Source organism: Diceros bicornis, chromosome 9 (assembly GCF_020826845.1).
Source record: "Diceros bicornis minor isolate mBicDic1 chromosome 9, mDicBic1.mat.cur, whole genome shotgun sequence".
Classification (NCBI taxonomy): Eukaryota; Metazoa; Chordata; class Mammalia; order Perissodactyla; family Rhinocerotidae; genus Diceros; species Diceros bicornis.
The window spans coordinates 4,826,773-4,884,263 of record NC_080748.1 but is presented as its reverse complement, the minus strand read 5'-3'; the positions used below and the strand labels follow the sequence as shown (position 1 = coordinate 4,884,263).

The following is a 57,491-nucleotide window of genomic DNA, read 5'->3' as shown; positions in this document are numbered from 1 at the left end:
ATGATGGGAGAGTCACCCAACCTGGGGAAATCAGGAAAGATTTCCCTGAAGAAGTGAATTTGAACAGAGTTCTTACAAATAAGGAAGCTGTGTGACCGGATGGGAAGGGGAAGAATGGCCCAGGCATAGAAACAGCATTAGTGATGGCTCTGGGGGGAGGAAATAAGGGAGGGGAGGGTGGAGGTGGATATAAGACAGAAGAGCTAGGCAGGTGGAGTGCAGGTATGGCTTTGCGGCCATGCTAAGGATCAAGACTTCAACCTAAGGACCATGGAAGTGGTTGACAGGCTATAAGCAAGGTCAGATTTTCATTTTTAAAAGTTCGCTTTGTCTGCTGGGGTCAAGAAGAGATTGGTGTGGGTGAGAATTATGGAAATAGGGAGCCTAGGAAGGGTTCTAATGCAGTGGTCAGGAGAGAGCAGATGGTGGCTTGGACTTAGGGTGGTGGTGGAGATGGAGAGAAGTGGAAAGATTAGAAAGATACTTAGAAGAATAATTAATAGGACTTGTGGATTAGATGGAAAGCGAGATGTCAAAGATGATGTCCAGGTGTCTGCTGAGAGTTGTTCTCAATCTTCTTGTATAGTAGAATCATTGGGAGATATTTTTTTAAATGCATTTGGAACCAAACAGAAGTGGGTTCAAATTTCTGTTCTGCCACTGATCAGAGGTGTGGTCTTGGTTAAGTAACATTTTTTTCTGAGTTAGTTTAGGTATCTATAAGGTAGAGATATTAACCCCTACTTCTTTTATTTTCTATTTATAATTGAGGTATATTTTATATACATACAGTAAAAGGCACACATCTTAAGTGTTCAGTTAGGTGAGTTTTGAAAAATGTGTGCAGCCTTCTAACTAAAACCCAAATCAATGTAGAACATTTATATCACCCCTGAAAGTTCCCTTGAGACCCTTCCCAGTCAATGCCATGCTCTCACCAGAGGCAACCATTGTTTTGATTTCTGTCACTATAGATTAATTTTATTTGTTCTTGAACTTCATATAAATGTAATTGTACATTATACATTCTTTTGTATCTGGCTTCTTTCTCTCAACACAATGTCTCAGAGACTTATCCCTATTGTTGCATGTATCAGTAGTTTGTTTCTTTTATTGTGAGTAGTATTCTATTATATGAATATATTATAAGGTATCCATTCAACTGTTGATGCATTTGGATTGTTTCCACTTTTAAGAATAAAGCTGCTGGACCGGCCCCGTGGCTTAGCGGTTAAAGTGCGCGCGCTCTGCTGCTGGCGGCCCGGGTTCGGATCCCGGGCGCGCACCGACACACTGCTTCTCTGGCCATGCTGAGGCCGCATCCCACATACAGCAACTAGAAGGATGTGCAGCTATGACATACAACTGTCTACTGGGGCTTTGGGGGGAAATAAATAAATAAATAAAATCTTTAAAAAAAAAAAAGAATAAAGCTGCTATGAGTATTCTTGTATAATTTTTTTATGGACAAATATTTTCATTTTGCTTGAGTAAATACCTAGGAGTAGGATTTTTGGGTCATATGGCAAGTGTATGCTTAACTTTTTAAGATACCACAAAACCGTTTTCCAAAGTAGCTGCATCAGTTTGCATTCCTACCAGTAACGTCTGAAAGTGCCACTTGCTTTACCTCCTCAGCCACACTTGGTATTGACAGTCTTTAAGTTTAGCCATTCTACTGAGTATGTAGTGGTAATTCATTATGGTTTGAATTTCCATTTCTCTGATGACTAATGATCTTATGCCTTTTCAGGTGCTTATTGGCCACCTTCTCTGTGAAATGTCTGTTTTTAATGTGATTTTACAAAATTGGTTTGTAGAAGTTCTTTGCATATTCTGGACAAGTGTTTTTGTTTTCTTTTTTGGTCAAATACATGTATTGTGAATATTTTCTCCTAATCTGTGGCTTGCGTTTTCATTCTCTTAACAGAGTCTCTTCTACATTTACAAACTGTTGTCTCTGAATAAAGACTGTTTTGCTTCTCTCTTTCCAATCTGGATGCCTTTTTTTTCTTTTTCTTTTTCCTGCCTTATTGCACAGGCTAGAACCTCCATAAAATGTTGAATAGCAGTGGTGAGAGCAGATATCCTTGTCTTGTTCCTGACTTTAGAAGGAAAGCATCTAATCTCTCACCATTGAATGTGACGTTAACTCTAGGGTTTGATAGATCTCTTTTACAAGGTTGTGAAAGATCTCTTGTATTTCTAGTTTGCTGAGAGTTTTTATCAAAAATGGATGTTGGATTTTGTCAAATGCTTTTTCTATGGTTATCTGTTGTTTTTAAAAATTCTGGTTATATGGGGGTTTTTTGGGTAATATGTTGCTAATATGGTGAATTACATTGCATTCCTGGGGAAAAATCTATGATATATTACCATGGGTAATGAAATATTATCATTTTTATATATTATTGGATTTAATTTACTAAAATTTTTTTTTAGAATTATTGCTTCTATGTCCATGAGGCATACTGGTATGTAGTGGGGTTTTTTTTGTTGTTGCTGTTGTTTTCCTTTCTTGCAATGTCTTCATCTGCTTTTGGTATCAGGGTAATGCTGACCTCATAGAAGGATTTGGGAAATAGACCTTCCTCTTAAATGTTCTGCAAGAGTTTTCATAGAATTAGCATTATTTCTTCCATAAACTGAGAATTCACTAGTGAAGCCACAGATGCCTGGAGTTTTTTTTGTGGGAAGGTTTTTAATGAAAAGTTCAATTTCTTTAATAGGAAAATGGCTATTCATGCTATTCATTTCTTCTTGAGTCAGCTTTAATAGTTTGTGTCTTTTAAGAGATTTACCCATTTCAACTAAGTTCTCTAATTTATCAACATAAAATTGTTCATAATATTTTCTTATAATCTTAGAAAGATCTTTAGAAGCTATAGTAATATCACCTAATTCTTGCTACTATAATTCATATCTTCTCTTTTTTCTAGATTATTCTAGCCACAGATTTATTGATTTTATTAAATAACCAACTTTTTGTTTCACTGATTTTTCTCTATAATTTTTCTGTTTTTTTTGTGTCATTGATTTCCAGTCTGAGTTCTTTTTAATTCCTTTCTCCCACTTACTTTGGGTTTAACTTGTTTTTCTTTTTTAGTTTTCCAAGGTGGAAGTCATTTTTAAAGACTGTATTCACTATAGGAGGGTCTCTCCCCAGGTGGTCAGAACTAGAATATCTCCTAACCCTGAGTGAGGTCTGAGAATTGTTTAGGTTACAGCTCCCTGTTAGTCCTTTCTCTGGTAACTTTTCTCTGCCTGGCCTTGTGGAGTCTCACTCTATCGTGTTCAGTTTAGCATTCAGCCCAGTACCTAAGGTCTCCTCTACCAAGGTGTCTAGACCTTTTTCTCTGAGTGCCTTCCTCATCTGCCATGTGCCGCCCTGCAATGCACCTCTGAACTCCAGTCTCTGTCTTCTCACGTCAGAAGATCACCACAGTCCACTCGGCCCTCGCTGTCCGCACTCTGAAGTGTGCTTTCAGGCAGAAAGCTGCAGCAATTGCATTTGTTTCTTTTCTCCTGGAGATCACATTTTTGTGTTCTCTGTCATTCCATGTATAAAAACAGTTGTATATGATTTGTCCAGTTTTATCATTGTTTGTGCCAGAAAGGCAAGTTGGAAAAGTTGCTCCATCATAGCTGGAAGCAGAAGTTCAGATCATTTACATTTGATATAATTAGGGTTGAATTTAAGTCTACTTTCCTTCTATTTGTTCCCTATTTGACTTACCTGTTTGTTCCTCCCTTTCTGCCTTCTTTTGGTTTACTTGAAAAGTAATTTTTAGTATTCTATTTTATCTCCTTAACTGACTTTAAAGCTAATCTCTTTGTTTAACATATTTTAGTGGTTGCTCTAGAGATTGCACTATACATTCTCAATTTATCACAAACTTTAAATTAACATTATGCCACTTCACATACAATGCAAGAACCTTATCACATTATAATTCCATGTACACCCCTAACTTTTTATGCTATATCGTCATACATTTTACTTCTACTTACATACAAATCATACAATCAACACATTCTTATTATTTTTGCATTTGACAGACAATACACTTTTAAAGAACTTAAGAAAAATAGCCTTTTATATGTACCTATAGACTTACCATTTGTGGTGATTTTCATTGTTTCTTGCAGGTTCAGGGTTATATCTGGGATCGTTCCCTTCAGCCTGAAGAACTTCCTTTAGCACTGTGTGTGACAAGGATTTGCTAGCAATTAATTCTCTCAGCTTTTGTTTGTCTGAAAATGTCTTTATTTTGCCTACATTTTCAAGGAAGATTTTTGCTTTACACAATTTCTGGGTCGGCATTTTTTTCTTTCAGCACTTTGAAGATGTTTTTCAATTGTCTTCTAACTTCTGTTCCTTTTGTTGAGATGTCAGCCATCATTATTTTTGTCATCCACCTGAATGTAATGTATCTTTTTTTCTGGTTAGTTTTTTCCCAAAGATTTTTTCTTTATTTTCCTTTTTCAAAAGTTTGATATGTCCTTTGTATTTATCATACTTGGGGGTTGCTAAATTTCTTGTATCTGTGGGTTGTCTTATATCAGTTTTGGAAAAAAAATGGCCAATATCTCATTAAATATTTCTTCTGCCCCATTCTCTCTGTGCTCTTCTTCTGGGCTCCAATAGCATATATGTTTGGCCAATCATTTGCTGTTCTTCTGCAGGATTCTTTCTCTTTGTGCTTCAGAAAGTGAATAATTTCTACTGACTTGTTTTCAAGTTCATGATCCTTTCTTCAGCTGTGTAGAGTTTTTAGTGAAGCCTATCCAATGAATTTTTAATTTCAGCACTGTATTTTTTAATTCTAGAACTTCTATTTGTTTTATTTTTAAAGTTTCTATTTCTCTGCCGAGATTCTCTCTTTGCCCCTTCTTTCCATCTTTCTTGTAAATCTTTTAACATACTTATGATAGCTGTTTTAAATTGTTCATCTGCTAAATTCAACATGTAAGTTATCTGTAAGTCTATTTCTATTATCTTGATTATGGATCACATTTTCTGTTTTTGTTCTTTTGCTTTTCTCGTGTCTTTTAAAAAAATTGTTATTGTGTTGGGTACTGTGGATGATATGTTGTAGAGACTGAATTATATCACATTCCTGTAAGATGTGTTGAGTTTTGTTCTGGAAGTCATTTAAATTACTGGCGGGTCACCTCGATCCTGTGAAAGCTTGGTTTCTGTCCTTCTCATTATCCTAGGGCATAGCCTTTAGTCTTGGGATGTGGTTCTTACTCTAAGGTGTGATCTTTCTAGTTTTTCAGGGAAAGCCTGTAGGGTTTACTGACCCCCATTTGACTAAGCGGGACTTGAACTTAGACTCCGAGCACTCAGCGCCTGCTCAATGCAACTCTTTGACCTCCAACTTGCGGCTTTCTGTTGGGCTCCCAGGCATCTCCTCACGCACGTGCTCAGTTTATAAGTAACTACGGACTTGAGGGGAACTTCATACTGATTTTGTGGCCCCTCCCCATTCATCCTGCTTTCTGGGACATTTCTCTTAGTTTCCAGCTGCCGTGGCAGCTCCGAGCTTCCACCTCTCTCTCTTTAGCCCAACGCTATTGCCACTCTCTGCTGACTGCCCATTTTACGGTCATCTAGGCAACTGGATAGTGTCCTCGAGGAAAAAGCTAGCGACATGTGGGGCTTACTCATGTCCTTCTCTTCTTTCAAGGAAGAAGTTCCTGGCTGCTCTTGGTTGGCTCTTTCTCCTCTGCCTTCAAACTGTCGGTGTTTATATTCTGACCAGAGTTTGTAATTGTTATTAGCAGACAGTCAGTCCAATACAAGCTGTTCTCCCATGACTGGAGTCAGAACCCACCTGAGGAGCTTTGAAAAATCTGGATCTACATCCCAGACCAATTACATCGGAATTTCTGTGTGTGGAACCCAAGCATCAGTACTATCTAAGGTACCCCAGGTGATTTCTCTGTGTAACCAAACTTACCAAAGTACATACAAAGTTACCATAAACATTTATTGAACCCTTGTTATGTATCAGCACTTTTCATTAATTATGTTTCTTAATTCTATTAAGAATTAATAGAATTAATTCTTTAATTAATGGTAGCCTTATTATTTACATACAAGAAAACTGAGGCTTAGGTCAGTAAATGTTCCAAGGGCACACAGAATGTTCCAAAGCCAGGACTGGAATGTAGCCAGTCTGACTCCAGACCTATGGCTTAAACACAGTGCCTCGGGGAGGACGGGTGTAGCGGGGAAGACCAGAAGTTTAGTTTTGAGTGAATAACATTCCATCATATTGCCGTAATTTATTTTAGAATTTCTCCTGTTGTAGGATAGTTGTCAATATTTTTGCTATTATAAATTATTCCACATAGACTATTTTGTACATAAAGCTAAGTCAGTTCTCTAATTGTTTACTTAGAATAAATTATTAGAAGAGGAATTAGGTGGTCAGCAAATAGGAACTTTAAAAAATCTTGGCACATATTGCCAAAGACCTCCAACAAGGTACAGGAGTGCTAGGGATACCATAGCTGTGGGTAAATTTTTCACTGGGAAATAAATTATGGGATTGTTTTTATTTTAACTTGGCCATCTGGACCCGGAAATTTGATTTCTATTATAACTTTCTTGTGACTGTCTATCAGAATGTGCGTGGTCCATTTGCCTGATGGGCTTCCTGGTGAGATGGCAGTGGCTGGAAGAGAGCAGAAAGAGGGTGTTCCTGTCTACGGAGCACAAACACATCTGTCATGGAGTCAAGCAGGTACTTCAACAACTGAGGCTGAGTCACAGTGGCTGTGGCTGTAAGAATTGTCCCTTAAGCCACCTAAGAATTTCCTTGCCATGGTTACCCTTTCATAATTAACCTGTCCATAATTCCCAGCCTCATTTATCTTTGGAGTGATTTGTGAGACTTGATGAAGTAATCAAATGAAATTAAAAAAAAATGTTACACCCTTTCTGGATTGACTACCTTCTTGTTTGATGATAAAAGGGCAGGAGAAGAAAGGAGCACAGATGGCAGGATGTGCCTGAGTCTGATTTGATGAGGGCATGATCAAGAGAATTGACGGATATTCTTAGTTCTTTCTTTTTTAAAAAACATGTTTATGACAGACTGTTAACAGGCACTTGTAGGCATTTTCAAAGCATTGTTTCAAATAGAAAGTACAAGGTAAATTGAGGCAAAAGTTACAATGCACACAAACTCTAGAATGCAATGTCTCAAATTTTTCTTCTTTTTTTTTCCTTTTTAAAATGCCCTTTTCTGGAGAATAGTAGTGCAGAATCAGCAGTTCCTCTAAGGGATAGCTGCATGGAAAATTTAAAATCATGCTTAAAAGTGCTTTTAAGGTTAAATCTGGAATCTGTTGAAAAATCAAAGTAAGTTCCTGACTTGCAATATGAGTATACTAAAACCAGGTAAAAATGAGTCCTGCTCGATATTTTTATGATGGTTACTAAATCTCAGAGCCAACTTCTGTCATGTCCACATGAAAATCTGCCAACTTGAAAGAGAGGTAGAGCATTTCACAGGCGACCAATTTTGAAGAAGTCTTTTTTGTTGCTGTTAATCAACTTTGTGGAAGTATAATCTATACACAGAAAAATGCACACATTTTACATCCACAATTTGGTGAGTCTTGAGAAATGTGTGCTCCCCTGTAGCCACATCCCAGTCAACATGTAGAACATAGCCCCGTCACAGAAAGGTCCCTGTGCCCTTTGCAGTTGATTCTCCTGCTAACCTCCTGTCCTGGGCAACTGCTCATGGGATATCTGTCATTAGAGGTTGGTTCTGCCAGTTCTAGAACTTTCCATAAGTGCACTCAGATGGTGTGAGCTCTTTGCGTCCTGCTTCTTTTGCTCTCAGCATAATGTTTTGAGAGTCATCCCTGCTTCTGTGGGTGTCAGGAGTTCATTCTTTTTATTGCTGAGCAGTAGATAAAGTTTCCATCATATGGACACTTGGTTGTGCATCAACAAAAACAAAAAATATTTCTTTTTTTTCCTGCCATGTTTCAGCTTTTTTGAATAAAGCTTCTATGAACATTTGTGTGCAAGTCTTTTTGTGAAAATGTGTTTTTATTTCTATTTCTAGAAATGGAATTGATGAGTCACATTGTAAGTCTATATTTAACTTTATAAGAAACAGCCAATCTGTTTTTCAATGTGGCTGTACCAGTTGATATTTCTACCAGCAATGTACAAGAGTTTCAGTTGCTCTACGTCTTTGCCAATACTTCACATAGTTGGTCTTTTAATTTTAGCCATTCTAGTGGATGTGAAGGTACCTTAACATGGTTTCATTTCAATGTCTCTGATGATGATGTCGAGGATCTGTTCATGTGCTTTTTGGCGATACGTGTATCTTCTGTGAAATGCTGTTCAAGTCATTCATTCTATTTTTAATGGCTGTTCAAGTCATTCATTCTATTTTTAATGGATTGCTTGTTATCATGGATTTATAGGAGTTTCTTATGTATTTTGAATAGACGTCCTTTGGAAGATAATGTGTACTGAAAAATAATTTCTCCCAGTCTGTGGCTAATCTCATCATTTTCTTAACAGTTCCTGGAAGAGCCTTTCCCCTTCTTGTTCATACAAATTTATACTTGGATTTCATTTTTCCTACACTTGTCAACTATGCAACTTTAGCACTTTTAGGAAGTATTACTCTTTCTACAAGAGATGTACTGTTCAGGAAATCTTGGCCTTTTTTTCCATCACATCTTGTCATTTAAAATAAGTCAGTAGGGCTTCAGTTGTTCAACACTGGGCTGTGGATCATCTATTTCATTATGTGCAGGTCAGGGAAACAACTCCTTTCATGCCTCAAAGGCAGCTGAAGATGTATACCAAATCTATGCCTTAAGGCTTGTGTCTTATCTGTAGCTGCTTTGCAAGGACCAACACTGAAAAGTGTAAAAACTATCATGGTGGTGAGGGTTCAATTGGGGAGGCAAAAAAGGATACGACCCAGAAGAAAAATGAAAATGCACTTCAACGGAGAGCCGTCCACTTTCTCCTTCATACCATCTCGCAAGCAGCAGAGAAGGCTGGAACTGCCACGCGGTTGTTTCCTGACTCGGTGGTGAGCCCTCCTAGTGCACAAGTGCCTGCACGGGCACCGCGTGTCCTACAGCTCCATGAGCATCCACAGGCCAAAATTTTTGATATGGAATATTTTTTATGTTCTTTTTTTTTTGTGTGTGTGAGGAAGATCAACCCTGAGCTAACATCCGTGCTAATCCTCCTCTTTTTGCCGAGGAAGACCGGCTCTGAGCTAACATCTATTGCCAATCCTCCTCCATTTTTTTTTCCCCAAAGCCCCAGTAGATAGTTGTATGTCATAGTTGCACATCCTTCTAGTTGCTGTATGTGGGATGCTGCCACAGCATGGCCTGACAAGTGGTGCGTCAGTGTGCGCCAGGGATCCGAACTGGGGCCGCCAGCAGCAGAGCACGTGCACTTAACCACTAAGCCATGGGGCCGGCCCTGGAATATTTTTTAAAACCACCAAACCCTATGTAGCCTCAAGGATCACTCTTCTACCCTAAACACTAGAGCTGAGTGGACCATCAAGCCTTCCTTATCATTTCTGTAAAAAATGTCACCTCCCAAGCCAGAGTTGTTTCCTGGGATAGCTGCTCAAAAATTGTTGACAACTGCCTGTCCTTTGGACTTTAATATTCAGAGCCACTAATATGGTCTTTCATAACATTTTGCTGCAATTAATCACACATGGGGCAGGGAAAATAGCGGTGATATTTACTACAAATAAGAATTTGCATAGAAAAGGCAAGAATGACCAATAAATAGAAAGATTTAAGAAAGGTTGGCTGTTTTAGCTCAAATTCATGAGAAATCACAATTTTGTCCTAATAAATATGAATCAGTGATGAGAGAAATGGAAGAAGGGCTTGTGGCTGGGATACCTCACAGTACTTGGAGTCTGTACTAAGAAGCCAGACTGGGGTGCAAAGTCATCCCAGAGTTCAGCTGTCTCATCAGACATGCTCTCAATGTATCTGTGAATTTTTATTCTGTGTATTTCAGTTGTACTTCTCAAGCAACACCACATCAACTTCTCTGGGGAAAATATTTTCTGTTGAAAATGCAGAACAGATTTAAAATATTTTGAGTGAATTTGGGTTTATGTTGGAGATAGATATACAAAAGTCATCAAAAATCCATTTGCCTTCCTTTTCTTTTCTCAGGGTGAAGAGAGGGATCTAGGGGAAACACTGAACACCCCCTAATGTTTCCTCTTCTCTCCTGCCTGAACCCACCACTCAGCCCCTCACACGCGGCTGAACCGTCTGCACAACGAGCCTGGAGAGGAACCGAGAGGACCAGAGCCCATGGGGGCTTTTTGCTTTTGTGAGCAGTCAGAACCATTTCCACCAAGACTGACCACCTCTGTGGCTGCCATACAGACCTCCTTGGAAGGGAAAAAAAGGAGAACTTGGCTTCAAAGTGTTGAGGGATAGCCTTCTTACCCAACTCTATTTGTTTTGGAGAAGGGTGGAAACGAGAAGTTTGCGTTTGAGCCAACTATAATTAATTCCTGCAGTAAAGCCCAAACCACATGTTAGTTGTCTCATCTTCTGTCTTCTGTTTTCATGTTTCACTTGCTTCACTTTAGCTCTTTGCCTGAGACAGGCAGACTATTCGTGTCTCCACAGGGCAGAGGAGCCCTGAAAGGAAGACCCAGGGCCCAAGCTTCGTGGGCCAAGTTCTCAGGCTCGTTTGCAGGGTGACTTGGTAATAAGAGCAGATTCTGTTCAGCAGCAGTAACAGTAAAGACCACAGTGCCTTTTCTGTACGTTAACTCTTTCGAAACCCCACGCACACAGAGAAGCAGGGCTGCATCGTTATCCCCTTTTATGATGCAGGAAACAGACTTTTCTGAGTGGGGGATTGAGTGGCTTTTCTGTTTTCAGCACTGAGCTATAAAACTGTTAGGAATACAAGAAGAGCAAGAGACCTGGTCCCAGTTATTTCTACAGGAGTTCTCCATCTAATTGGAGAGTCAAGATTATTATAGAGGAAGCACTTATTGGGCAGTCAACGGCCTCACACACGAGGTTACATAGGTGCTAAGTGGTTTGGAGATACTCTAATGGATAGTACCCAGGGAGAGACTGCACGAGGACAGAGTAGTTGAGGTCTTCACTGAAGACTTGAACTGTATTTTGAAGGCTGGGTAAGACTTTTACAAGCAGAGGAAGTGGGAGGGGATGCATCCAGGGCACATGATATGACAGAACACAGATGTCCATTACACACCTCATATGAGATGGAGAGAAGCCCAGCTTACTCAGACCAAACGCTGGGGAAGGAATCATGGCGAGACAGGATTTCCTTGGTTCCTAAGTCTGGGAATGGGTCTGAGAGTTTCTATCCTCTCCCTGCCTCACAAGAGACTCTGTGTGGAGACACGGCCTAGTGTGTGGCATTCTTTCCACTGTCCTTCCAGCACTGCAGAAACAGAATGTGAGAGTCTCCATTTGCAGCCTCGTTGCAGTTAGGGACCTGAGTCTGGTTTGTGTTCAGCAGATTAGACACCCTCGAGTGGGCTCTGGGGCCTAAGTGAGGCGTGGGCCCCAGCTGGCTGCTCTGGCAGGCGCAGTTGTGGGGGTGTCTGTCGGGTGGAGGGCCCAGGACAAGCCAATGGCTGGGAGGAAGTCGAGCACTGGGCTCCACGCCATCCATTTGCTGCTGCAGATTGCAACAGTGTGATTTGGGTCTGGAACCAGGAGAGAAGTTGTGGCCTCTGGGCCGATGGAGGCAGAAGAGAGGTTCAGAGCTGGAAGCTTCCAAATCTGAGGAGAGGCAGCAGCTTCCTTGGTGGCCTGGTTCTGAAGAGTGGCTTTGGGAGTCATTTGTGAACCTTGTGTCTGTTTCCTCAACTCTTACATCATACTGTAAGCTGTTGAAAATCCTGTAATAAATCTCTTCCTGCTAATACTAAGCTACAGTGGATTTGTTCTCTGCAGCAGAACCCTGCTGATACAGCCTAACCCTTGTCTGACACGTCATGAGCAGTAGTGCATATTTTCAGCAACTGAGGATAAACAGAGTCGTACATGAAGCATGTTGCTCCCCTTGGAAAAGAGAAGCCAGTTTTATTATGAGACCTCCTAACTAAATTCATCACGGGAGCTGAGACCTACCGATGCTTGGCCAGACACAGCTTCCCAGATGGCCTCTGAGGTGTGCAACCAGAACTTCTGTAGAATCAACACAATAATCATCCCACTCTTGGTTTCTCATAGTTGGTTTGGTGCCAGGATAATTATATACTTCCCAGAAGGCAACCTCTTAGGAGAGAGGGAAAATGAATCTCCAACTGATAATTAATCTTGTCTTTTGCATCTAATTTAATCACTAAAGAAGTAAAGTTCTCCCACTCTTTCATTACCAAAGCATAGGTTGATCTGTCTGGGATTCTGTGGGCTACAGTCAAATTCTGGACAGAAGTGGGGTGTCTGGTGTCCTTCCTCCATGTTGCGCAGCAAGCGAGACTCTAGCCCTGTGAAGGAAAAGAGAGGAGAACCCCAGGGCAGGGAAGTGCGTCCTCCCCGGTTCCCGCCGGCCTTGGGTGTGTGCACGCTGTGTTGGCACACATGCCCTGGCGCATGGTGCTACTAAATGTGTGAGCAACGGGTCTGGTGAGGAAAGCACGCCACTCAATGGTCCACAGCATGGGGAACACTATCGCTGTCTTCCAGCGTTCGCTGGGCTGCCTGCATGATGTCTCTCCCTTTATGCCTAGTGGGTTCTCAGCTTTTGCTGAACTGTATTGCGTGTTCAACTCTCCTTGCCACAAACACTGCCCTAGTTGGGACCTCATTAGCTCTCCTGGCCCGGACTATTGCCGTGGTCCCTCACTCTCTCCAGCCTCCGGGTGCTTTGAAGAATTATTCATTGTTCAGGTTCTGTCTCTACCCTTAGGCTGTAAGCTCCCTGGAGTCAAGGACCATGTTTTTTTTTTTTTTTTTTGAATTTTTTTTAATTTTTTAAAATTTTTTGTTTATTGTAGTAACATTGGTTTATAACATTGTATAAATTTCAGGTGTACATCATTATACTTCTATTTCTGCATAGATTACATCATGTTCACCACCAAAATACTAATTACAACCCATCACCACACACATGCACCGAATTATCCCTTTCGCCCTCCTCCCTCCCCCCTTCCCCTCTGGTAACCACCAATCCAATCTCTGTCTCTACGTGTTTGTTTATTGTTGTTATTATCTACTACTTAATGAAGGAAATCATATGGTATTTGACCTTCTCCCTCTGACTTATTTCACTTTGCATAATACCCTCAATGTCCATCCATGTTGTCTTCCTTGGGATCTCTTGCAAAGTGCATCCCATGAAATAGGAGTGTTGATAGAAGAGAAGTGAGCTGCAAAAGAGAAAAACTCCAAAAAGCAAAACAAAGCAAAATAGTTAGCAGTTAGGAGCAAGGAGAGAAAGTTGGGGGAAAATTTCATCTTAATTTTTTAAAACTCACTTTTTGTCTTGTTTTTGTTTGTTTGTTTTTCAAACAGTGGCATTCCATAATGGAAAAATCTACCTCACCTCACCAAATAGTAATTTCTTTGTTTAAGAGTTTGAGCAGTGGCTGCGGCCCACCTGTCCTGGGTGTTATGACAGGAGCCTCAGCTGTGATGTCACAGTCGCTCCGTGGTCTTTCTGGCCCATACACCCAGAGGTGGGCACCTCTAGAGCCACTCTTTGCTGTGTGAGCTTAGCCCCCAGGGTTTCCAATCTTTGCTAAGCATTTAAAAAAACCCTGTGGAGCTTTAGAAATCCTTGAACTCCCGGGGTGGGAGCCAGGCATCAGTATTTTTCAAGACCTCCAGGTAATTCTGTTGTGCAGCAAAGCTTGAGGACCACTGGGGCCTCGGCCTGATGGTAGAAGCTTCACTGAGGTCGCCTGTAGGAAATCAGAAGTATGAACAGTGGACTCGGACCCAGGATCCCCCATCTTGGGAACCTGCATATTCAAGAGGTCAGATGGCCATGCAGAGGGCGCTGGCGCCCATTGCCGTAACGGACAAGCTGGCCCGTATGCACTCTGGTCAGTTCAGGGAGGAGGTTCCAAGGCTCACTGGGGGGAGAGGAGACCACCGTGAAAACAGACCTGTTGTGGGGGGAGGGACACTGACTGTCACACCACAGGCGTCCGAGTGTGGGCCATCTGTCAGTCACTCAGATTCCTTCTTTTGCTGGGATCATCCTACTTGCTACTAGGAAAGCACCGAGCTGCCCAGTGTCATGGGATTCCCACATCTTTGCCTCTTGAGTAATTAAGATAATAAGCAGAAGGCAAACCCACGAATTATTCTCAAGTAATGTGCCAAGAATGAGGGATTCCAAGGTTAATAATAGTTACTGTCCTTGAGAGTCTCTTAGATTAGTAGGGGAGTAGGAATATGTAAATAAATGCAGTACAATGTGATAATTCCATTGGAAAAGTTAGTATGTTACATGCTCAAGTAGTGGTAAAAATAAGTGCTAGCTTATCTTCCCGAGATGAACCCAGAAGTGTGCTGCGCACCTTATGTGGTCTTCTTTTTCCTGTCCCACGCCCCTTGCGCATCCTGCAGATGAGGGAGTTGCAGTTCAAAGGTTACATGACTTGCCGAAGTCTCGCAGTTAGTGAGAGGCCGAGCTCCACGTGCTTCCAGAATACAAGGACCCATCCACTGCTCTCCTGCCTCCCGCTGCAACGGCACAGGCAGCAAGTCAGTGGAGGGTTCATGGAAAGTTCCAGAAGGGAGAGGAGCCTGGATGGATTAATAGGAGCCCCTGGGAGAAGGATGATCTTAGGAAGAAAGCCAGTGAGGGTGGGGATTGCATCTGTCTTGTGCACTGCTGAGTGCCAGTGTCTGGCTCGTCGTAGGCAATGGATGTGCAGCGGGATGATTAAATGGAGAGGATTCCACGGGGGCATGAGCGCGAGGAGGTGTCGAAGAACTGCAAGCAGCTCTGTGTAGGTGCGGTTCAAGCTCCAGGGAGGCCGGGCTCCTGATGCAGCTGGAGAAGCAGGTGAAGGCCATGTCATTGCTGGCTTGTGTGGGCCTTAAAGAGTGCTGGCTTTATCCTGTAGGTGATCGACTCCACCGAGGGGTTTAAAGCAGAGGCGTGACATGGCCATATTGGCTAGCTTTGTAGATGGATCACCTTGATATCTGGATGGACTTAAGGGAAGCAGAATAGGGGACGGGGATTAGCAGGAAGACTCTTGCACTGCTGTGGGCCTGAATAGAGACAGGGACAGGGGCATGAATTGGGGGGAACACAGATGTGAGCTAGGGAAGGGGCTTTGTATTGTCCATTAATATGCTCCTAATCTGGTACATAGAAGGGGCTGGATGACAGTGCACAACTGTCACTCCATTCAGACCACGGAAGAGATCAGGATACATTTCCAGAATATTTGGCTCTAACCATACATGTGACAAGAGGGTGGCATGTCCATTGCAGTGCTCCACTCACTTAAAAAGAAGGTGACCTGCACTTCCACTCCTAGGTACACTTAAGAGAACTGAGAACACACATCCACCCAAAAACTTGTACACATATGTTTGTAGCAGCATTATCCAAAATAGACAAAAGATGGAAACAACCTAAATGTCCGTCAATGGACAAATGGATAAACAAATTGTGGTATATCCATATAATGGAATAGTATTCAGCGTTAAAAAGGAAGGCAGTACTGATATATGTTGTACATGAACAAGGATGAACCTTGGAAATGTATATACTAAGTGAAAGAAGACAGACACAAAAGGACACAGAATATGTGATTCCATTTATATGAAATATCCAGAAGAGGTAAATCCATAGATAATAGAAAGTAGATTTGTGGTTGCTGGGGGTTGGGAGGAGGGAGAAACAATGTGTGCAGGGTTTCTTTTTGGAGAGATGAAAATGTTCTGAAATTAGATGGTGGTGCTGGTTGCACAACTCTGTGAATATACTAGAAACACTGAATTATATACTTTAACAGGGTGAGTTTTATGGTATGTGATGTATATCTCAATAAAGCTGTTATTTGACAAAAAGAAAGTGAAAGCCTTGTTTATGGTCAAAATAACATGAGGTGATTTTCTTTGATGGCAAGTTGGGGAGATGTATTCTCAGCGATATTTTATGTTGCTTTTGGGGCTTGTTTTCTGGAGGTCTGTAAGCACAGGCAGATGGTACCACAGGCCAGTGCACTGTCTGCCTCTTCCCTCTGTCCAGAGTCTCCCCAGAGAGTGAGTCACAGGGCTGGGACAGGAGCAGGTTGGGGAAATAGAGGGTCCGACGGCAAACTTCATTCCTGCCTGGCGCCCCTCTCTCGCAGCAGAGAAGCACCCACTAATCACCTCGTGCCCAAGGCCTCAGACCTTTTCACGTCCTTATCCTCGGGGGGCTTCACTGCAATGTGACATAAAGGATAAGGGGTTTCCAAGCAAATGTGGCGACCACAATCCTCTGAATTGTCCTCTTCCCATCGTGAAATGAGAGATCCCATAAGATGCTCCTCAGCTCCTGCCGAGCTACCTAAGACTGAAAGTCTGTGACTCCTGGGCCTAAGACGACTCAGGAGTGGGGGATGCAGCTGTGATGGCAGGAGGGCAGACTGTAGGAGGCCCCCAACACTGGCCGACAGAGTTGATTCAGGTTCGCTGCCCCCTGAAAGGCAGAAGAATTCCTTCCTGGAAGGCCCATCTCACCTCCTTCTTCTGGGAGACCTGAGCCACTGTCTGAACCAAAGGGTGTGATTGGAGTCAGTAGATGCCCCCTGCTCTCTTTGTTGTGTTCAGGAAATGGCCACCAGAGACTGAAGCCACATCAGCTGGGCCAGAGCCTGAATGGTGCCCAGGTGGGAGTCTGTGGAATCTGGCCCTGGGAGCGCATTCCCACTGGGAAGCCTTGTCAGTGTCTTGGTGTTGGCAGGGCAGTGTATAAGGGCAGGCTGCCTCTCAGCAGGGAGGTAGAGAGTACACACTGACGGGTGGAGAATCATTTAGGTATTGGTAGAGAGCACAGATAGAATGAAGTAGACACTAAGCTCTATTATTGTGAAGAAATTATCCACTCCCTCCGGTTAATTTAGTATTCTTTATGCAGCCTTTCCATGTTAAAAAAATTAAATGTACACACAAGTTTCAAAATATCTGTGAGAATAGAAATTTTATAGTCACACCTTCTTTTACTCCTTGCTGATAGTTAATATCCACAATGACCTTACAACCAAATCTAGTCATTTTCTTCATCCAGAAGCATAGAAAACGGATACGTTGTAGTTTTGAATATAAAAATGGGTAAGAGGAGGCAGAAGGACAGGGACCCTGAAAATTACCTTTTGGGGACACTCAGAAGCAGAGATCAATAACACATGTAGTGAATCAGCAGATGAGATAAAGCTACCTGCAAGATCTTTTCTAGAGTATGTCTGTTACTGCCTCTCGAGGGCCTTCTAGAGGACCCCCCAGCCACACCCGCTCAGGCTGGGACCTTCTCCCCGTGGACTTGCAGCCAGGTGTTTGGAGAAGTTTTAGCTACCCCCTCAACTCGGACCCTAGACCATAGCTGGTTATACAATTCTTTGAGAATGTGACTCTGCAAATAAGACTCAGCCCAGCCAAAACGAATTTTAACAAAACCCCAGCACCAGGGACCCTTCTCCTTCCTGGAGCCTCACTATGATGGGTGTGTGAGGACAGGAGGCAGCTCAAGGAAGACACACAGGGCAAAGCAGCTCTGGCATGTGGCTGAGACCACAGCCAACGGCCGAGTGAAACAGACCTCTGTGGCAGTGGTAGCCATCCAACAAGAAGCAAATTGTATCAAGTTCAAAGACTAATGCAAATTCATACTTTGAGACTAAAGATATTTATGAAAATAAGCAAATAAATGATGAAGCTAGACTTGATCCTTTAAAGGCATCTGTTAAAATTAAAAATACTCTTTCAGGGGAGGGAGGGAGGGATATATAGTGGAGCACAGAGGATTTTTAGGGCAGGGAAGCTCCTCTGTATGACACAGTAATGGCGGCTACAGTCATTATACATTTGTCCAAACCCACAGAATGTACACCAGCAAGAGTGAACCTTAACGTAAACTATGGATTTTAGCGAATAAGAACATCTCAATATTGGCTCACCAATTGTAACAATGTCAACCACACTAAGCAAGATGTCAAGGGGGAACTGTGTGCAGGAGGGGAGGGGGCATAGGGGAGCTCTCTGTATTTTCTGTTCAGTTCTCCTGTAAATCTAAAACTGCTCAAAAAAGAAGTCTATAAACTAAAAAAAAATACTCTTTGGCAAGATACAGCAATTTAATTTTTTTAGAAATAATTGGCTTTGTAGAGTGGAATCCTTTTGTAAACAATGATGCTAGGAATAGAGAACTGATGCCCACCATGTTGGCAAACTGGGAGAACAGGTCTTTTTTTTCTTTGATGGTGGTGATGGGCACATGTATAGGACACTAGAGTAAGATGCTGTATTTCCCACACACTTTAACACCAGCAAATTCCCCTTGGGTATTTGTCTGAGTATAGTTGGCAGACCCATGCATTAGATGTAATATGAATTAAGAAGTGCAAATCCTGGCCCTACCTGAAACTTGCCAGACTGGGGCTGGATCTCAGAAGCCTGCATTTGTAACCAACACTACAGGTAACTGTTACCCACACTACAGTCTGAGACCCACTGCAGCGTTATTTCCAGCACACAGCCCAGTGTCTGCATTTGGTAGGTGCTCAATACAGAAGTGAATTTATGGAAGAGGCATGGAACCCCAGGCCGTTGAACAGGATCATTACAAGAAGTTGGGTAAGGGGCTGCCCGATGGCGTAGTGGTTAAGTGCGTGCACTCTGCTGCGGTGGCCTGGGGTTCGCAGGTTCGGATCCTGGGTGTGCACAGATGCACTGCTTGTCAAAGCCATGCCGTGGCGGTGTCCCATATAAAGTAGAGGAAGATGGGCACGGATGTTAGCCCAGGACCAAGCTTCCTGAGCAAAAAAAGAGGAAGATTGGCGTCAGATGTTAGCTCAGGGCTCGTCTTCCTTACAAAAAAAAAAAAAAAAAAAAAGAAGTGGTTGGGCAATGTGAGATTCCTTCATGATCTAAAACTACCTATAGTTTATGCAAGCATGGGAGTAGAAAGGCGATATGTGCTTTATTGATAACCCACAGGAAAGCACACGAAATGATCTAGAGTTTTATAATCTGGCTGAATTCATGAGAGGAATCAGGGAAAATACTCGGGACTGGCCCACCTTTCCAGCAGTCACTTACTAAAGAGACTATGGTCCCTCCAGAGTGAGGCTGTTAGGTTCCAGTTGCAAACCTGAAGTTGTCTCCAGTGCTCTAAACCAAACTAGATTGAGGGATGCTGGAATAATATACTGGCTACAAGGTTTTCAAAGTTTCTAGGGTCACTCACTGTGATGAACTATTCATAAGAAGATAAGGTGGACTTGACAACAAAGAGCTCAAAGAGAAATCTAACAAGGGACTGTTCACCACAATTGATAACTGACAGCTTACTTCAGATGTGTTTGTTTGCTTATTTACTCACCAAATGTTTATTGAGCACCTACTGTGTCCCAGGCACTAGGGATACACCTGGGAATAACAAGACAAACAAGGTCTCTGTTCTCATGGAGCTTATAGAGGGAGACAGAGAATAAACAGCAAAATGAATTAATACCTTTGGATAGTGATAAGAGCTGAAGAAAGTGAAACAGGAGTCATGGCAGCAAGTGGAAATGCTATTTAGATAATGTGGTCAGAGCAGGGCCTCTGGGGAGGTAATATTTAAACTGACATCTGAAGGACATAAAGAGCCAACCCTCGGAAGATTTAGAGCAGCAGCAGCAGCAACAGCAAGTGCAAAGGCCCTGGGGCATATTCTGGGAACAGAAAGAAGGTCAAGGTGATTGGAACATGGTCAGTCAGGGAGAGTAGAGTATAAAAGGAATTTGGAGAAGAAAGGAGTCAGGATTGTGTTGCAAGTATAATGGGAAACCATTAGAGGTTTTAAGCAGGGGAGTAATACATTCAGATTTAATTTTTGCAAGAACATTCTGCTAATTCTTCAGGTGGGTAGTAGGTTCACAAGTGTTATTTTATTATTGTACTTTGTAAACTATAAAATATAATGTTATAATATTGACAACATAGAGTGTTTTACAAGTGAAAACACTCTGTCTTCCGTATAGAGAATAGTTTGTATAGGGGTAAGAGAAACATCAGGAGACCTGTGGAGGGATCAGTTAGAGAAGTTACGGAGGGCTCAGACTTGGATGGCAGCGACGGAGATGGAAAGAAGCAGACAGATTCACAAGATGTTTTGGAGACAAAAAGACAGGACTGACTTACTGATGAACTAGATGTGGAGGAATGATGAAAAAATGAGAAGAATCAAGGATAACTCAGATTTTTGTCTTGAACAACTAGGTGGATGGTGAAGGTATTTACTCAGATGAGGAAGACTGAGGTGAAGGAAAATTAGGGAACATGTTTAGGGGAAAGACTTCAAACTTCTGTTTTGACCATGCTAAGTTTGAGATGCCTATTCTTTTTCTAAAGGAGATGTGAAGTAGGAAGCTAGACACAGAAATCTGTTACACAGCATTGAGATCAGGGCTAGAGACATAAATGATAAAGTGATTGGAATAGGTATGGTAAGTGTACAGACTCAGAATCTCAGTTTCTAACTGGTGATTGTAGTCCATTTATATTTATTGCCATTTCTGATACATTTGGATTTATTTGTACCTTCTTATTTTCAGCTATTTTTACCATGTCATTTCTTTACTCCTTTTTTCTTTATTCTGTAGGGTTCATTTTATTCCCCTTTGTCCTCTTTACTGGTTTGAAAGTCATAGTTTTATTATATTTTATTTTTATGCTTTTAATGTTTACCTTTAAATTTTTATGGTGGCAAAATATACAAAACATAAATTTACCATTTTAACCATTTTTAAGTGTACAGTTCAGCAGCATTAAGTACATTCACATTGTTGTGAATGGTTATCACTTCTGTCTACTTCCAGAAATTCTTCATTATCCCAAATGGAAACTGCAGCCATTAAACAATAACTCCCCACTCCCTCCACCCCCCAGCCCCTGGTAACCACTATTCTATTTTCTGTCTTTATGAATTTGATGATTCTAGGTACCTCATATAAGTGGAATCACACAATACTTGTCTTTTTCTATCTGGCATATTTAACATAGTGTTTTCAAGGTTTATCCACATTGGAGTATATATCAGAATTTTATTCTTTTTTTATAGCTGAAGATGTACATACCACATTTTGTTTATCCATTCATCTGTTGATGGAAACTTGTGTTATTTCCACCTTTTGACTATTATGAATAGTGCTGCAGTGAACACTGGCATACAAGTATCTGTTCAAGTCTCTGCTTTCAATTCTTTTGAGTATATACCTAGAGTGGAATTGCTAGATCATATGGTAATTCTATTTTTAATTTTCTGAGGAATCATCAAACTGTTTTTTTGCAGTAGATGCACCACATTACATTCTTAACAGCAATGCACAAAGGTTCCAATTTTTCCACATTCTCACCAACACTTATAATTTTGTTTTTTTGACAGTAGCCAGCCTGATGGGTGTGAAGTGGTATCTCATTGCATTTTGATTTGCATTTCCCTAATGGCTAGTGATATTGAACATCTTTTCGTGTGTTCCTTGGCCATTTATGTATCTTCTTTGGAGAAATATCTGTTCAAGTTCTTTGTCCATTTTTGAATTAGGTTGTTTGGTTTTTTATTGTTGAGTTGTATGTGTTCTTTATATATCCTGGATATTAATCCCTTATCAGATAAATGATGTGAAAATATTTTCTCCCATTCTGTGGGTTTTCTTTTCGCTCTCTTGCTAGTGTTCTTTAATGTACAAAAGTTTTTAATTTTGATGAAATACAATTTATCCATTTTTTCTTTTGTTGCCTGTGCTTTTGGTGTCATATCCAAGAAATCATTGCTAAATCCAATGTCATGAAGATTTTACCCTATGTTTTCTTCTAAGAATTTTTTAGGTTTAGCTTTTACATTTAGATCTCTGATCCACTTTGAGTTAATTTTTTATATGTGGTACAAGGTAAGTGGTTACCCTTAAATTTTAACATGAATTTTTGACCAACCAAAATCTAAACTTAACCAATATTTCTAAAGAAATTAAATTGCTACTTAGCATACTTTAATCAGGGCCAGCCCCGTGGCTTAGTGGTTGGGTGCGCGTGCTCTGCTGCCGGCGGCCCGGGGTTTGGATCCCGGGTGTGCACCGACGCACTGCTCCTCCGGCCATGCTGAGGCTGCGTCCCATATACAGCAACTAGAAGGATGTGCAGCTATGACAGACAACTGTCTACTGGGGCTTTGGGGGAAAAATAAATAAATAAAATCTTTAAAAAAAAAAAAGAATACTTTAATCATCTCTTTTTTTTATTGATGTTTTAATGGTTTTTAACATTGTGAAATTTTGGGTTGTGCATTTTTGTTTGTCCATCACCATATATATGACTTCCTTCACCTCTTGTGCCCACCCCCCACCCCCACTGCCCCTGGTAACCACAGTCCAGTTTTCTCTGTCCATGTGTTGGTTTATATTCCACATATGAGTGAGATCATACAGTGTTTGTCTTTCTCTTTCTGGCTTATTTCACTTAACATAATACGCTCCAGGCCCATCCATGTTGTTGCAAATGGGAGGATTTTGTCTTTTTTTTATGGCTGAGTAGTATTCCATTGTATATATATATACCACATTTTCTTAATCCAGTTGTCAGTCGAGGGACACTTAGGTTGCTTCCACTTCTTGGCTATGATGAATAATGCTGCAATGAACATAGGGGTGCATAAACCTCTTTGGATTGTTGATTTCAGGTGCGTTGGATAGATTCCCAGTAATGGGATGGCTGGGTCGTAGGGCATCTCTATTTTTAAGTCTTTGAGGAATCTCCATACCGTTTTCCATAGAGGCTACACCAGTTTGCATTCCCACCAGCTGTGTATGAGGGTTCCTGTTTCTCCACATCCTCTCCAACACTTGTTGTTTTTTGTCTTGGTGATTATAGCCATTCTAACGGGCGTGAGGTGGTATCTTAGTGTTGTTTTGATTTGCATTTCCCTGATGATTAGTGATGTTGAACATCTTTTCATGTGCCTATTGGCCATCTGTATATCTTCTTTGGAGAAGTGTCTGTTCATTTCCTTTGCCCATTTTTTGATTGGGTTGTTTGTTTTTTTGTTGTTCAGTTGTGTGATGGAGTGTATTATGGAGATCAACCCCTTGTCAGATGTATGTTTTGCAAATATTCTCTCCCAGCTGGTGGGTTGTCTGTTCATCTTGATTCTGGTTTCATTTGTCTTATAGAAGCTCTTTAATCTGATAAAGTCCCACTTGTTTATTTTTTCTTTAGTTTCCCTAGTCTGGGTAGGCGTGTCATCCAAAAAGATTCCTTTATAATCAATGTCAAATAGTGTGTTGTCTATATTTTCTTCCATGAGTTTTACAGTTTCAGGTCTCACCTTCAGGTCTTTGATCCATTTTGAGTTAATTTTTGTGAGTGGCGATAGCACATGGTCCACTTTCATTCTTTTGCATGTGGCTGTCCAGTTTTCCCAACACTGTTTATTGAAGAGACTTTCCTTTCTCCATTGTATGTTCTTAGCACCTTTGTCGAAAATTAGCTGTCCGTATATGTGTGGTTTTATTTCTGGGCTTTCAATTCTGTTCCATTGATCTGTGTGTCTGTTTTTGTGCCAGTACCATGCTGTTTTGATTACTATTGCTTTGTAGTATGTTTTGAAGTCAGGGATTGTGATGCTTCCTGCTTTGTTCTTTTTTCTTAGGATTTCTTTATCTATTCGGGGTCTTTTGTTGCCCCATATAAATTTTAGTATTCTTTTTTTCTGTTTCTGTGAAGAATGTCATTGGGATTCTGATTGGGATTGCATTGAATCTGTAGATTGCTTTAGGTAATATAGACATTTTAACTATGTTTATTCTTCCAATCCATGTGCATGCGATATCTTTCCATTTCTTTATGTCATCATGGATTTCTTTCAATAATGTCTTGTAGTTCTCATTGTATAGGTCCTTCACCTCCTTGGTAAGATTTATTCCTAGGTATTTTATTCTTTTTGATGCAATTGTAAATGGTATTATCTTTTTGAGCTCTCTTTCTATTAGTTCATTATTAGCATACAGAAATGCAACCGATTTATGTAGATTGATTTTGTACCCTGCAACTTTGCTGTAGTTGTTGATTGTTTCTAATAGTTTTCCAACAGATTCTTTAGGGTTTTCTATATATACAATCATGTCATCTGCAAATAGTGAGAGTTTCACTTCTTTGTTACCTATATGGATTCCTTTTATTCCTTTTTCTTGCCTAATTGCTCTGGCCAAAACCTCCAGTACTATGTTGAACAGGAGTGGTGAGAGTGGGCAGCCCTGCCTTGTTCCTGTTCTCAGAGAAATGGCTTTCAGTCTTTCCCCGTTGAGTATGATGTTGGCTGTGGGTTTGTCATATATGGCCTTTATTATGTTGAGGTATTTTCCTTCTATTCCCATTTTATTGAGAGTTTTTATCATAAATGGATGTTGTATCTTGTCAAATGCCTTCTCTGCGTCTATTGAGATGATCATGTGGTTTTTATTCTTTGTTTTGTTGATGTGATGTATCACGTTGATTGATTTGTGGATGTTGAACCATCCCTGCGTCCCTGCTATAAATCCCACTTGATCATGGTGTATGATCTTTTTAATGTATTGTTGTATTCGGTTTGCCAATATTTTGTTGAGGATTTTTGCATCAATGTTCATCAGCGATATTGGCCTGTAATTTTCTTTCTTTGTATTGTCTTTGTCTGGCTTTGGTATCAGGGTGATGTTGGCCTCGTGGAATGATTTAGGAAGTGTTCCATCTTCCTCTATTTTTTGGAATAGTTTGAGAAGGATGGGTATTAAATCTTCTTTGAATGTTTGGTAAAATTCACCAGAGAAGCCATTTGGTCCTGGACTTTTATTTTTTGGGAGGTTTTTGATTACTATTTCAATCTCTTTACTTGTTATTGGTCTATTCAGATTCTTCGTTCCTTCCTGGTTCAGTTTTGGGAGGTTGTATGAGTCTAAGAATTTATCCATTTCTTCTAGATTGTCCAATTTGTTGGCATATAATTTCTCATAGTATTCTCTTATAATCCTCTGTATTTCCATGGTATCCGTTGTAATTTCCCCTCTTTCAGTTCTTATTTTATTTACTTGAGACTTTTCTCTTTTTTTTCTTAGTAAGCCTGGCTAAGGGTTTGTTGATTTTGTTTATCTTCTCAAAACAACAAACTCTTTGTTTCATTAATCCTTTCTACTGTTTTTTTGTTCTCAATTTCATGTATTTCTGCTCTGATTTTTATTATTTCTCTCCTTCTGCTGACTTTGGGCTTTGTTTGTTCTTCTTTTTCTAGTTCTGTTGGGTGTAATTTAAGGTTGCCTATTTGGGCTTTTTCTTGTTTGTTAAGGTGGGCTTGTATCGCTATGAGTTTCCCTCTCAGGACTGCTTTTGCTGCATCCCATATGGTTTGATATGCCATATTATCATTTTCGTTTGTTTCCAGATAGTTTTTTATTTCTCCTTTAATTTCATCAATGATCCATTGGTTGTTCAGTAGCATGTTGTTTAATCTCCACATTTTTGTCACTTTCCCAGTTTTTTTTTCATGGTTCATTTCCAGTTTCATAGCATTATGGTCTGAAAAAATGCTTGTTATGATTTCAATCTTCTTAAATTTATTGAGGCTTGCTTTGTTTCCCAACATATGGTCTATCCTAGAGAATGTTCCATGCGCACTTGAGAACAATGTGTAGTTAGCTGTTTTTGGATGGAGTGCTCTATATATGTCTACTAGGTCCATCTCGTCCAGTTTTTCATTTAAGTCTACTATTTCTTTATTGACTTTTTGTCTGGATGATCTATCCATTGGTGTAAGTGGGGTGTTAAGATCCCCTACTATTATTGTGTTGTTGTTAATGTCTCCTTTTAGGTTTGTTAATAGTTGTTTTATGTACTTGGTGCTCCTATGTTGGGTGCATATATATTTATAAGTGATATGTCTTCTTGGTGGAGTGTCCCTTTTATCATTATATATTTCCCTTCTTTGTCTTTCTTAACCTGTTTTATCTTGAAGTCTACTTTGTCTGATATGAGTATGGCAACACCTGCTTTCTTTTGTTTGCCATTAGCTTGGAGTATTGTCTTCCATCCTTTCACTCTGAGCCTGTGCTTGTCTTTAGTGCTAAGATGTGTTTCCTGAAGGCAGCATATTGTTGGGTCTTGCTTTTTAATCCACCCTGCCACTCTGTATCTTTTGATTGGAGAGTTCAATCCATTTACATTTAGGGTAATTATTGATATATGAGGGCTTAATGTTGCTGTTTTGTCACTTATTTTCTGGTTCTTTTGCGTTTCCTTTGTTTCTTGTCCCATTTGTTTCGGACTGCCAATTCAGTTTGGTTGTTCTGTCTTATGACTCTTCTAGTTTTCTCTCTTTTTTTTTTTTTTAATTTTTTGTTTATTGCAATAACATTGGTTTATAACATTGTAAAAATTTCAGGTGTACATCATTGTACTTCTATTTCTGCATAGATTACATCATGTTCACCACCAAAATACTAATTACAACCCATCACCACACACATGTACCCAATTATCCCTTTCACCCTCCTCCCTCCCCCCTTCCCCTCTGGTAACCACCAATCCAATCTCTGTCCCTGTGTGTTTGTCTATTGTTGTTATTATCTACTACTTAATGAAGGAAATCATGCAGTATTTGACCTTCTCCCTCTGACTTATTTCACTTTGCATTATACCCTCAATGTCCATCCATGATGTCACAAATGGCTGGATTTCATCGTTTATTATGGCTGAGTAGTATTCCATTGTGTATATATACCACAGCTTCTTTATCCATTCGTCCCTTGATGGGCACTTAGGTTGCTTCCAAGTCTTGGCTATTGTGAATAACGCTGCAATGAACACATGGGTGCATGCACCTTTACAAATTGGTGTTTTCAAGTTCTTTGGATAAATACCCAGCAGTGGGATGGCTGGATCATATGGTAGTTCTATCCTTGATTTTTTGAGGAATCTCCATACTGTTTTCCATAGTGGCTGCACCAGTTTGCACTCCCGCCAGCAGTGTATGAGAGTTCCCTTCTCTCCACATCCTCTCCAACACATGTTGTTTCCTGTCTTGTTAATTATAGCCATTCTGACGGGCGTCAGGTGATATCTCATTGTAGTTTTGATTTGCATTTCCCTGATAGTTAGTGATTTTGAACATCTTTTCATGTGTCTGTTGGCCATCTGTATATCTTCTTTGGAGAAATGTCTGTTCAGGTCCTTTGCCCATTTTTTAATTGGGTTGGTAGTTTTTTTGTTGGTAAGATGCATGAGTTCTTTATATATTTTGGAGATTAAGCCCTTATCAGATGTATGGTTTGCAAATATCTTCTCCCAATTGTTAGGTTGTCTTTTCGTTTTGTTGATGGTTTCCTTTGCTGTGCAGAAGCTTTTTAGTTTGATGTAGTCCCATTTGTTTATTTTTTCTATTGTTTCTCTTGCCCGGTCAGACGTGGTGTTTGAGAAGATGTTGCTAAGACTGATGTCGGAGAGCGTACTGCCTATGTTTTCTTCTAGAAGTTTCACAGTTTCAGGTCTTACATTCAAGTCTTTAATCCATTTGGAGTTAATTTTTGTGTATGGTGTAAGGTAAGGGTCTACTTTCATTTTTTTGCATATGGCTATCCAGTTTTCCCAACACCATTTGTTGAAGAGACTTTCTTTTCCCCATTGTATGTTCTTGGCTCCTTTGTCAAAGATTAGCTGTCCATAGATGTGTGGGTTTATTTCTGGGCTTTCGATTCTATTCCATTGATCTGTGTGTCTGTTTTTGTGCCAGTACCATGCTGTTTTGGTTACTATAGCTTTGTAGTATATTTTGAAATCAGGGAGTGTGATACCTCCAGCTTTGTACTTTTTTCTCAGGATTCCTTTAGCTATTCGGGGTCTTTTGTTGTTCCATATAAATTTTAGGATTCTTCTATTTCTATGAAAAATGTTGTTGGAACTTTGATAGGGATTGCATTGAATCTGTAGATTGCTTTAGGAAGTATGGACATCTTAACTATGTTAATTCACATTTAGGGTAATTATTGATATATGAGGGCTTAATGTTGCTGTTTTGTCACTTATTTTCTGGTTATTTTGCGTTTCATTTGTTTCTTGTCCCATTTGTTTCGGACTGCCAATTCAGTTTGGTTGTTCTGTCTTATGACTCTTCTAGTTTTCTCTTTGTTTATCTTATGTGGTTTTGTTTTTAATCATCTCATTTTATCTTATTTTTGTCCAGTATGTTAGCTCCACCTTGGTTTGACACCTCTGAATTAAAAATTGTTATCATCGTTTTCTATATTGTCATAATTTCTTTACATTTACTCAACTTTATCAACTTCTTTGATCACTATTGCTTGCTGAAGCCTATTACTCTTTCCTTTTGAGTCAAATTAATTATAATTCCAGAATTATAATTTTAAATAGTTCTCTCAGAGAGGCTTGTTAATGGTAAACTCTCCTAGTTTCTATCTAATAATTTACTTTGTGCTTACTGCTGAATGATATTTAAGCTAGATATACAATTATAGATTGATATTTTTCCTCAGCTCGTTAAAACTATTTTTCTATTTTCTTCTGGCTTCTATTATTGCATTTGAGAAGTCATTCTAATTAACATGCCTTTGTAGATGATGCATCTTTTTTTTCCTTTTTTAAATGGGAATTATAGTTTTGTTTTTTTTTTTTGAGGATGATTGGCCCTGAGCTAACATCTGTTGCCAGTCTTCCTTCTTTTTTTCTTTTTTCTCCCCAAAGCCCCAGTAGATAGTTGTATGTCATAGTTCTACATGCTTCTAGTTGCTCTATGTGGGACACCTCCTCAGCATGGCTTGATGAGCGGTGTGTAGGTCCACGCCCAGGATCTGAACTGGTGAACCCCTGGCCACCGAAGCAGAGCATGTGAACTTAACCACTATGCCACCAGGCCAGCCCCCTGATGCATCTTTTTTCTATGGCTGCTTTTAGGATCTCTTTTTCTCTTTGGTGTTCTGCAGTTTCACCGTGATGTGACTAATTGTAGATTTATTTTTATTTATCCTACTTGGGACTTGTGATTTCTGAGTCTGAGAATTTATGTCTTTCATTACTTCTGGAAAGTTTTGAGATGTTCTTATTCTACCCTCCATGTTTCTTAAGCCCGCTTTCCTATTTTCCATCTCTTTATCTCTCAGTGCTGCTTTCTGAGTGATTTCCTTTGATTTATCTTCCAGTTCAGTAATTATCTCTTCAACTGTACCCAATTCATTGTTTAATTCATTCAAGAGGTTTTCATTTTAATGGCATGGTTTTTAATTTCTAGAAGTTCTATTCCAGTCTTTTTCAAGTCTACCTATCCTTTTTATTGAGGAGAGTCTTGTTTATTTTTTTCAGTTTCAGTTTCTTTACTTATATTCTTAATAATTTAAAACACATTTATTTTGAAATCTTTCAGACTCCCAGACCAAGAAATCTTTATCATCTTCCTTTGTATATTTTTCTAATCAACTTTTTCACTGAAGATATAGCCCTTTGAACATTCTCAGGTTTACCCACATAAAATTTTAACATCCTGTCTTATTTGTGTCCACTGCCTCTTAGCCTGTCCACATACGAGCACTAAAATTTAAGCCCCTAGATTACCAAGAAACTTCACCCAGCTCCCAACCTCATCCAGACTGGCAATGAGAGTATAAATCATGAAGCCTTAGGGAGGGCCCAGGATCAAGCCCAGAGGTACTCCAGCATTTAGAGGTCAGACTCAGAAAGAGAAGAAAACAAAGGAAGCCAAGAAGGTGTGCTAAGCAGGGAGAAAAGAAAACAGAAGAGTGTGATGTCACAGAAAAAAAGAGAAAAGAGTGTGTCAAGAAAGAGGGAGTGGCTAACTGTGCCAAATACTGCAAGAAGCCAAATAAAATGAGGACAGAGAAGTGATGACTGGATGTGGCAAGAATGGAAGGCGAAGAAGCGGAGGCAGTGATTACAGAAAGTTCTTTTGAGACTGTGAAGGGGGCAGAGAAATAAGGTAGAGGAGATAATGGATTGGGATCAAGGGGGAGTTTATAAATAAAAGAGGTACTATATACTAGAGCATATGTATGTTCTATTTAGGCATAATTTAGAGAAGATAGAACCTTACAATGCAGAAGAGAGAGAGGTGAGTAAGTTCCCTCCAGGTGCCAGGTCCTTGGGAACGTGGGAGGGATGGATTCTCTGACTGGAGCCAGGACATGCCACCAACTGTAACAGAAGGAGTGAAGAATAGGGGGCCAACACAGGGGGATGGAAGACTGCAGGTGGGGAAACAGGGAGGTCCAGTCAAAGGTTGTAAGTTAAGGTCATTGGTTGAGAGTAAGGGCAGGAATGGAAGTCTTGATAGTGTGAGGGAAGGCCAGGTCTGAAATGGTCACTTGTAAAGTGGGTGATATTAGTGATGTTTAGTGACTCTCAGCATGAAAGTAAAGTTCTCTTTGCTTTCACCAGATTTCCATGTCTTAGAGAAGAATTACTGTGTTTGAGTACATTGGCTTTTCTGAGGAGTATAAGCTGTGGGCACTCGAGAGCCTGGTAGAGCCCAGAATGTCAGTGCTCAGTGGCGTAGCCCAGATGGGTGTGGGCAGGACAGAAAAGAACTGAGGTGAGGGCATCTTTATGCTTGGTATGAAGGCCATTGGCCATTGTCCCTTGTGCCCCCTTGGCCCTCTGAAGAAAGGAATATAGAGGTGTGAAGTTCTGGGATCCTACACCCCTGACTATGTCTAACGCCCTGGTTTCTGACAAGATGGGTAAACTTAAGATATAATCATAAGATATTTACTTTTCTACAAAGTAAAAATAAAAAACTTTGTTTTAAAAGGTATCCCTTGATTGCATTAAATGGGGTTGTTTTAACTGGGTCTTATATACAACAAAAACTGTACAGATTTTTTTAAACAACTTTATTAAGATATAGTTCACATACCATACAATTCACCCAATTAAAATGTAAAATTCAGGAATTCTTAGTATATTAACAAAGTTGGGCAACCATTACCACAATAAATTTTAGAACATTTTTACCACTCCCTAAAGAAACCCCAAGTCTTGGCTATTGGATGAAGAAGATGTGGTATATACATAGAATGGAATACTGCTCAGCAATAAAAAAGACAAAATCGTGCCATTTGTGACAACATGGATGGACCTGGAGGGTATTATGCTAAGTGAAATATGTCAGACAAAGACAAATATGGTATGATGTCACTCATATGTGGAAGATAAACAAACACATGGATAAAGAGAACGTATTGGTGGTTACCAGAGGGGAAGGGGGCACGGGGAGGGTGAAAGGGGTAAAGGGCACATGTGTACAGTGACAGATGGAAACTAGACTTTTGGTGGAGAACACGACGAAGTCTACACACAAGCTGAAACATAATAATGTACACTTGAAATTTACAAAATGTTATAAAGCAATATGACTTCAACAAAATAATTCAAAACAAAAGAAACCCCATAGGCATTAGCATATGTGGCCTTTTGTGCCTGACTTCTTTCACGTAGTGTAATGTTTCCCAGGTTCACCCATGTTGTAGCATGTATGAGTACTTCATTCCTTTTATATCAAATAATATTTTATTGTGTGGATACATCACATTTTATTTGTTCATTCATCAGTTGATGGTCATTTGGGTTGTTTCCACTTTTAGATTACAGATATTTTTAAAACAATTCAAAACACAATTTCTCGACTCACTGCTCCAGTGGGAAAATGCACACCAGACTCACTTTGGTTAAACCTGTGTTCGTGGCTGGAGCCGACAGGAGCCTCCCACACCTGCCCCTCCCTGTGAGGTCATGCCACAGCAATGTCAGTTATTAGGAATAATGTTCAATTAGGACCACACACTAAATGCAATGTGAGCCTAACTTTTCTTGACACACTTGTCAATTTGGCTTTAAAATCTACCCTAAGAAAATGACAATCAGACCTGACAGGCCACAATCTAGCTTCGGTTAGATCTGGTTTTTGAAAAACTCCATGACTCAATGTTGCCCCATTGTGCAACATTTTTCTAATTTGATAAATTGACCTTCATTGTATGATCAGATAGTCACATGAAAAATATTGATTTTGCAACAGATTATAGTTGCATCTTGGAAACATCTTAATACCAGGTGCAGGAGGTAAAACTTGTTTATTTAACATCAATTTAAGGCAAGTTTCCCCCAAAGACATGATGAACAACAGGTGGGTCCTAGTCCCTCGAAGTTCATCCACTTCCCAGGGGCCTCTGTGCACCCTCAGGGTGTCCTCCTGTTTCTCTGGTTTCTCTCCTGCTGTTGGGGCCCACGCAGAGAAGACCAATGGAAAGCAGATATTGCGCAAAGATCAGCAGGCCTAAATGCTGACTTTCCAAATCTTGGGCAATGTGAAGATAAGGTTACTGCAAGTGGCAAGCCTCAGTCTACTGGAAAAAGAAAAACAGAAGCGACTGTGTTCTCTGGAAGGCAAGGCTCTGAGTGCAGAGTGTCTCATGCTTTCGAAGTAGGAAAGTGTCCACAGCTAATATTTGGATGGGCCCACATCACACATCTTTCTCACTGAAGCCTGGGCCTGTCCCATCAGAGACAAAGGGCCCTTGCTGTGCACCTGTGGAGAGGGGAGTTTAGCTGAGGAAGGCAGGGCCAGCCTCTTAATGCTCTTCTTGTTTTAAGCAGAGTTTTGTAAGGGAGCGGCTCTGCAAGTAAAGCAGAGCATGAGCGTTTGAGCCTGGAGTGTTTTGAAATACGTCTGCTCTAGAAAGCCTCTGTCACTGGGCCTTCAGCTAGGCCTCATTCCCCATTTCTCCACCCAGGACTGCTGACTCTTCCATATGCCGCCAACGACAACACTGGCCAGTGGAAATGAAGTATTTGCTGATCCACGAGACTGGGGTGACAAGGAACTTTCACTAGTAGAGAAGGCGAGGGGAAAACAGAAAGAAAACACTCGGCATGGTAGCCTCCTTAAGAGTATCTTCTGAAGCTTGTAGCCCAGCACAACAAACACTCACAAAGGCATCAGGACTGTGCTAAGCACTGGGCATCTCTCAGAGAGCGCACAGACGGCAGTGGGGTCAGAACACAAGAAAACGTGTGGCAGTGGAAATACAGGTGAGCACAGGAGTACGACTGAGCAAGGGGTGATGAACTGGGTGCAGGAAAAGGAGGGAGGCACAAAGTGATGACAGTGGTAGGTTTTTAAAAGACAAGTAGTCACCCCATAGATAACATAAGGGCACGAGGATTGGGGGAGGAGGGGCAGCATTCCAAGTCAAGGAAATAGGACAGGCGAAGGCCGGGGCAGGCAACAGCATGACGTGTGTCAGCGCGTGGGTGTGTGAGCGTGAGTGAGCATGCTTACTGATGTTTAGTGATTATACGACTGATTTGGTGATCTGATCTGCAGAGTCTTGTGGACGTGTAAACACTTCCCCTATCAACACTCGTCACTTTTTATTAAAATTCGTTTTTAGCTGTCAATCTTCTCAGTAGGTTATAAAAATCATGTCTATCTTGATTAACCTTAAGAAGATTTGAATAAATGGAGAGACATATTCCATGTTCCTAGATGAAAGAACTTAATTTTGCAAAAATATAAACATTCAAAATTAATCTATACATTTTTAATGTGATCCCAATCAAAATCCCAATGGGATGCTTTTATAATGTGATTCTAGACTTAAATTCCATCTGTACAAATAAATATAAGAATATTCAAGCAAAAATTTTAAATGAAGAATAATATTTCAATAATAATATAAAACTGTAATAATAAAATGGTGCTCATGTAGGAATAGTTAGATCAACAGACCAGAGTAGGAAATTCAGAAACAAAATTAGGTATGTATGGTAATTTCGTTATTATAATGGATTAGACAGTAAATGGTGTTGCAATAACTGACTTGTCATTTGGAAAACAATTCACCCAAATGGCTTGTGAAGTGTTCAAGTCAAAGTCAATTGTCAGCACACACAGCAAATGCATCTGTGAGTTCATCTACAAGCACAGTGGTCTTTCACAGCCCGGGTCACATTAGTGTGTAAAAAGGAGGAAAGTGTGTTTTCTGGGTATTGGCCCATTCATTTGCCCAGTTCATACGCCCAATAGTCTTGTGTTTTGTCGAGAAGTCTTGTGTCATCTGTGTGGGAGCTGTGTTATATGAGAGTGTCTTTTTGGAGCACACGGGGTATAGTGGATAAATGTCCACCCTCTAACAGCTGAGTTTATATTTGGGGAGAGGCTGGTCCTTCTCTGAGGGAAGGAAAAAAGTCAACCAAGGACCAGATGCAAATGAAAGTTACAATGAATTCACTGGTGGGGTTTCTTTGAAAGATTTCAAAATGAAAGATTGTGAAGAATTTTATTCAGTTCGTTCAACAATACAATTTCAAACAAATTCCATTATGATTAGTTGAGTGCCTAGAAAGGAGAAAGAAAAGGATAGGAAGAACTTTTTAAAAGAAGCTGCTGAAAAAGTTCTAGAGATGGAGGGTGGTGGTGGTTGACAACGAGATGAATGTACTTAATTCCACTCAACTATGCACTTAAAATGATGTTTTATGTTTGCCACAGTTTAAAAAAAAGAGCCCGGAGGAGAGAGAGCACGGAAGGAGAGCGCAATAGTGGGGAGAGGGCGTGCTCCTCTCTCCCGGACCTTGTTCCCACTCCTGTGACCCCCTGGGCTGCCCGAGGCCCATGATCTCCGTTCACAGTGCCCCCCTCCTGGGCTGGCACCAGCGCATGGCACTTTCTGATCTGTTCCACGTGCCAGGAACTCAGCTTAGTAAAGACGGTTTTTCTCTTTCTCTCTTAGGTTGCTCCCTCCAAGCGACTTGTCTGGGTCTCTAGAAAAGCCTTCTTAGACGTGGGCCGGCATCTGACAACCGGCACCTCCGCGCAGATGTTTGCGCAAACGCATTGGTTGTCATATCTGCACTTGTCAGTGTTAGTGGCGGTGTAGGGGTGGCAGGGCGGAGTCCTGGGGGGGGACAGAGACTTGAGAGATCACAGCAGGTGTCCCTTGGCTGCTCTGTCCCCATCGCTTACGGCTTGCCCTCTCACAGCACGTGCTGCTGTCTCTCCCGGACCCCTGACTTGCGGGCGCTCGCAGCCCGGCCTGGGTTAGACGCCTCTGTTCTGTGCTCGGGATGCGGGTCCACAGCGGTCGCAGCGTGCGTCACTCGCATGAAAGTGCCTGATCTGCGACCCTCTCCTGTTGCACCTGAATCTCTTTGAGCGCAGAGACCGACGTGTATTCAACTCCGGACTCTCATCCCCGTCGATGCCTCACGTAGAGAATGCCCTCAAATTCTTGCTGAAAGAATGACGCTCTTCCTTGTAAAGCCTTGCTGGCCCTGAGGCGCAAGCGCCGCAGCAGGCGCGCCCGCCCGGGGCACCGCGGGGAGGGGCGGCAGGTGCGCCTGGGGCCCGCGGGCCTCTCCCCAGCGTTTCTGCCGTTTATGGGGTCTACACACATGAATCATTGTCACTTCCTCAAAAGGAGAAATTATAATGTAAATATTTACATCCTGTAGAGTCAAGTGTTTGCATTTTCCTGGAGTTTATGGATATGGAGACATATGTATAATATAATCTTGTGAAGATTTTAAATGAAAGATGTAGAGAAAATAATGAATAAATTGCAAAGTAATTCACATTTTATTTTTTCTTACCAATCATACAACATTATTATTCCTGTTATCAGTGAGCAAACTAAAGCTTATCGATAAAGTAAGGTTAAATGACTTAGGTCTCATGGTTGCACGTGAAAACGTTGTGATTCAAGCTGGAGGGTCAGACACCGATGTCCGTGTTTCTTTTTCAGAGGATGCATTGCGGCTAGAATAAATCAATCATTAATGATCCATATCAACAAAGGAATGCAGTGTATTTGAAAAAAATGTAATTATTATTTCTACACCCATTAGCCCCAATACTCACTAAAAAATTAGAGGTTTAGGGTGGGGCAGAAACTCTGGCATTTGGTCTCATCTTGCATAAGCTTTCTTTGTAGAAATATTTGAGAAAAATAAGATACACTCTCTCAAACATAAATTTTATACGGGTTTAAGAAATCAGCAACATATAGTTGAGAAAGACCAATGCTAATTTTAATTTTTTATGGTTATATAAGCAATACATGTGCAGGAGAGAAAATTAAAAACAAATAAAGGTGTATAAAGAAAATGGTAAAATCCCATATAATCCTGTTAACCACAGACAACATTCCGGCACACTGGAAGATAAGCATATGTTGAATGAGAAAAGGCATTTCCTTCCAGTCTCTTTTCCAGTGTCACCTGTATGTTGTTTACATAATTGAGCCCATATCATGTCATATCTTTTTTCTGTGTAACATTTTATCACAAGTGTAGCAAATGTGAATTGCGGCCCACAACTCAGGAAAGCAAGAGATACAACTTTCTTTTTCTTACCCATTTCTCTCTATTTTGAGCCCCTGTTTGACAGGAGAGTTGACACTTTCTCCCTTGTCTCCAAGTTATGCTCTGGTTCCTGAAGACTGTCCATTGTCAAAGCGTGAGGTGGGTGGGGGGCAATCTGTCCCCACCATCAGTGCTCCAGGAGCCGCTGACATGGTACCAAGGCCTCAGGGCTCCCTGCACCATGGTGGGGGGGGGGGGTCCCAGGAATCTGCCTGGTGTCAGCTTCAGCATCTCTCCCTGGAGTTGCATGCAAAGATGTGGGCCCCGGGGCACTTTGTTCTCTCAGATCTTTCTGGAGATTTAGGGCACAGGGCCCTCTGGTGAGACCCACTGATGTACATTAAAAAACAATACTACTGCGATGAGTAGTTGTAGAATCTTTCTGTAAAATCTTTGTCAAAAGTTCTGTTATTTCCTATGATAGATTCAGAAGGTGGAATCACAGAGACAAAGAGTAGGAGGATGTTACCCTCTTGATGGGCTTATCACATTGTCTCCAGAGAACACCAACCTAGTTTCTGCCATCAAGCGGTGGGGGCACCTGCCCAGAGAACCCTGGCAGGCCTCATCGCTCAGTACGGCCTTCTTTCAGCAAAGAGATGACTTTGTCTGTTCGCCCCCTGAGCTTTATTTCCTTCAGTTAGAAGGTCAACTTTTACTGAGAACCCATTCAATGCGAAGCACATATCATTGGGACTTAAGGATTCTGAGCCTCAGTTTCTTCATGGTCAAAAGAGGGCAAAGACATCAGGCCCATCCTGCAGAAACGAGAGCTGAGGAAGGTGGCAGGGCTGCATAGGACCCCAGTTCTCTCTACAAAGAGCTTGATCACTAGGCAGGTCACAGAACCTTCATGAAGAAGGGTCTTAAAGTTCACTTAGTCCAAGCCTTCCCTCTACATGAGGAAACAGCACAGAGAGACCAGGTGCCTGTGGTCAGGGGTGCAGCCTGGACTGAATGCCTTCCTCCTCTGAGGCCAGTATTCTTTCCATCTGTCCTCACGGGAGCTCGGCCTCACCCCCAGACCCAGAGTGGACGGGAGCACTGTGCCCTCCGTCCTCAGACAGGGGACCTGGGGTCGCTTGCTCACCCCTTGTACTCTAGGGGACACACTTCTCCGGTCAACCAGACCTGCTCCTAGGACAGCAAGGCCTCATCCCTGTACTGAACAGACAGGCCTACACCAGAAAGGCAACATGGCTCTTCAGAATGGTCCTTTTGCTGGGCTCAGGTGGCCACTCCAAACTAAGGGCTCCCTTCTGTCTTCCTGCTCCCACTTACAACATTTCCTGCTTTGCACTGAGACACCTCAGTGGAGCGGGTAAGCAATTGAGGAGTTTCTAGCACCACTCCTGGCCTGCACTATTTACCATATTGGTTCATATTTATGGCGGTTTATTTAGGACAGGGTTTCCTCATTAACAGTTTCCCTTTTGCCTAGTTTCTTGGCCAGCTCCAAAGGGCTCTAGAGGCCTATTCATCACCACTACAGCTTGAACTGCTAAACAACAACAACAACAACAACACACACACACACAATCATGAGTGCTCCCAGTATTTGTAACTTTGGGATTTCTTGGGGTGTGACATTTTGAAGTTATTATCTTGTGAGATGCTTTTCGTCTTTTTTTTTTTTTTTTTTTTTTTTTTGTGAGGAGATCAGCCCTGAGCTAACATCCGCCAATCCTCCTCTTTTTTTTTGCTGAGGAAGACGGCCCTGGGCTAACATCGGTGCCCATCTTCCTCCACTTTATATGGGACACCGCCACAGCATGGCTTACCAAGCAGTGCGTCGGTGCGCGCCCGGGATCCGAACCAGCGAACCCCGGGCCGCCACAGCGGAGCGCGCGCATTTAACCGCTTGCGCCACTGGGCCGGCCCCTGCTTTTCGTCTTTTAATGTGGGAGGAAACCAGCCCTTACTGGGTCCCTGTGTGCACAGGCACTGAAACAGGCACTGCATATAATCTGCCTTTTCTTTCCCATAACTGTCCTTGGTATTCCCATTTTACTCATCAGGAAACCAGTCAGAGAGCTGAAAAATAGTAAAACCAAGATTGAAATTCAGGTCTAACTAATATTTTTTTCTGCTGTGTGATGCTGCTGCTTCTAGGAATGTTATCTTAAAGCATTTGCACATTCTGAAGTGTGGTTCTGTTCCAAGTGACAGTTCACTCCCCGGGAACCAGAGCTTCAGTTTGACATTTAAAGTGGCTAATGAGAATTTATTAGTATAGTTAATAGCTGTTTCCTCACAAGTTGTGGCATAAAGGAACATGGAGAAGAGAGAGTCAGGAGGTTGTTGGGTTTGATCTGCTAAGGCTCCTAAGTGGAAACGAGTTTCATTGGGGTGAGAGTCATGGCATGATGACAAGGATAAACAAGGGAGCAACAGTAAGCCCATCACCAGGGCCAGGATGAAGAGTCCAGAGGGAGAGTAACAAGAGTGACCGTGCTGAGGTACTGAGGTGGGGCTGGTAAGTGTACTGAATTAGCTAGAACTTGTTTTACTAGGAAAGAAAGCATGAGCCGCTTAAGTGACCTGAATATACGCCTACACCTACAAATGACCTGAGGCAGATAATGCTACCTTTATGACTCAAATACTCTCTTTATAAAGTGGGAGACATAACCTTGTGCTAAGTGATGCACTTCCACCACTTCCTAGAGGTGTTGGGAGAGCTTCCAGAGAGATTTCTTAACCTGTAAACCTTGTTATACCCCATATACAATTCTCTAATTATTTATTTCTTGCACCCCAGAACTACAGGAAAAGATTTCTGACATAAAACAGAAATTACACAGAGTTACCTGAGTTAATTCTACAATTCAGTTTCTACCCAATCCAGTACCCTTATTGGTTATAGATTCGTAAACGAAAAGGTCTTAGAGATGACTCAGTCCAGCCATGGCAAATGTCCGGCGTGCACGCCGCACCCCCAGTGTCCAGTGCCCAGGTGGACATCATCATTCCACATGAGCACTCTCCCCTGAGCCTGACCACAGCCTCAGAATCCTTCACCAGCACCTCCACCAGCCACTGCCAACTGACTGCGGCTGGCATCTGACTGGAAACCTATTTGCCACCCTGATCTAGTCCAACCCTTTGCAGTTCCAGAAGAACTGGAAGCCTGGAGAGATTAAATGATGAAACTAGGGTCTCACAGCTCGTTAGTGGCAGAGCCAGGACTAAAATCTAGGCCTCTGACTTCTTGCTCCACATCCATGTCCTTCTTATGCCTTTAGGGCTAGTGAGACCCAGCTCTACTAAACAATTCATTTATTCAATAAGTAGTTACCCAGAACCTACTATGTAGCAGACATTATGCCAGATAAATGACTGATCCTCCTAGATCCAGTGGGAGAGGAATTTCATAAACCACAGGCCTTTCTTCACTTAGCATGGGTTGGATCCAAATTCAGCTAGACAGACAGATGGACGGAGATTATGGCATCCCTTCTTCCAGGGACTTGAGAAAACTTTCTCAAAAAGAAGTTTACAAAGTTAATAATAAGATAAGTAGTGACTGCTACCCACTACTAGTAGTCTTGTTTGTGTGTTTTCTGTCTCTTCTGGTCTTTTCCTGGGCATTTTGTGCTGAGAATCTGTATATAGAACATGACTATACATAGTTTCGAAGGAAAAACTATTATGGAAGGAAATTGAGTACCTTGTTCCAAGTCTTATATCAAAGTTTAGGAGAGAAAAAAGATCTAATCATCATAGCTTTTGGTTACACGTAAATTATCAACCATGAATATAATGTCAGCTGAAGGTCAACTGCATTCTCTTCCCGCTGGTTATATTATAGGGAAAATAGCATTGAACTAGGTATCAGAAGACCGGGGTTCTAGTTTTGTTCCTCCCTCAGGCAGCTTGTGACACCAGGTGAATCACTTCAATATTGCTGAGCCTCTGACTTTGTGCACTGTCTGCCTGGCAAGGTTGTTATTAGGATTAACAGCAATAATAAAAGCTCCCTCTGCTATTGTAATTTACCAGTTGCAACACTCTTTCACAACAACCCTGAGAGGTGGGTAGGGCAGTTTTAATTACCCCCAATTAAAGATGAGGAATCCACATCTCAGAGAAGCGAAGTAACTTGCTCAAGGTCACCCAGTTAGAGAGTGGTGGCTGTGGGAGGGAGCTTTCTGCTCTCTTGTGTGGGCCACATTCCCCCGCATGCTTCTCCCAGGGAGGCAGCCATGGTGGGAAACCCCTCCCACACCTCGTGGTGTCGTGGATGCAGAGGGGACTGAGAAGCCTGGAGATATTTGAGTGGCTCTTGACAGGTTTTCTGGGTGTGGACATTAGGACGGGCGTTTCCAGTGAGAAGTGCCTCTGCGGCGCTTGCAGACTCCATATTTGTCTGCTCCCATGTCTTTACCACATCAGTAACTGTCTCCATGTGTGTCCTCGATTGTGTTCCTCTAAAAGGCACAACACCCACACATGCACACACACACACACACGAGCCACTAAATTGCAATCATAAATTTTAGTGAAGGGCCCTATATCAAAATCCTTAGATAGTAATCAGCTTATTAAAGAATTAAGTCAGTCATGTCCTATTCAGAGGTTTTTGCAGCACAATGTCTAGGAAAAGACCAGAAAAAGAAATAGAAAAAATATACCAAGTGGATGAGGAGTCTCTTTCTGTGCCCAGCTGGCTCTGTGGTGCTGGTAGACATCTTAGATCCGGCAAGGTGGCAGCAGGGACCCCAACTGCCATCTCCCTGACTCTCTGGGAGTCTGTACCCTGAGCATACCTTTCCCCAATGCAGACGCTGTTATCCTGTGCTTAATGAAGTCACTTTGTGACTCACCACCTCCCGCACTGGGCCAGAGGGAGGGGCTGCCAACAGACCTGACAAATGGCAGTGTTCTCCACTCTTGGCTTTGTCAGTAGACAGTAACTCTAAAGCAGTGGCTTGCAAACTTTTAAATATGTGTGTGTGTGTGAAACAAAAAAACAATATGCTACATTTCACATAATTTGAGATTTCCTAGCCTATTCTATTTCACATAAATGAAATGCTGGTTGCAACCTAATGTATTGATTTTATGACCCTCCAATGGGTCATGATCCACATCACCAAGAGGCATCTTTCAAAGGGCAACCTCATGGTCCCCTGCATACCAGAGAGCAAACCCCCACTGCACAGGAGGGGAGCCCATGCTCAGTGCAGGGAAATGGTCAGCCCAAACCCCATACTGCAGCTCAAGGTCCCCTTCACCTTACATTTTCTTCCCAGACCCTTCTCTCCACTCACTCCCGCCAAGCCTGACCTCCTAACAAGCCTCTCTGCCTCTAGGTGGGGTCCTCTACATTTACCCTTCACTGACCCCCAGAACGATTTTCTGAAATAGAAATCTGCCCCTTTCCCACCCTTCCATGACCTCCCTCAGCTCCATCACCTGAAGGAGGAAGGCTAAGCTCCTCAGACGGCTCCTGAGGTCCCTATAACCTTGGTCCTACCTCCCTGCAGTCTCAACCCCTACACTCCCTTCCTCTTCCTTTACACTCCTACTGCGCCACAGTGCATGCCACTTCATGCCTCCATGCCTCTGTTTATGCACGTCCCTGTTCTTCATCAGGCTGGCGCTATTCAGTCTGACACTAGATCGAATTGCACCTCCTCCAGGAAGTGGACTCTGACCCATCGAGGTTGCCCAGCCACCTATTTTGCATGATCTGTGGTCCTCTGGGCACACCCCTGTGTGAGTACCTGCTCTGGTGTTGCCTTTCCTGGACAAGCGTGTAGGATGTGGGAGGGGTAGGACCCTGGGCAGGACAGAGAAGATTGTTGCTTGCTCATGGGCTGTGGTGTGGAGCTGAGGGAAGTGACTTAACAAGTAGCATCTTGGGGGAGAAAAAGAAATCAAAGCCAGAAAGACTGTCCAGCTGAGTCATGAATGGACCAGGGCTGGCTGAGAGGGAGAGTCCAGATACAGGGCAATGTGATCGACCTCAAGAAACCCCAGTAACCAGAGAAGGCAGAACAGAGAAGGTGAGCAGTTGAGCCCAGATCTGGCTACTCAAAGTGTGGTCCACGGACTAGCATTGCCTGCAGCTTGTTACAGATGCCCTAGCCCAACCCAAAAAACACTGGTCTAGAGGAGCTTCCCTGAGCTGAGAGTGAACCCCCCGGCTCTTTATAGGAGTCTTTACCCTGTACTTGGCTACCCTGAGCGCTCCCTGGGCTGTGCTGAAATTTTCTGCCTGCAGGTCTGTCAGCTCCCAAGATCAGGGGCTGCTTCTTGTGTGTCTTTGTGTCCTCAGTGCCCCGTCTGTCCCCGTCACACCATGTGGGCACATTAGCATTCCTGCATACACCAGGACAGAAATACTTCCCACAGGTCTTCCAAATTGGCTGCTAATGGAAGAAACACCTTAGTCAACTTTGATTCCATTTCCGCTACTTAAAATTGCTATAAAATCAAGACATGCTCATTGTGGATGTCTTAGAAAATAAAGATTAAAAAATTCATCCATATTCTCACAATCCAGAGACAACCACTACTACATTTTTACAGCATTTCTTTGTGAAAAAAATCTCCATGGATGTTTATTATTACTTATAAGTAGTTCACATCACATTCACGTAATGGGCTTAAACGTAAGAAACATGTTCTATTGCAACTCCCTACATACATATAACAGAAATAAAAGTTCTAGTAAGCAATACTCATCTTTACTAAATACCATACTCTTTGATGTTTCTTACCCTATTATATTCCATTCCATTAAATGAAAATAAAATCCTTATTGCAATGAAACTGAGCTCATCTTACTCATATCCCATCATTTCCACTCCACTGCAGAAAAACACTTCATCTTTCTTTCTTAGGGTAACTTGGCCTCTTCTGATTTAACATAGTTTGTCTTAGGAATTTTTTTTATTGTGATAAAATATACATAACATAAAATTTACCATTTTAACCATTTTTAAGTGTTCAGTTCTGTGGCATCAAGTACCTTCACATTGTTGTGCAACTATCATCACCATCCATCTCCAGAACTTTTTTATCTTCCCCAACTGAAAGTCTACACCCATTAAACAATAACTCCCCATAATCCCCTCCCCTCAGCCCCTGGCAACTGTCATTTGACTTTCTGCTTCCATGAATTTGACTACTCTAAGAAACTTACTCCATTGTATGTATATACCACCTTTCATTTGTCAATGGATTCTTATTGCTTCCACATTTTGGCTATTGTGAATAAGGCTGCTATGAACATGGGTGTACAAATATCTGATCCAGTCTCTGTTTTCACCACTTTTGAGTATATACCTAGAAGTGGAATTTCTGGATCATATGGTAATTTTATGCTTAACTTTTTTGAGGAATTGTCATACCATTTTCCACAGTAGCAGCACCATTTTACATTCCCAGCAGCAATGCACGAGTGTTCCAATTTCTCCATATCTTCATCAATATGTTATTTTCTGATTTTTTTATAATAGCTGTAATTTGTGTGAGGTAGTATCTCATTGTGGTTTTGATTTGCATTTCCCTAATGATCATTGATATTGAGCATCTTTTCATGTAGTTAATGGCCATTTGTATATCTTCTTTGGAGAAATGTCTTTTCAAGTCCCTTCCCCATTTTTTTAACTGGGTTGTTTGTTTTATTTTGTTGAGTTGCTGTCTCAGGAATTTACTCAGTGAAGTCAGGATTTATCCTCACTCCATTAGAAAGTTCAGATTCTGTGGCCCTGGCGTCTGCTGTGGTGAGGAAGCAGGGGCCAAGAAGGTGGTAAATCCCCTGTTTGAGAAAAGGCCTGAGAATTTTGGCATTCGACAGGAGATCCAGCCCAACAGGGACCTCACCCACTTTATCAAGTGGCCCCACTACATCCAGGTGCAGTGGCAAAGGGCTATCCTCTATAAGCAGCTAAAAGTGCCCCTCTGTGATTAAGCAGTTCCCCCAGGCCCTGGACCGCCAAACAGCTACTCAACTGCTTAAGCTGTCCCAAAAGTACAGACCAGGACAAAGCAAGAGAAGCAGCCGAGATCGTTGGCCCAGGCTGAGAAGAAAGCTGCTGGCAAAGAAAATGACCCCACTGAGAGGCTATCTGTCCTTCAAGCAGGTGTTAATACTGTCATCTCCTTGGTGGAGAACAAGAAGACTCAGTTGGTGACGATTGTGCATGATGTGGATCCCATTGAGCTGCTTCTCTTCTTGCCTGCCCTGTGTCGTAAGATGAGGCTGCCCTACTGCCCTGTCAAGAGGAAAGTCAGGCTGGGACATCTAATCCACAGGAAGACCTGCACCACTGTCACCTTCACAGGTTAACTTGGAAGACAAAGGAGCTCTGGCTAAGCTGGCAGAAGCTATCAGGACCAATTACAGCGACAGATATGAGGAGATCCATGACCACTGGGGAGGCAAGGTTGTAGGTCCAAAATCTGGGGCTCGCAATGCCATACTGGAAAAGGCAAAAGCAAAAGAACTTGCCACCAAAATGGGTCCAATGAACACCTTTGAGTTTTCTGTACAAAAAATGAAAAAAATTCTTCAAAAAAAAGTTTCAAGTTCTCTCAATTATTTTGCCTTCCCCCTTTCCTTCTCCCTGGGGTAGTATCTGGGTGCAGATGTAGGCTAAGGCAAGCAGCTGTAATAAATATATCCCCATGTATGTATGATAGAAGTTTATTTCTCTCTCACGTCATGTCCTAAACATTCTAGGTCAGCTGGTGGTATTTTCCACAAGAGAATTGAGGGAACAGGCTCTTTCTAGCTCTTGGTGCTGCCATTCTCTAGGACCTCTTTATCATCCATATTCAACTGTGAGTGGGTAGAACATGTGTGTGGAGGGGCATACCTGCTTCTAGAAAGCCCTCACCTGGAAATGCAGATACCACTTGTACTCATATTCTGTGATGTAGACCCTAGTCACCTGCTAGCCACATCAGCTGAAAGAACAGCACAGCTCAGACCCTATTTAAGAAGGAGTCTCTACAGAAATCCAAAGACAACAGGGGAGATAAAAACAAGGACACTAGAGGAAATTTAAGCCTCTGACACCACAGCTACAGCAAACAGTAAACACAGCTTAACTCCTAGCCAGAGAAACTTAAAACCTCACACCAAAGACCTATTTACCTCAGCTCCTATTACCTGAAACATCATGTCCACCTTTCAACAAAAAATTACAAGGCATACTAAAAGACAAAAAAAAACACATAGTTTGAAGAGACGGCACAAGCATCAGAACCAGACTCAGCTATGGCAAAGATGTTGGACTTATCAGACTGGGAATTTAAAACAGTCATGATTAATATGCTAAGGGCTCTAATGGGAAAGTGGACAGCATGCAAGAACAGATGGGTAATGTGAGTAGAGAGATAGAAACTCTCAGAACAAATCAAAAGAAAATGCTAGAAATAAAAAGCATTGCAACAGAAATGAAGAATGCCTTTGATGGGCTCATCAGTAGAGGGGACACAGCTGAAGGCAGAATCACTGAGTTTGAAGATATGTCAAAACACAATTTCAATTGCTTTTTATTTTGTATTTGCCATTTGTAGTTCCTATTCTATAAATTGTCTTTTTCCTGCTAACTTAAGCTCTGTGTTGAAACAGAGCTTGGGTCAACATCTGATCCTGAGAGAAACACTTCACTACAATGTGTGAGCACTGGAGGCAAGTGAACAAACACACACAGAAAAGAATAAGACGAGGAAACACTAAAGGGGGAGAGAAACAAAAATTAGAAATTAGATTAACAAAGTGTGAGAAGATATGGAGACCAATCACAGGAAAAGAAAAAAAATAAGTCAGAAATATAAATCCACAAATAACTCAAGGGGAAGGAATGAATTGAAAAAACAACAGAGTAAGAGTCCCCATAAGTCATATAAATCAAATAAAAAATAGGATCATTAGAATTGATGTTCAAGGATGCAGGGAAGTACACGCAAATATACAGAGCAGGGGTAATCAAAAGTGCATGTGGGATTATAATGCAGGTGTGTAGACGGGCACGATAATGTTGTGATAAGAACATGGCCCCTTGTTACACTGCGGTTGGGAGTTCAAATCCCAACCATGTCTCTTATTAGATGCATGAACTTTGTTAAGTAAATTAACTTCTGTGCCCATATTCCCAACTCTCAAATGGGGAATATAATAGATAATATAACAGTTCTTACAGCACTGTTGAGAATTAAATGAGTCGGAGCATATAAAGTACGTAAAAGAGTACCTGGCATGTAACAGTTTAGCCATTATTATTACTACAATACTATTTTTCAGACTGCAAGATTCTGGAAAACAGGGACCATATCTTGCTCCTTTTTGTATTTCATCTAGCCTACGGCCTGGCACACAGTAAGTACTCATCAAATGCATACTATTGAGTGAGGGAGAAACAGTCTTACAACTATCGCTGAGACTTGGTGGCCTTGAATTCAATAGTAGAATAAGAGCTTCCTTTCTTAAAGAAATGATTATAACCTTGGAGAAAATGTTCACATAATTTTAGAATTTCCATTGTTAAGGCAAGGCAGGGAAGACTAAGGAGTTTGACATACGCCCTAGACTTTAGAAAGGCAGACTAATTTGATTTTATCACCTGAGATACTAAAAGATGAGATATTCCAAAGTGGTGCAAAAATACTGAAATGTGTAGTTCTTGCTGCAATTGCAATGTATACAATTGAGGATAAGAAGGAGAGAACATCTCAAGAAATAAATACAACTATACACGACCCTCTCTGATGAGGTGAGATTTTAGAGGGTCTTGTATACGTGAGAGTGATGTGGAGTAGTAAGACTAGCGTCAAGTAGGAAATTGAAAATTATGGCTGCAAATACAAGCTAAAATCCAACACAGAGGACACTAAAGAGATCAGATTTTGCTTCTTGCTTATTGCTGCTTGCGGCTGAGAGTAGACTGCTGATAGAAAACAAATAGAAAGTGAAATTCATTATCTTCTAAGTAGTGTCTGTCTGCTATGTTAAGGGGAAACATTTTTAGACCGAAAAGTGCAGAAAGAACTTTTGTAAGGAAAATTGAAATTCAATGTCAGTAAAGAGATTAGAAGAGATTTCACAAAATCTCAGAAGAGAAACGAGAGCCCCGGGGTTCCTACAGGGCTTTGTAGCACACTGGCCGAGCGCCTCGTCCCCCAGCTGGAACGAACACAAACATCCGAACCCCAGACTTCTAGTCCAGAAGGAAAAAGCACCTGGAAGGAAGGTAAGAAGTCCCTCCCACTGTATCAGGATGCAGGCAGGAATAAGCTGGTAAGGACTATAGGTCAGCTCTGCCAGCATGCAAATATATTTCAGCAAACAAGGAAGAAAAGGCAGGAGAGAGAGGAAGAAAGGGCAAAGTAAAGGAAGAGACAAAGAGATCAACCTAAGAGAATGTAACTTGAGGAGCAGAAGTAAATTCCTCACAATTGTTCCATTCCAAAAAAATCATTTAATAAGAATATGAAGTCAACAAAACAGTCAAAATGGAAAAAAACCAAAATTAGAGAAAGAGATTAGAAAGGAAATTGGCAGACATAAGGAAACACGTGGAGGATCAAGATCTCACTGTTCATAAATAGATTCGGAAAGCAAAGGGTAGAACTAGATGCTGATGGAAATGGAATTACCAACAAAGTTGGAAAGGTTTGGTATATCCCAGAGCATGCCAGTGAAAAAGACATGAAAATTACACTGGAAAGAAGCTAATAGATATGAGTCACAATCAACACAGTGATCGAGGTAGAGAATGCACAAACAGAACAGAAGATGCTGTCAAAGATACAACACAAGAGCATTTTCCTGAAAAAGAAAAAGAACAGAACTTTGCACCGTATTTCAGAACATTTTGATATAGAACACTCAAGTACAGAAAAGCTACTGGATTTCAAGGTAAAGAACGGATTCTTAAGACATCAGACAGAAAAATCAAAACACCTACAAGGCCAAAACCAAAATCAGTCTGATCTCCAACTTGCCTACAGCAACATTCAGTGCCAGGGAGGCTGGAACAGTGCCTGGGCGTCCTGAAGGAAGTTGACCCCAGGGCACTGTGTCCACCCAAAGGCCACAGAACAAAGGCAGCAGGTTGCTTTTAAACAATTTCTTTGTTTAAATTGAGGGTTATTTTTAGGAAATAATATCTCTTGCAGTGAAGAAACTTTGAAGTTTCAAAAATTCCTTCAGTTTAATTTTCTTCTTTTAAATTCAAGTAGAAATAAATTTAATATTTTTTATTAATAATGACATTTTAGGATGATTATATCTTTATACAAATGTTTCTCTCCATTTGTCCTTCTGTTTTTTTTTTTTTTTTTTTTGCTGAGGAAGATTCAGTCTGAGCTAACATCCTTGCCAATCTTCCTCTGTTCTGCACGTGGGTCACCACCACAGTATGGCTGATGAGTGGTGTAGGTCCAAGCCCAGGAACCAAACCCGAGCCGCCGAAGTGCAGCATGCTGAACTTAACCACTAGGCCATGGGGCCGGACCCAGTCTTATCTTTATGCACAGGGAGATGTCCGATATAATGTTCACCCAATGTTAACAATAGTCATTTCTGGTGTGGAATCAGGGGGTGATTAAAAACTGTAACATTTCTATTTATTGCTTTTTTGTATATAAAGATCATAAACTTTTTTTATAAAACATTTTAATAAAAACAATGGAGTGATTTTTCTTAAAAAAAGATACACTTGGAAGCAAAATATGCCAAGATGGTAATAATGGTTAAATCAGATGGGAATATGGAATGTTAGGGTTTTCTTTTTTCTTTTTTATTTAAAAAGTTTTAAGGAGACTCTAATAGAGTTCAAAGCTGCTCTAAAACTATTCAAGCCTCCTGACTTGGACAAACTGCAGCCTGGGGAGTCACTGTAGCCAAGATAACTCAGTGAATATGAAGTTTTAGAGACAATCAAAGAAAATAGGGAATAGCTGGAAAAGCCATATTTTGGAAAATGTGAATAGAATTTTCAAAAAGAGGGAGACAATAGAGTTTTCAAGCCATACTCTGTGAATTGACATTTATCTGGAAAGATTCTATAATGGACTTTTAATGAGACACTTTATGAATACAAGTAGCCAACAAGCATCCAGTTAAAAAAAAATAGTCATGTCAATCTAATTCATTTTTTATTTTTGATAGACTTGCCAGAAAAATCAAAGAAGCGTGTAAGTACACTATATCAAGACTTCAGCACGATGCCTTGAGAATCATACAGCCGGGAATAGCACAGACAGGCGGAGTAATAACTGCTTAAAAATACTGTACTCACAGGACAGGGATTAGAGACTTGATGTCGCCCGGGAAGGGGTTTGGAGTGGTGCCCCATGGGGCTCTGTCCTTAGCTTGCTCCTGTTCAGCTCCAGTTTTTCACAAATCTGAAGAGCTATCCAACAAGAAGATGGATTGCCAGTAAGGACCAGCCTAGGATGTTCCAGGGTAGTTGCTTTTTGTACGTTGTCTTGGTATCTCATCACGACAAAGCTACACAGAGGGCACTGTGTTCCTCTGTTACAGATGAGAAGAGGACAGCTAACTGTAGGTTAAAAAGGAGACGAAGGGCCGGCCCTGTGGCTTAGCGGTTAAGTGTGCGCACTCTGCTACTGGCGGCCCTGGTTAGGATCCCGGGCGCGCACCGACACACCGCTTCTCCAGCCATGCTGAGGCCATGTCCCACATACAGCAACTAGAAGGATGTGCAACTATGACATACAACTATCTACTGGGGCTTTGGGGGAAAAAAAAAGGAGGAGGATTGGCAATAGATATTAGCTCAGAGCCGGTCTTCCTCAGCAAAAAGAGGAGGATTAGCATGAATGTTAGCTCAGGGCTGATCTTCCTCACAAAAAAATAAATGAATAAGTAAAACTGTTTAAAAAAACAAAAAAGGAGATGAAGATGGGGTCAGGGTTCATGTGAGAAGGCAGGACATTGGCCATCAGGAGGTCCTGCAGGAGGCATCCCTCTAGTGGGTGAGTATGGTGGGTTCCACTCTGCCCCACAGTGGTTCTGCTCAGGGGGAACCCATGCCAGTTGAACTCACCTGAGACCAAAGTGTGTACAACAGACACCAGTTCAGTGGTGTTCACTGGGGGATGTGCATTTCTGGGGACCAGAACCCTCCTGACCCTCTATCAGTACTCTTGAGAAGCCAGCTTATTTCTGTGTTTGGACAGTTGACTGATGTGTGTGTAATAAAAGCAAAAGGGAAGCTGTCCATATTGAGGTGAAGGCTATTTTATTCAGGTCATGGTGAGGCTTGTTCCAGAAAGTTCAATCGTCTTGGGTGCAGTATCTCTCTTGCCCATAACACACAGTTTCTGGCTTCCCTTTTCTATGGTCCAGGCTGACTCATCTCTTTTGGTCACACATTTGCTCTCTGAACAGGTTACTCTCAAGTTCCTTAGGATTCTGCTTTCCAAAATTACAATTCCACTCTAGGGCTGCTTCCCTGCGATTCTGGGCCAATCTGGGGTATGGATTTACTCATTTCGCTCTTAAAGAACAGGATTATTTGTAAACAATGCTCCACATATTACAGAAAGGTTCCACAAGATTAAGTACCATGGCTATCCAGTGTTGCATAGCTAGTAAGCGGCAGAACTAGAATTTGAATTCAGGTTAGTATGACCTTAAACTATGTTCTTCCCACTACACAATACTGCGTGTGCCAAAAGCTAGAAACATAGACAATATATTGAGAAAAAGAACTGGATTAAAAGAAAATTAAGATAAATTAGAAATTTTTTCTGAATCTATCAGAATGCAGTTTATTAAGGGCAAAGGTAAGTTCCTATGCTTAAGTTCATACAACAAGCTGCACGAGTATAGAGCATACACGCCAAAGAAAAACAAACTTTTTTGTTTGTTTTTGGTAAACTCCACTGGAGTTACACCAATGACTTTGCCCCCACCTTGCCCCTACCCCCACCCCAACAAACACTTAAGTTCTGTCATAGAAAGGTAGCGCTCAGATTCCACGTACGCTCAGCCTGCATCCCGGCTCCCCAGGGTACAGCCCCAGGCTGGGCAGCAAGTTTCAAGCTGTACACAGGGGGTGTGTTCTAGGCAACCAGAATGACAAAGGGACTTGATCTTCTGGTGTCTGAGGAATCTTGGAAGGCCTAGGGGTATTTAGCCTGGAGAAGAATGATACCTGTTTTCACAAATCTGAAGAGCTATCCAACAAGAGGATGGATTGGCACCAGGACCCAAAGGAGGAATTGAGAGACCAATTTCCACTCAATCTAACAACTAACCTCCTAGAGAAACAGCAGTACAGGGGGTTGGCTAAGAGTGTGGCTTCAGACTCCAACAGACATGGCTTTTAATGCCAGCTTCACCTCCGATTCTGTGTGCTGTAGTGTGTCTCTTCACCTGTGGAAGGTGATGCTGACAGCATCTCCTTTAGGATTGCTAAAGGATTAAATGAGAAGTGGATTTAAGGGGCTTGGCACAACCCTAGACAAAGAGTAAGTGCTCAATAAGTGTCAGCTACTGCTTTGTTATTATTTCTTTTTATTTAATCCACATTTTACACTTTATAATACACTCACATTTATATAAAAATTTCATGTTCACAAGAACAAAAGGCAAAGAACCTCAAAGAATCAAAGCAGCTGCATCATCGACTACATTTAATAGCATTAATACTGTTGTCTCCATTCTCCACTTTCCAAATCCAGAAAGAGACTGTAAATGCCAGCCCACACATGGACTCCATTTTTAGGGGTTGGAGACTGTGTGGAGTTCCGCACACATCTGGTTTCTACAGAGCTGAACTGAGATTCCATCACGTTCCAGGCCAGATTAGCTAGAAGAAAGCCATCCATTACTGTTTGATTTTCAGTGCTGGTGAAAGACAAGCTTCCCAGGGTTTCAAAGCCAGAATTCATGGTCTGTGTTTCTGTACTGTTCAACCGAACTTTGCTTTCTAGAGCAGGTATGTTTTTTAGCAGTAGAGATTCCTTTGGTTTGGGTCTCTGTGTCAGATGAATCAGTACTCATGGAAAAGCTGGAGTGTTTCCATATACTTCCCAGAGACAGATGAGGGCTGCTGTCTAAAACGAAATTTAAGTCTGTCTGTGCCTGCGTGTCAAACATTTCAAGGCCTAAGAAGTTAGAATTTCCCCCCGCACTGTGGAACTGGGCAGAGGTGTCTGCCCGTGAGAAGTCAGTTGGGTCTCTATGTCCAGTGATTGCAACACTGGCTCAGTGGTCACGTGCTAAGCTCACTCTCTTCAGTTTGAGTCTGGATATTTGAGGCTGAAAAGAACTCTGATATCAAAATCTATTGCGAGACTCTGGGTTGGGCCAGGTGAGAGCTGGGAGTTGGGTGTTCCGTTACTATTTCTCATCTTTAGAGCAGCCCAACGAAGCAATGGAGAGATTCATGACCACTTTTCAAAGTCTTCCAAAGTTGAGGCCCTCCATTTCTAGTTCAAGACCTAATTTAGGAAGATTTACACAACTGAAAACACTACATAAAATATATTAACAAGAGCATATCAACTTAAGTTCTTGATAGCCAAATGGATTTTTGCCTCCTAAATATTTTTGAATTTATTATTGATAAAATACTGGATTAGGTGAGAAGACACCATCTGTACTTTTCCTGTGTTGCTTTTGGGGGCATGATTTGACCCAGTGCATATCTGAATCCACATTCTTACAGAGTTCTACTGAGCTCCCAGTGTGTTATCATTACTATTGATTCAATATTTTCATGATTCTCAGTTTTTGTGGTCATTTGTGTGAAATGGGGCCTAAGCGTTTGGTTTTTCTGCTTGAAAAGCTCATCAGTAGACTGTGGTAACTATGCCATTTACTTTTTCTTAGAATGATGGTGACAAAGGAAAAATTGTGACAACAATCATCAATATTAATAAATGAGCATTAATTTGCATTCTGAAGTATGGAGAGGGAAGAGAAAAATGAGTTACTGTTTAATAAAATGCTGTTAGATTCCTTTCTGGGGTGATGTTGTGGGTTTTTGTTGTTGTTTATTTCTTTGTTTTTAGCATTTTGTTTAGTTTTAGGAGTTAAAATATGAATCACAGAGTAGCTGTTTCAGAGGAACTGAGAGTCTTTGGCCTTTTAATTTTGTGGGGTTTTTTTTTTGTGTGAGGAGATCACGCCTGTGCTAACATCTGCCAGTCCTCCTCTTTTTTTGCCGAGGAGGACTGGCCCTGGGCTAACATCTGTGCCCATCTCCCTCCACTTTATATGGGACACCGCCACAGCATGGCCTGCCAAGCAGTGCATAGGTGCGTGCCCGGGATCCCAACCAGTGAAGCCCGGGCCGCAGCATTGGAGAGCGAGCACTTCACTGCTTGCGCCACCCGGCTGGCCCCTGTGGTTTTTTTTTTTTTTTTAATAATCATGGACTCAACTTTGAAACAGCTGCGTATATTTCCTTCATAAATAATGAGCAGTTGTGAAAGCAACATCATAGGTGACTTTAACACACTTTACTTAATGGGATTCCTTCTGTTGAGGGTATAAAATCTTCCCCAGAGAAAGACAGAAAGTTGTGACACTTCCATTCTTTAAATCAGGCATTTCTATTAAAAGTGTAATGGTGTTTAAAAAGGAGGGAGCGAGGACTTCATACCAAATAGTCACCAGAGCATTTAAGTCAGGCAGCATTTATTTCTAGCAAGGGTGCTCTCTTCACCACGCATCTGGAATAAACCCTCCTTTTAAAAAAATGACTGAGAAATACCATTTCAGGAAAACTGTACAATAGGGCCTGGAAAAGGGATGATGTACACAAGAAAAGGTTCCCTGGTGCAGGGGTCGGAGGGATGCGGTAAGACACAACCTCAGCTGCCGTCTCTGTTGAAAATGCAGCTGCCAATAGTAAGAAAGCCCCAGAAGTGGGCGATGTTCGGCGGGGCACACCCTCAGCTGGGCTGCTCTGTGTTCAGCCCTGATTTCGTGTTTAGATGACCTATTCTAAGAGTGGGGGACCGAACCAAATCCTTAGTCACACGGTTAAAATAGTAGGAGGACATCCCAGGGCTGGCATTAAGGAAAGGTAAACCATTTTTGTTTAAAATCCTATTCAACCTCAAATCAGAGTTTGGAAGTGACTTTCTCAAGGCAGCCTTACTGGGCATAGGCAAGGCCTGTCAGGAGACAGGAGACGGCGTAAACGGTGGCTGCAGATGTTTTGGGCCCAAGGTCAAGTCAAGAACACAGTCTGGCCCCAGCCCAGGAAAACCGTGCCAGCCCAGGCACAGTGGGGCTTCAGACCCCTTCAATCGTCTTAATTAGATCAGATCAGGAACCAGGAGTTACTGAGCATGAGCAAGACAGGAAGGAGCGGAAGGGCATTACAGCGAGGGGTCATCATGGTAGAAGCTTTTACTTCTAGCGGACACTGGCAATGTCACTCCATCAAGTCACTTACTTTAGAGTCAAGCCTGCAACCTTTTGGTATAGATGGAAAGGAAAAGCATGCACACCAGTGGTTCTCAACTGTGCTTAAAAATCAACGGGGTGCTAGTTAAAAATGCCGACTCCTGATGTCACCCCCAGAATGACAAGCACCTGGGGAATTCTGCTGCAGGTGGTATGCAAACCAGATTCTGATAAACGGGATAATTCTTGGGGCCCGGATACGTCCCGAACCCACATGGGGGTGGCACTGAATTTGACACCAATGCCTCAGAGGTACAGAATCTCTTGCCCTTGGAGAAAATTGCTTTTCTTTTGGGCATCTTAAGCACTTCTTTTATGGAAGAGGAGGCAATACGAGACCTGCATTGCTCTCTTTTTATAGAGAGCAAAGAAAAAAGTTGGAAACTAATCTTGTTTTACTTTGGGGTGAAATGAAGAGTGGTAATTGGACCTTTTGTTTTCTTTGTCTTGATTGTCCATTTTTGTAAGAAAGTGAATACCAAGCAAAATATGAATGGATGTAGAAAATTCTGCCTAACTCAGCAGTATCTTTAGAAGTAAATACCCAGCTAGAAACCGAAAAATCCCCAGGGACACACACCATCTGCTTTGCACAGTGGGGCCAACGTGCAGCCACCGCAACCTCAGACACCTCCCTTCCGGGTCAAACACGGCGCACGTGACAGAGCTCAGCAGGAGCAGCCCTCGTTGTACCAGATCTCTGCCTTCACATCTTTTTTTAAAAACAGCTTTATTGAAATACAATTTACATACCAAACAATTTACCCATTTAAAGTGTACCATTCAGTGGTTTTGGAAATACTATGTTATTAATTTTAAAAATTGTGAAATACATATAACATAAAATTTGTTATTTTAACTATTTTTAAGTGTACAAGTCAGTGAGTGGCATTAAGTACACTCACAGTATTGTACCACCGTCACCATTATCTATTTCCAAAAGATTTTCATCACCCCACATGGAAACTCTATGACCATTCATCACTAACCCCCCATTCTCCCCTCCTCACAGCCCCTGGCAACCACCATCCTACTGGCTGTCTCTATGAATTTGCCTATTCCAGGTACTTCATATAAGTGGAATCAGCAGTACTTGTCTTTTTGTGTCTGAATTATTTCACTTAGCATAATATTTTCAAGGTTTATTCCTGTTGTAGTATGTATCTGACCTTCATTCCTTATTAGGGCTGAATAACGTACCATTGTATATATATACCACAGTTTGTTTATTGATTCATCTGTGAATGGACACTTGTGTTGTTTCCACCTTTTGGTTATAGTGAATAAAGCTGCCATGAACATTCACGTACAAGTATGTGAGTTCCTGTTTTCAATTAATTTAGGTATATCCCTAGGAGTAGAATTGCTGGATCATATGGTAGGTAAGTCTATGTATAACTATTTGAGGAAACAACAAACTGTTTGCCACAGTGGCTGCACCATTTTACATTCACACCAGCAATGTACCAGGGTTCTAAATTTTCCATATTCTCATCAACACTTATTTTCCTTTTTTAAAAAAATTATAACCATCTTAGTGGGTGTGAACTGGTATCTCACTGTGTTTTTTTTTTTTTTAATTTTTTTATTGTGGTAACATTGGTTTATAACACTATATAAATTTCAGGTGTACATCATTATACTTGTATTTCTGCATAGATTACATCATATTAACCACCCAAAGACTAATTACAATCCATCACCACACACACGTGTCTAATCATCCCTTTCACCGTCCCCCATCCCCTCTTCCCCTCTAGTAACCACCAATCCAGTCTCTGTCTCTGTGTGTTTGTTTGTTGTTGTTTTTATCTTCTACTTATGAGTGAGATCATACTGTATTTGACCATCTCCCTCTGACTTATTTTGCTTAGCATAATACCCTCAATGTCCATCCATGTTGTCACAAATGGCTGGATTTCATTGTTTCTTATGGCCGAGTAGTATTCCATTGTGTATATATACCACATCTTCTTTATCCATTCGTCCCTTGCTGGGCACTTAGGTTGCTTCCAAGTCTTGGCTATTGTGAATAATGCTGCAATGAATACAGGGGTGCGTGTATCTTTACGCATGCGTGTTTTCATGGTCTTTGGATAAACACCCAGCAGTGGAATAGCTGGATCGTATGGTAGTTCTATTCTTAATTTTTTGAGGAATCTCCATACTATTTTCCATAGTGGCTGTACCTGTTTGCACTCCGACCAGCAGTGGATGAGAGTTCTCTTCTCTCCACATCCTCTCCAACAATTGTTGTTTCCTGTCTTGTTAATTATAGCCGTTCTGACGGGAGTGAGGTGATATCTCATTGTAGTTTTGATTTGCATTTCCCTGATAGTTAATGATGTTGAACATCTATCTTTTCATGTGCCTGTTGGCCATCTGTATATCTTCTTTGGAGAAATGTCTG

The 57,491-nt window shown here is 41.5% G+C and overlaps 1 long non-coding RNA gene and 1 pseudogene across 1 annotated transcript; both read left to right on the top strand.

Annotated features, from left to right (window-relative positions):
* Window positions 1-5,793: 5,793 nt before the first annotated feature.
* On the top strand, window positions 5,794-10,245 carry LOC131410057 (uncharacterized). The gene is made up of 3 exons (XR_009221154.1): window positions 5,794-5,930; window positions 6,637-6,755; window positions 10,213-10,245. It is a non-coding gene; the product is annotated as an uncharacterized LOC131410057 (long non-coding RNA).
* Window positions 10,246-13,924: 3,679 nt separating this feature from the next.
* On the top strand, window positions 13,925-52,101 carry LOC131410385 (large ribosomal subunit protein eL8-like; annotated as a pseudogene).
* Window positions 52,102-57,491: the final 5,390 nt, after the last annotated feature.